Here is a 72,089-nt window from a genome sequence, read left to right as displayed (position 1 = left end):
CAAAGTTCAAAGCTATTTCACAAAGAGTGTTCAGCAAACCCGGAGATGCCGTCTTTAAAATTTTCTTTCTCTGTCTGGCGTTACTGTCAAATAAAGCTTTCAGGTCACTCCAATTTCTTTTTATACGCTCCGACATTATTATTTTTTCTTGAGCACGTAAGCAGCCGGCCACTCGGGTGGAAGCATTCCTGTTCTGAGCCTACAGTCATCGGGTGTCACGGCTTTTAAATCCACCAACAGATATCCGTAAGGGACTTTTGTAGCGTCTTCGAAAGCTTCGAGAAAAAAATTTGAATGCCGCGGGTACATCTGCCTTGCCAATACACTCGTCTGTAATTTTTCTCGGGGGTTTTTAAATAATACAATATAATTAGCGTTGAGATTGATGGTCCGGCTCTTCTTACCTTGGAAGCAAAGATTCTGCACCAGATATATGATGCTTAGATTTCTGTGATGCGTGTACTTGGTAAAAGCTTTTTCCACCTCGCCGTTATCGCTGGCTTTTTCCATAAGGTCGTCAATGATGATCAAATTAATTTTATTTGATGGTAAAAGTTCGTCGTCACACAGAGACTCTGGGATTCCTTCCACAAATTTTATATTTTTTATTTTGCACAACAAATCATCATACAATGGTTGCCAGCAAGAATAGCACCATACGACGTTATCCACATTCTCAAGCAGTCTTTTAATGAAATAAGACTTGCCACAGTTGCTCGGTCCCGATATAATGCACGAGAATGGGTGCTGAAGTCTATTGTCGAACCCGTCACTAGAATCCATAAGGCAGTGTGGAATAGTCAGGCAGTAGCTGCCGCTTGGTGTCTTAGTTTTCAAAAGGAAACCCCTTTTATCCCTCAAGATTTGCTGCGTAGATGTCCTGATCTCTCGAGGGGGGTCACGTGGGTTATTCACAAAATCGTGAACTAACTCTGTGAGGGATGCGATGTTGACAACTTTCGAATTGGTGTTGTGCAGCGTTATTCCCTTAACTTTCAAGTTTGTTTTACTTTTTGCGGTTCTGTACCCATAAGTTTTGGGACCCCCTGAAACAAATTCCACAATGTGGTCATCTGGGTCCAACTCGCTTGTCAGCTCACCAAGAAAGTCACCCAAAGGTGGCATCCAGTCCCCCGGCTTGCTGACAAAAATGACAGAGTCTGTATCATGGTACAGCGTACGCCGCCCCAAGCGGTCCATGAGGTTGTACAGCTCGAGCCTAGCATACGCGGTAGTGAACGCCGCAATAAACGTGTTGACGTGCCGCGGCGTGTTAGGGAGCACCTTTATGTTCCGCCATTGGACCATTGCCACATTGTCATTCAAAAAGGAAAAGTGAGACACATTGACCAGCTTTGAAAAAATGAACATGAGAAACTCATCGGGGTCTTTGATGAGCGTCGTACTTGACTGATTTATCCTCTGACCAAATTTTCCCCAAAGACTGTTTAAAAACAATTTGGAAATTTGGCGTTTCACTTTGTTCACCCCGATATTTTCGGGGTTCAAGCGGATGCCCTCCTTCTCAAAGTAGGTCTGAATGTATCTCTCTTTATCCTCAGCACTCTTTACCCAAGAGGGATAGCCCGAAGCCTCCTGTTTTCCCTTTAAATGGGTGTTAATATAGTCAGCAAAGAGTGTGTCTGTCCTGTCGGGGAAATGCCAGACCTCGTAAATCTTGGCAATTTTGTAGCCCTTTTCAACAGCCTTGTTGATTTCGATACTGCACCACGTACCGCTCAGAGCTCTCTGCTCATCTGAATGATTACAGATCCCCTGCGTCTCAGTTTCACAGCATGTTCTGCAAAGTGTGAACATGAGTTTACCACCGGACCTGTAAGGCAGAACCGATAGGTAAAGACCTCTCGGTGGGTAAACCTTGGCTTTGATCAACCCAAAATAGTTTTCCACACTGTCAAAATCGCGGTAAATGACAACGGGGTGTCCTACCGGGTACTCCTTAAACTTGTTGACAGAGGGGTAAAGGCTCGTGAAGTCGTAATAATCTATACGCTCGTCGCCCTCTGCTTTGTAGTGCAATTGCAGGGCGTTAGTTCTGCCGCCAAACAGAGCGTCCCAAGGATCGATGTGCTCTGGAAAGTCAAATTCCCTCAAGAATGCCTGTACATTAGCGTTTTCAGCCTTCAGTTTGTCCCACTGGTGTTCCCAAATAACATGTACATTGAGGTTGTACGTGTGTTTAAGGGCAAATATCTTATCCTGAAACTGCTGATGCATGTCCCCAAAACGCAGTTTTGTTACAGGATTCAGTGTGTTAGAATCAAAGCATTCTGGGCACCCGTGAAAAAAATTCGTACGCCGTACGAACCCCGTCGATTTCGGCATAGCCGTCGAGGTAGTAGGGACCCATTTTCACCTCCCCTCTACAGAGCGCGTGCTGAATCTCTAGTTTTTCGCTATGTGCTATGTATTCCAGCCACTGAATAGATGGCGTGGAGTATGCCTTTTGTCGCTTGATGTAATTATCTGGAGTGGTTAGCGCGACTGTATTTTCAGGCAAAAAACTCATGCAAAATTGTTTCATGCACACAGAGGCTATGGTGACACATTGAAAAGGGTCTAGATTACAGCTGTTTATAATCTCACCCCTGAACCTGAGACAGCCCTCTCTCAAGATGACAACATCATTTTTACAGTACTCTGCCATTTCTTTTCTAAAGTCAAACACCTCGCTCGCAACAGTACCGTACCACTCCATAAACTCTCTCTTTTCCTTCTCCATCATGGTTTGCACCCCGTATGCCTCTGGTGGCGGGTAGGGACCGACGTAATTTTGATTTTCTACGGTGTTCCAAAAATGTGGGAAATAGCCTTTCTTTTCGCTCTCAAAACCCAAAGCGGCGGGGAATGCGCTCAGCTTCATGGGCAGAAAGCAGAGGGAGTCAATGTATCTTTGGCTAAAGTCCTCGTCTGACACACAGAGCAGTTTGCTGCCCTGTGTGATAATGTGGGGTGTGATGCCATTTTCAACTAAATATTTCATGAGCAGGTAACTATCATAGCCTTTAGAGTTGTGCGCTATAAATGTGTATCCCTTGTATTTACGGTTGCGGTACTTTTTGAAAAATTCCGCCACACGACCATCCCCCTTAGCGGTCCAACAATTGCCCTCAAAGTCAATGCAGCAGATGTAATTAGCAATGTGCGTTCCCTCATCTTGTCTACATTCAAAGTCGTAAAATACATAGCGGTCTGTCAAGGCCTCAGTCTTTACTGGCTCGATAAAACACTGATGCTCACAATCAGGTGTCAAGTCCTCTTTACAAAAAGCGCATCTGGTATTTGGTTTACATTTATGACCCTTTCGATTATTTTTAGTGACGGGGTACCGTCGGTTACACTTGTCACAATACTTGACAGTGTCGCATGAGCTGCGTACACTGCCCCCGCCTAGTTGCTGTTTTGACATTTTATGCTGCTCGAAGCAATACCGCGAACGACAAAGACCCACAATCCTCACAATGTATGTACTGTCTGCGGTGCTTATGGCATTCGGGACTGAGACATACATTGCAGTAATACTCACATTTGTGATCTGATTTAACACTGAATGAGGCATAACAGTAATCACAGACGTATGATTCCCCAAAAAACGCACTCAAGCTTTTTATACCGAAATAATGCTGATCTTGAAGGTAGAGAAAGATTGTTTTATTACGAGGTTCGGGGTTCGTCTGAAATTTCTTAAAAATGTCAGACTTGTCACAGCGGTACCACACCACGATTTTGACCCCTAACATTCGCTCAAACTCTGCTATGCTTGAGAATGAGACCATGTCGGCATCAGTTAGACCGACTGATTCCTGCAAACGTTTAGCTTCTATCTCAGCAATCTCATGGGACATGTCAGGGTTTAAGAGGCGGACTACACAGTAAGCAAAGCACAGATTATTGCCAGAGTTTTCAGAAACAATAAGACACCTGAGCTTCTTTTGCAAAATGTCCGACTTTAACAGCTTTGTTAATTTCTGTCGATTGCCTGCCCCACCATTTCGATTATGAATAATCTGCACAACCAGCTCCAGCGTTTCATCGCTAAAAACCTCGGTATTACTCTGTGTAAGGTCGTCAACCATCGATAGCAGATCATTTAGATCGATCTCGCCTCGAACATGCATGGCTGTGTTATAATTCACTGAATCACCCTGCAGTTCCACCTGTATGATATCCCCAGGCCCCGCTCTGTCTGTATAACAGCCAACCTCCACTCCTCACTTTCATCATGCTCAATCCCCTCAAAATGAAAGCGTTGCCTTATTTCGGTGTTGTTAAACTGTGGTCTACGTATTACATTAACAACCCCATCAGCGGCACCCCCACCATGTTGTTGTTCCACATTATCAACGTCCATAATTTCAGGGTCCACCGCCGCTCCATCTTCATCATCATTTAAATCATTTAAGAAGTTTTGTAAAATGGGGTCAAATTCACCCGGTTGCTCACCATTCAGTTCAGCAATCATCTGATGCAGTTCAGCGTACATGGCCGATCCGTCATCAGCGTCAAGCATTTGCACATCGGTGTCCGGTCCGCTGTCATCCGCGTGGTCGTCAGCCATTTCCACATTCATAGACACATGAGCATTCGGTAACCACCCGTCTACATTGTCTATAGCGTCACCCATATTAACATAGTCCATAGCCTCAACAGCTTCATGAGCACCATTCTCATTTAAAACATTTATTAAGGCAAGCATGTAGGGGTTAATTTCAGCCGGTGGTCCGTCATTCAGTTCATCAATCAGCCGAAGCAGATCGGGGTTCAGCGGCGTTTCACCATCGTCGTCATCATTTATATGCATGCTTCTACCCCCGTCAAAACTCCAATGCCGCCAGTTTTCTGCCATGTCTGTGCTTATTCTTTATATCTGATCAGACAAATCCGCCAAAAAATCACACATTTGATCCTGAAAAAGGAAAAAAGCTACCTTGAGCCCCTTCAGCCTCTCGGCCCGGGATACAGCGCCGTCCAGGGCGCTCGCAACCGGCCACTGCCAAGGTGTTAATTGGTCAATATCCCAATCTTGCGTCCTCTGCAGGGGTCCCGATAAGGCCCGGGATGTGGTCGCTGGATCACCGCTTGCTGGGCCCCCTTGGTCCGGTGTCACGACCCCTGTAGTAGGAGTACCCGGCGGCGTAGATTCCAACTGTTCTTCAGGTTCGCTCTGTGCGCCGTCGGTTGAGGTTTCGGCCGTCGCTAGACCCGCTTCAATTTTTTCAGCCTCAGCGATCAACAATTCATCATCGGCAGTGTCTTGGGGGGAGAAGGACAAAATCAGTCTTTAAGCATTTCATACAGAAAAATCCACGATGCAGGTATTGTTCCACGTACCGTTAAAACTATCCGTTCTTTTCCGCTTATGTTGTCCGTGGACATTCCCTTCCCGATTATCTCTGAAAATAACCGTCGGCGTGCTTAACAGGTCGGCGTCCTTATCTGCGACAGTGAACATAAACTTTCAGTCTTTCCACAATTTTAAAAACAGTAAATCCATTGATTTGCTTATCATTGATATTAACTTACCGCTATTCCAATCCTCTACTTCACGGGGCTTACTCGGGCTTGACACCGTGGAAAATTCTTGGTCAAAAGTAATCGCAAATGTTTTCACAATAGTGACAATTCAAACAATTTTAAAGTATGGACGAAAGAAATTTAACATACCTCCAGTTTGTCATTTCCATCTTTGTCGTAGTGAGCTGATCATCGATAGCGTTTCAAGTTCTTCTGTATTTTTGGTCGACAACGTCGCCCTTAATATAGGGGAAACTTTTTTTTTTTTTTTTTTTTTTTTGGGGGGAGGGGTTGGGGCTGGACCGCCCCCTTCCTCGCTGTGGGGGCCACATGCTGTGGACACAGGGTGGCGCTAGCGACCCGTCTTTACCGCCGTTCGAGTTATTACCAGTTTTAAAATGCGCTTTTGCACCCCTATTAAATAATCGCGTACGTCTACTTTAGCCACATTGAAATAATTTTATTCATTAATTTATTACGGGGTAGTTTGTCGAGTGCTTTAGTCCTCAACTTATTTATTTTTATACTTAAATATTATAATTTGTGGTAATGATCGGTTTTTACACCTTGTTTAGTGTTGCGGCTGTTTGTCGAGTGCTTTAGTCCTTAAACTTTTATATATTTTATACGTAAGCATGTGTAATTAATGGTTTTTTATTCTTTGTTTAACACATTAGTGATACGGCTGTTTGTGGAACCAGTCGGATACCCTGTTGTTTAATTCCACCTCATTGCATAAATGGCATATCACACCCATACAAATTTAAAATAACGCTATAACGAAAGAATTTGTTGCTGCCTAAATTTCAGCCGTTCCTACACAACATCCTGCTGTTCTGATGAGCTAACCCCTGCCTAACGGCATTGCCAAGTATTGCCTGTCGACCCGAAAAAAAAGGTAGTTGCATTGCAAAGGTAGATGCATGAATTCTTGGTCCAGCGACAATTGTTCGCCATTTGACAGTTGCTTGACGCAAGGAGCTGGCTCAATAAAGGAAATGCTGTGTGGATCTACGCGCATGCGCTCGCTTAAACAAGAATTAACCGCGTTATACTTTGATTATTGCTGTCGAAAATGCACAGACCGCTTTACTTTATTATTCACATTGGCAGAAAAGTGCTTCATTCCTTAAAAACATTACGGTTATAGGGGTTTTATTTGCTAAAACAGGCGCTCCGCCGGCGTCGCCATTTTGAAAGGGAGGCGGCGTGGGTGCGCATGCGCCAAACGCCGGACTAGCGATCGGCCATTCCGCCCCGCGTTGTTCAAACAGAGTAGTCGCATGTGTCGGAGCTCCGGTATCGTTTCGTCCTATTTCTTCTAAAAGTTTGCCGCTTACATGCTTTCTCCAACCTGGTAAATATAACTAAAGTCTTTTGTGTTGGTTAAATGTAATGAGCGATCGCTTCTTTTAAAACGCCGGCTGTATGTTTATTGGTTTTGCTTGCGCTTGTTTAAATTTGCTCTTCTGCTGCTACTTTCGGGCATGTCTGCTTAAAATAACCCTGCTTTTTCTTTTAAAATAACCCTAAAGTTTTCCTTCTTTAAAACATTTTGGTGCTTTCTTCTTTTAAAATACGCCGCGGCGCTTACTAACAACACAGGGCCAGACGGACGCCCCCGCTGAACGTGTATGCGCTAGCTTGCCATTATCCTGCTCTATGTTTTATTATTCCTTAAAAACGTAATCAAAAAAGCACATTAATAAAATACATGTAATGTATTTTTATTCTATTAAAGCTTAATCTCCCAAACCCCCCTATCGGCAACACGTGGCATAAGCATGTATTAATACCATATATGGGCATAAACTCTCGACCAATCAAAATCAAGGATACGCCACTTCCTCTTATGACGTCAGAAGCGGAGAATTAAGCTCCGCCCAATGTACCACATAACAATATATTGTATCCCAATGCATCAGTGAAACCAAGCCAACCACAATGGAAGCGCATCAGCCACCTCCCGCCTCTGCTGCTCCTTCCTTTACTGCTTCTGAAACTGCATGTCCCACCCCCCCTCCCCCAGTCGCCAACCTCCACTCCTCACTTTCTTTATGTTCCTCTGACCCTGGCTCCTCAGTGGCACCACCACCCCACCCCCACCCAAAGAAAGCAGAAAAAGGACACAGGGAAGTGTCCTCACTGCGGCCAAATCCTTAATAGAAGGAACCTACGGATGCATCTGCGAAGACGTCACACTCCCATCCAAATGGACATTACAGCACAGAACCACCTCCGCACTCAGTGTATCGATCACACAAATGGAGTGTTTGCAGTGGCAAAGTTTTTTATAACACCCAGCACACCAGTACATGTCATTAAAAGGACATGGGGTCCTGACCAAAAAACAATGTGTGAGATGGATATCTACAGAAGTAATGCAGAGTTTGCAGAGAGATCGAACCTTCGTCCATTTGAGTGCCACCACATTCAGTCCCTCTCGTACTGTCCTCCGGCCAAAATGGACTCTCCATCACTTACAGAGGATGTTTTGCAGGTCATGGTACAAGACAAGCGGCTTGGGGAAGACAAAAAGGAAAGGTGTTTGGTCAGAGAGAAGCAGATGAGCCCCTCTGTCCTGTCTGGTGACTGTGTGTGGATCCCCCTACAAAAGCACATTTCTGTATATGAGTCAACTATCTCCTATTACTGTGCCTTTGTTTCCTCATCTGCACACAGACTACACACGACTGAACCACATTTCTTAGGATATCCGAAGATGGCGGCGCGTGCACATGCAGCGGCTCAGCACTCCGTAAAGCGCTTCCCGTTCTTAGGCATTTTATGGTGTTTGTGGAGACGTGGCTCGGTTCGACAATCCCGGAGGAGGCTATCCAGCTACCCGGACGCACTATACACGCGCCAACAGGGCGATCGACTCCGGTAAGAGCAGAGGAGGTGGACTGTGTGTGTACACAAATAACAGCTGGTGCACAGACGCTAAAATCACTGACACTCATTGCTCCCTGGACTTGGAGTATTGGATTGTAAAGTGTTGCCCCTTTTACCTACCAAGGGAATACTCGGTTGTTATGATCGCTGCTGTTAATACCCCCCCTCAAGCTAACACTGCTATAGCTCTGTGCTACTTGCTAACTCCTATTAGAAAGCAACAGAGTGCCCATCCGCCAGGGGTGTGTATAATAGCAGGTGATTTTAACCAAAGCGAATCTGAAGACTGTGCTCCCAAAATTGTACCAGCATGTTCAGTGTCCTACAAGAGGAGCTGACACTGCAGACCATGTGTACAGTAATATCAAGCAGGGTTTTACAGTATCAGCTTTCCCTCATTTGGGCCAGTCTGACCACATCTCCCTGTATGTAACTCCAGCATATAGACCACTCATTAACATGGTGAAACCAGCTCCTAGAGTAAGACGAGGGTGGCCAGAGGGAGCATCTGAACAGCTGCAGGATTGTTTTGACCACACTGACTGGTCCATATTCGAAGATGCTAACATCGACACCTACACCTCCACTGATCTTTACTATATAAAATACTGCATGGACATTGTCACCAGCACAAAACAAATTTGTATCTTTCCCAGCAACAAGCCATGGATGACCAAAGATGTTTGTCTTCTGCTAAAGAGGCGTAACATGGCCTTTAGGTCGGGTGACGCACAACAATACAGCATTGCCAGGTCGGAGCTGAGGAGGGACGTCAGAGACGCAAAGGCGACCTATAGAAGGCGGATTGAGAGCCACTTCGGCAGCTCCGATCCCAGACGTGGATGGCAAGGGATACGGCACATCACAGACCAAAACAGCAGTATCAACTTATCTACCGGCAACAGTGTTCCTTTGGCCGAAGAGCTCGATCACTTCTTCGGCCGCCATGAGAGGGTGGCTACAGAGACTGTTACGGCCCCAGCAGCAGCCATCAACAGGCAGGAGCTCATCCTGCAGAGTACTGATGTAGAACGGACACTTCGCAGTGTCAACATACGGAAAGCAGCTGGTCCTGATGGCGTCCCAGGGCGGGTGCTAAGAGACTGTGCCTGGGAGCTGGCTGGGGTTTTCACAAACATCTTTAATACATTAAAAACCTCTACAATAGTGCCATTATCAAAACAGACCATAATAACAAACCTCAATGACTACAGGCCAGTGGCATTAACACCTATTATTATGAAGTGCCTGGAAAGACTGGTTCTGAAACATATAAAGGCTGCTCTCCCACCAACACTGGACCCTCATCAATACGCATACAGTACCAATAGATTAACAGACGACACCATTTCTACTGCTCTTCATACTGTTATGGTCCACCTGGAACAACCAGGGACATATGCAAGGTTGCTATTTGTGGACTATAGCACAGAACCACCTCCGCACTCAGTGTATCCTTCCAAACAGACTGTTCCATAAAATGGCATCCACCATAACATCTGCTTTTGGATACAGGATTTCCTAACCAACCGACCACAGTCTGTCAAGATGGGTCCCCACCACTCCTCCTCCCTGTCTCTCAGTTCTTGTACTCCCTGTATACATATGATTGCAATCCAACCCACAATACTAATGTCATCATGAAATGTGCCGATGACACAGCTGTGGTGGGCCTGATTAGCAGTGGAGATGAGACAGCATACAGGGAGGAGATTGGCAGACTGGTGTACAGCTAACAACTGGATGTTAAATACCAAGAAAACAAAGGAACTCATCATTGGTTTTAGAAGGAAAAGGGTGGATCACCAGCCTCTGGTGATAAATGGGGAAGTTGTGGAGAGGGTGTCAACATTCAAGTTCCTGGGCACACACATATCGGATGACCTCACCTGGACAAATAACAGAATTTGCTTGATCAGGAAGGTGCAGCAAAGACTGTACTTCCTGAGAGTTCTCAGGAGAATCAACCTGCCACAACCTGCCACAACATCAGAGTGTCCTGACCTATGGTGTCTTGGTGTGGTACAGCAGTAGCTCTGCAGCTGACAAAAATGCCCTGCAGAGAGTAATCAGAGCTGCTGAGAAAATAACCAACACACACCTACCTACCCTGGAATATATCTTCAACCCCTGGTTCCTCCGCAAAACATCAAATATCATAAAGGACTCATCCCACCCTGCTCATAATCTCTTCCAACGTTTGCCGTCAGGCAGACAGACGATACAGGACAATAAAAACACACACCACAAGACTTTTGAACAGTTTTCACACAGAGGCCATCACCACCCTGAATGACGCTATGAAGTCGCTAAAACATTGATTGTGGAATGACATGTATCCTTATTTTATGCCAGTTACTACTTTGTTTTGACAATACATGGCTGGTACTTTAAAATTACTCTGTGTGTGATTAATTTCTTTTAATTTAATTTAGGCTTATTTATTAGTTTTCTTATTTATTTATTTGTTTATTTTAAGATAAGATTTTCTGTATTTTCTTTATGTGGGTGTGATGCAGGGGAGGCATGGTGGTGCAGTGGTTAGCACTGTTGCCTCACACCTCTGGGACCCGGGTTCAAGTCTCCGCCTGGGTTACATGTGTGGAGTTTGCATGTTCTCCGCATGTCGTCGTGGGGTTTCCTCCAGGTACTCTGGTTTCCCTCCACAGTCCAAAAACGTGTTGGGGATAATTTGGCTTGCTAAATTGCCCGTAGGAGTGCATGCGTGAGTGAATAGTGTGTGTAAGTGTGCCCTGCGATGGGCTGGATGTAGCACACTTTCATGTTTCTGTGAAAAGTGATTCCAAAGTGAATCTTTACTCACTAAAACAATTTCACCGCATTGTTGTTCTTGCTCTACAATATTGTCATCTATACGTTTCATAAGAATAGTACACTTGTATGATCCATCAGTTTCCTTTATGAAATACTTAACAAATACCATCTCAGCCAATTTGTGTAACGGTCTTGATAATTGTACAGATGAATTCTGGGTAGATTTGGGCACGCCTCAGAGTCGTAGTGTGAGCGGTATGGGAGCGAAATTGGAGCGAGACAGAGCGACTGCTCCAGCCTTAATTAAAAAAACCGCTCCGCGCTCTGAACAAATTCCGCCTGCTCCACTCCTCGCTCACGCTCCGCTCACATGCTCTGGAGCACGTTTGTTTTTACTGTAACCCAATACTGTAGGATCCAGGGTTTACCTCCCACAGGAGGGAGAGGAAGAATTTTGACACCGCAGCAGGAGGATGCTGTGGTGCAGATGGTGATCGCCAATAACAGTGTAAGGCGGAGAGAAATCCACGAGAACATTATTGCCGATAACAACATATTTGCAAAGATCAACACTGTTAGCACAACTGTTTGTCTCAAGTTGTTTTAAAAAGGTAGCGAGGGTTATTTCTATTGCAATGAATACGGTCAGAGTAATAGGCTGGATGAGCCCTATAAAGGGCTTACTTTTATTGTTGCAGGCTGTTGGTCCGTGGCACCTGAACACTTCTAAACCTGTGGATTCCCATCTGCTCTCCAGTCTGCAGCACTCCTGTTTGTAAGAACCTGTGTGATCATTAAACCATGTGGATTGTCTGCCGGTTTTTCCACTTTATCTTTCAAAGACGCTGTTTCTTCTAAAATCAGTTATGTGCCCCCTGGTCATATGTATAGTAATTCATTTGCGTGCTCCCACTTGAAGAAATTTCTTAAAGTCAGTCTAACAATTCTCCTTTGTCAGTGTGATGACTTCAGTGTGAGCCTTTTACCTGTAGAGCATTTTGGCTCTATTACACTAGACTTCTGCAGTGGCTCAACTTTCTACGTATTTGACTGTTTAGTAGTAATTTTGGGCACAGAATGTTCTCCTCTTCATACAGGACTGTGTAAAAGTCTTGAGCTGTCAAAGAGGATGATGTTCAAATGATCTTCATGTTGGTGTAGAACTATAAAATGATGTCTGTCAGAACATGGCAGCTCTGTCATTTCACAGCCTCTCCGACAGTCACCACAGTATCTGCAGTCCCACCCCATGCATACAGCTATTTTTTGACTTGACCACTATCACACCTCTTATGGCTAATTAGTACCTCTTTGACTTTTGTTAACTTATTAAATTAATGAGTAAAATGAGCTGGTGGTGAAGTTTACATAATACTGTACGTGGAACGGCTGAGGTGCCCCTGAGGAGATGTTTGGGAACTGAAGAGGTGTTTATCTCACCACCCAAAAAGGCATCAGTAGCGTTTTGGAGAACAGAAGAAATACTTGTGAGTTTAAATTGTGTTTCTTTTAATTTCCATCCATCCATTTTCCAAACCGCTTATCCTACTGAGTTTAATTTGCATATATTCTAATGTTAAATAGTCCTTTTTCTGATCAATTATGTAATTACTACTCGGACGAACAGCATTAAACATTTTCTTTGGCGGCCCAAGACTTTTGCTCAGTATTGTAGGTAAGAGTCTTTAGAAAAAGGACAGGAGGTACTGTGAGCTTTGAAGGACACGTTACCAGCTGTATCTGTGCAACGCGCTACAGCAAAAGATTGAAAGGGTCTGCTGAGCAGAGCGAGGAATCGAGGCAGCGGTGAATGAAACTGACGAGAGGCAGACTGACACAAGTGTTTCCTTATATTATTCCATAAAGGAACTGCACAACAAACAACAATAACATGATGACCATGAATGACAAGTTACACTAAGGATGGTAAGGCACACACACGGCGAGTAATTACACAATGGCTAAGAGATCCGAGGATCAGGCAAGAACCGAGGACAGCCACAGTTAAAGGCACAGGTGACAACCCAATACACAGCACAAACTACAAACAGGGGCTATATACAAGACATACACAGGGCTATACACACGCGCTCACTGGGACATGCAGATGCTGCCGGCACTACAGTATGATAGCGTATTGGAATTATACACAGTTCAGTACAGTATCGTAATTTGAAAAGCATTTGAAACAGCTGTACTGTACATTGTCAAAAAAATCTGTAAATAGCGACACTGTCTATTGTATTACCTTATATCCATGTAATACATATACAAATGTCAGATGTTAATCTGCCTGAGACATGAAGAAAAAGGGAAAAAATCGGTTATAATGGTCATCGGCTTATAGCGATCAATTTCACCCAGACAGATGTGATCACTGTATATAGATTCCACTGTATTACCAGCTATAAAGGCAAGAGGCATAGCGGAAACTCGCTGACTTCACTTGAGTGAGATGCCTGAATGGCTGTCATGCTCTCCTTAGCATGTATTATTCAGCTCCATTCATGTAAGTTTTGCAGAAGGCTTACTGAGCTTCCATTTTGAGCAAACTGTGCCAGTCATAAGCACAAGTCTGCCTGTTGCTCCAGTGGCCTAATGGAAGAGGCACTGGTCTTCTGAGCCAGGGACAGAGCTGGACTGGGCACCTGGGATACATAGGAAATTTACAGACGAGAGGAGGCCATTCGGCCTATCAAGCTCGTCTGGGCAGAACTTACCTAATAGCTCAGAGTTGTTAAAATCTTATCTACTGTAGCTCTGATTTAAAGAAACCCAGGGTTTTACCTTGGGCTACACTAGCAGGAAGACTATTCCATACTCCAACTACACGCTGTGTAAAGAAGTGCTTTCACAAATACATTTTAAAATGTCCTGCCGCTAATTTCCCCCTATGGCCACAAGTTCTAATATATAAACTAATATTGAAATAGCCATTTGGCTGAACAGCATCCAGACCTGTTAGAATCCTATATACCTGAATCATGTCCCCCATTAGTCTTCTTTCCTAGAGGTTGAACAGATTCAGTTCAGCTAACCTCTCCTCATAAGACATTCCTCTAAGACCAGGAATCATTCTTGTAGCCCTACGTTGCACCCTTTCCAAGGCAGCAATGTCCTTTTTAAGGTATGGTGACCAAACCTGCACACAATATTCTAGGTGGGGTCTTACCAAGGAATTGTACAGTATAATTGTAGCATCACCTCCCTTAACTTAAACTACACACACCTAGAGATGTAACCTAACATCCTATTGGCCTTTTTAATTGCTTCCCCAAACTGACGAGAGTAGAACATGAAAGCATCAACATACGCACCGAGGTCATTCTCACAATCAGCTAACTTTATTTCAGTGGAACCCATAAAATATCTGTACTTTATATTTCTGCTCCTTTCATGGATAACCTTACATTTATCTACTTTAAATTTCATCTGCCAGGTATCAGCCCAGTTGCTAATTAAATCCTATTGTAGCCTCTCCGCTGCTAGATCAGTATCTGCTACATCACGTACCTTGGTGTCATCAGCAAATTTAACCATTTTACTGTATGTATTGACGTCACTATCATTGGCGCAAATTAGGAACAATAGTGGTCCTAAAATTGAACCCTATGGTATCCCACAATGAACGCAGGCCCACTGTGACATTGTGCCTCTAATAACTACCCACTGCTTCCTGTCTGTAAACCAGTTTTTGATCCAGGCTGATACAGTTTGTAAAAACCCTGTAGCTTTGACCTTAAGGACTTCTGGAAATCTAATAATTCAATGAATCTACATGGTGGTGAGTTATTTGTGTTCTCTACTGTGAACACCCATGTACAATAATCATTAAATTCATTTACTATATTAATTTCATTTTCAATTATAAAGCCCTTACTATCCTGTAGATTAGTGATTTCAGCTTTTAGAGCTTTTTTGGAGATAAAACATTGGAAGAAACTTTTAATGTCATACTTGTCATTCATTTTTTAACTCAACCTGTAGACTCCTGCCTTATTTTGAAATCATTAGTTATCTTCCATTTGTGGAAGAGAGCCCTTCTCCCCCGGACTTTATTCTTAATTTCCTTAGTAAACCACCTTGGTTGTAGTTTCCTAGATTTAGTTCTGCTGGTAACAGGTATGAAGTCCTCTTGTCCTTTTAAAAAATTCCCATGCCTCTTCAACCGTTTTGCTATTTAACTTGTTCACAGTTTCTAGTTTCAGTCTCATACCATTAAAGTTTGCCTTCCTCACAATATATTTTTTTCTTTTGGATTTTACTCTTCTGACACGAAAATTAGCCTGAAATTTAACCATGTTATGATCACTACTGTCCAGTGGTTCTAAAACCTCTAATTTTTCAATCCTATCCTGGTTATTAGAAAAAAGAAGATCAAGAATGGCTTCTCCCCTGGTAGGGGTATTAAACTGAGTAAAAAAACAATCCTGTACCACTTCCACCATCTCCAGTTCATTTACAGAAGAGCCAGAGACTGTGTCCCACTGTATCCCTGGTAAATTAAAATCACCCATAACCACCACATCATTTTTATTACTCATAATCCTGATGTCGTCATACAACATTCTGCTTTCCTCTGCAGCTACATTAGGTGTCTATAACAAACACTGACAATTAGGCCATTTGAGTTTTTAGCATTTATTTTAGCATCTGTCATTTCCGTACTGGGTCCCATCTAGGATGACTCCTTCTCTTTATCATATTGATTGTTGCGATGAACCAAGGCAGTAGAAAGTGTAACAGGAAGCTTCATCACCATACCAGGTCTGAGGCTTAGAACGGCCATGTCCTCTGCTGGGTCTCACTTTGTCTTTTACCTGCTTGTCATGGTTAAATCAGGCATCGCTTGAGGAAGGCTCATGCTGCACCTCACAGGGGCTTTATAACCTAGGGGTCTCTGAAAAGAAGCACTAAGTACCATTATGTGTGTCCAGAGCCCCTTTGCTGTTTAAAGTGGACACACTAAGAAAACACTCACCCAGCCCCGACTGTGCAGCAGAGTGGCGCAGAGGAAGTGTGCTGGGCCCATAACCCAGAGGTCGATGGATTGAAACCATTCTCTGCTATGTTGTCTCTCTTTTCTTATGCCAAGTTTAAGTGCTTCACAGCAAATTGCTGATCTTTCCTTCATTAAGGCTCTTATCCCCAGTGTTCAGAGGTTTTCAAAGGGGGGTGTTTTGCCCCCCTTTCCTCAGCTCTTCTTTGAAATTCTGCTTCTAAGGTCAGCATCCCAGACACCTTTTCACTGATGCTGATGACACTGATAGAGATGGTGAAACATGGCACCAAGATAGAAGAATGAGTGAAGCACCAAGTACTCTAAAGTGTGTTATGATACCCTTTGCTATTTAAAGTAGAAACACTGAGGAAAGACTCAGCTGGTCATTGTTCTACTACCTGCAAGCCGATCATTAGTGCATCTCCAGCCAACCGCCTCTGCTGTTTTACAAAATTCACAGCTAATCAGCTCAAAAATTTGTCAGACTTTTTCATTTTCTGTTGGCATTTATACCCCTGACCGCTAGATGGCAGTGATGTAATCTATCTTCAGCCATCTGACTCATCCACTCCAACGTAAACAGAGTCAAAAACCAAAATGGCAATGCATGCAGGCACAGCGGCCTGGAGCTTTTCAATGCTACGCTTTTGTTGTGTAATATCTGACAATGTGCTACTGGTTTCTTTGCTTCTAGCACCAGAATTTTTTCTTTATTTTTATTCTTTTTTATTTTTGGTCTATGTATCTTTAGCTTTTATATGTATTTTATCTGTATTTATACTCTGTAAGTGTTAGTCTGTAGTTTTATGCTTACTATGGCGTCTACAGGCTTGCTCCAAATTACATCTCATTGTATTTTCACAGTGACAATAAAAGCATCTCACCTTATCCAAGGTTGGAGGTTGGATAAGGGCGCACCGCTAAAGTTTAGCTTTAGCAAACCTAGCTGTTGTGTTCACTGACTTATTACAACCTTAGAACACTAGGTGGCAGTGTCGAAAGGCAGACACTGTAGAGACGAGAAAGGAAGAAGTGTGATGAGTAGAGTGAGACGAATACGAACATCCGTACTGCTGTGCTACCTTGATGTTTTTGATGTAATGCTTGTTAAGTAAATAGCATTTCGTTTAACAGCATTTGTATATTCTCTGGCCTGGTTATTCGAGTGCTACACTACATTTCTGGCGACGAGTTTTGTGTTTTCACCTCTTCTTTTTTTTGCTGACTCACCATGGCTGGAAACGTGCCTGCACCTCCGATGTTTTTGCCGTGCCCGGGAGAGCCCCCGATACCTTTCGACATGTGGATGCGGATTTTCAAGAACTACCTACTGGTAATTAATGCAACGGGAAATGCTTGGCCTGAAGCGCGCAGGAGAGCTACGCTACTCCACTGTCTCGGAGCCGAGGGACAACGGACTTTCTACTCGCTACCAGATACAGGTGACTCCTTTGACTCTGCTGTCACTGCTTTAGAGAAACATTATACACCTAAAGTAAACGTTGTTGTGGAACGACATACCCTCAGACAGCGAAAACAAGCACCTCACGAGACTATTATACAGTATGCGGCCGTATTGCGTGATCTCGCTTCAAAATGTGGATTTGATGATAAAACCGATGAGATGATCCGTGATCAGCTGATTGAACATGTGAATAACTCAAACATAAGAGAGAGGCTCCTGCTCGAATCGGATCTGACACTGGACAAAACCTTAACACTCGCATCACAAGTAGAATCTGCTGTTCAACAAGCAAAAACAATAGCAGGAAAGGACAGTGTCTCAGTGCAAGCTGTACAACCTCGTTCACAATTCACTAAAAAGAAATACACACAGCACATTCATCCTAATAAGCCATTCAATGCCTCCACTACATCTTCCCGCAGCTGTTTCAGGTGTGGTTCTAACACACATCTGGCTAATTCTTCTCAGTGTCCTGCAGCCAAAGCAACTTGCAAGTCTTGCCATAAAGTTGGACATTTTTCTCGTGTTTGTCGCTCATCCAAGACAAGTGATGTACGTGAGATTCAGCTACCTAAACTGACTGTGCTATACTTAAACAACACTTGCCATGCACCACATACACTTACATGCAAAATCAATATCAGTACTCCTGCTTCTCTTACCAAAGAGCATGAAATGGTTGTTGACACAGGATCAGGAGTATCTATTTTGCCACACCACATCTATGTTCAGTATTTCAATGACACACCACTACTTCCACCTGTTAGTCAGCTAGTGACTTACACAAGGAAGAGAATTCCTGTGCTTGGTTGCCTACAAGTCAAAGTGAGTAGAGGAGTTCTCACTGCCCCAGTTACATTTTACGTGGTGAAGAAGGGCACTTCTCTTTTAGGAAGAGATCTCATGAAAGCCTTAAGCATCTGCATTGAAGGTAACACTACCCTCCCTCCCGTGTTTACCACAAACTCTGCATCTGCTCCCTGTGCTGTTAGCTGTGTGACTGTTTCAACCGCTTCCTGCATCCCTACTACTCCAGACATTGGTTGTGCACAAAACTTTGTGCATAAGGTGAAAATTGACCCCACTGTTAAACCAGTACGCCAGAAATTACGACGCCTGCCTTTTGCTGTAAGAGCTTCTGTCTCAGCTGAACTTGACCGCTTGCTGAAAGCTGGTGTGATTGAGAAAATTGATGCATCACCTTGGGTTTCGCCTATTGTAGTTACAGGACGGAAAACTGGTGGAATACGAATGTGCACAGATCTCCGTGAACCAAACAAGGCTGTGGTCACAGATTGCTACCCTCTACCTCATGTGGATGAACTGCTTGCAAATTTACAAGGTGCAAAGCTGTTTTCTACAATCGATCTGGCTAATGCATACTACCAGTTGCCTCTTCATGAAGATAGCAGAGACCTTACAGCATTCATCACACATGATGGTCTGTTCCGATTCTGCAGAATTCCTTATGGCCTCACATCAGCCCCCTCAGCCTTCCAGAAAATGATGGCTGACATTCTCAACGGTCTTCCAGGTGTTCAAAATTATTTGGATGACCTTATTGTCTATGGCAACTCCCCTGTTGAGCATGACCAGAACCTCAACGCTGTCCTCCAAAAGCTGAAGGAGGCTGGATTGGTTCTCAATGAGAACAAATGTCACTTCAGGAAAACCTCCCTACGCTTCCTAGGTCATGTCATTACTGTAGATGGCATTCTTCCTGACCAAGAACACATTAATGCTGTCCTGAAAGCCCCTCCTCCATCTGACGCTGTTGCCCTGAGATCGTTTCTGGGCCTAGTGTCCTGGTATTCAAAGTTTCTGCCTAACTTTGCGACGGTTGTGGCTCCTATGCGTGCCTGTGTCAGTGAAAAAGACACATTTACATGGTCTCCTGCAGCACAAAGCAGCTTTGAGGAAGTTAAGCAACTTCTTGTGGACAGTCCTGCGCTTGCTCTTTTTAACCCTTCTCTACGACCGGTAATTTCCACAGATGCAAGTGACTATGGACTTGGAGCTGTCTTTGCACAAGTACAACCTGATGGCACAGAGAAGCCTGTGGCTTTCGCTTCCCGCACACTGACTGAAACGGAGAGGAAATACTCGACTGTTGAAAAAGAAGCACTTGCTTGTGTGTGGGCTACAGAAAAATGGAGAACATACCTGTGGGGACGTCGTTTTACTCTCCGCACAGATCACCAGGCATTGACAACACTGCTCAGCACAAAGGGAATCGGTCGGGCTGGTATGCGGGTTGCCCGCTGGTCTGCACGCCTGCTATGTTTTGACTATGATGTTGTCTATCGACCAGGCTCCCAGAACTATACGGCTGATTGTCTCTCGCGCCTTCCCCTGCCTGCGCCTCCTGACTCTATTTCAGATTCAGAACCCGAGATGGTGGCACATATTTCTGCTGTCCTAAGCTCCCTTCCAGTGGCTGACTTCAACTCTGCTTGTTCTTCTTGTCCTGAACTGTCAGCCCTGCGCTCACAACTTGAAAGTGGTTGGCCTCCATCGGTTAAATCAGTAAGTGGTGTACTAGCCCTATACTATAAGATCAGAGATGAGCTCTCCGTCAAGGATAACTACATCCTCAGAGGCTCAAGACTCATCGTGCCACTCTCCTTACGACACGCACTGATCATGCTTGCACATGAGAGTCATCAAGGAATCGTCCGCACAAAGCAACGTCTGCGCGACCTCTACTGGTGGCCAAAGATGGACTCACAAGTTCAGTCTTGCATTGCTTCATGTATACTCTGCCAGGTTAATGATAAAACAGCTTCTATTCACCCTGCTCCTTTGCAACCAGTCCCGCTGCCTGATGGACCATGGAAGAAACTTGGCCTTGATATTGTTGGACCCTTTAACACTGCAGTTTCTGCTTGAAAACAGGCGGTATTCAGGGCTAACGGGGGTTTATTTGGGACGACAGGACCAGGAAACATTCACCCACGCCGAATCCACAATGACAGACAAAGGGAACAGGTCAGACCAGGACTTAAATACAACGAGACTAAGCAATGAAATCAGACAACGCTGGAAACGATCAGGGAAGCACACGTGGGAATTCAGGGGGCGTGGCACACATGAGGAGCCGACGAGCAGGGCATGACACATACATACATACAAACGCACACCCACTGCCACCCCAGTCTTGTCTCTTAACGCACACGCGTAGGCCTTTTTGGAAAAAACATCAATCACCGCAAGCAGATACTTTAACCCATCATTGTACGTCGCCAGCCCTTGCATGTCGCATAAATCGGCCTGCCACTGACACATGGTTGTCAGTACAAACACTCTGTTCCTGGGGAAATTCTTTTTAACCGGTTTATGTGAATTTGTACATTTGTACATCTTACTTTGAAAAACTTTCATGTTACATTTTAAAACATTTGTACATCTTTCTTTGAAAAACTTTCATGTCACATTTTAAAACATTTGTACATCTTACTTTTAAAAACTTTCATGTTACATTTTAAAACATCTGTACATCTCACTTTGAAAAACTTTCATGTTACGTCTTACAAATATTTGTGTAACTAAAAACTATGGTCAAGTTATATTACCATTCTTTAAAGTTTTTAATGTGTATTTGCAGCATGGTGCTAAATGCAGCTTACTGGTTGCCATTAAATGTAATTAAATAATCATGTACACCTTCTTTAAAATAACAAGACTATATCCTAAATTCTTACACCCCTGCCTGATTCCACAGTTCCTACCCCACACTTATGTGTCCCCCATCCCACCCTTCCATGACTTGGCATTGCCTGTTTTGATGCTAGTTTTATGTCTTTACTCTACTCATCAACTCTCATCTGAGGAACTTTGTTTCTAGTGTCGACGACATTCCTAGGGTGAGTTACGCCCACTTCCGGTTTTGTTGCTAATATGCTAGCATGATTGTAGTTTTTTTGTGCATTGCCTGTTTTGATGCTAGTTTAATGTCTTTACTCTACTCATCAACTCTCATCTGAGGAACTTTGTTTCTAGTCTCGACGACATTCCTAGGGTGAGTTACGCCCACTTCTGGTTTTGATGCTAATATGCTAACATGATTGTAGTTTTTTCTGTACATAGCCTGTTTTGACGCTAGTTTTATTTCTTTACTCTACTTATTAAGATGGATCTGAGGATCTTTGTTTCTAATCTCTAGGGCATTCCTAGGCTGGTGAGATGCCGACTTCTGGTTGTGATGCTAATATGTTAACATGATTGTAGTTTTTTGTACATTTTGATGCTAGTTTTATGTCTTTTCTCATCATGTCTAATCTGAGGAACTTTGTTTCTAGTCTCTACGAGATTCCTAGGCGGAGATACGCCCACACATCTGGTTTTGATGCTAATATGCTAACATGCTAAGTTTTGAGATTACTCCATATTCTGAATCTGGGTGTTGCTATACGCCTAGATCAAACCTTTCAGCCTGATCTGAGCATGCCAAGGCATTTTACATGCTAACAGGCTAGCATGCTAACTTTTGAAATAATTAAAATGCTTGTAGCTTTTTTATACAGTGCCTATTTTGACGCTAGTTTCATCACCTGATTCTACTCAACTCTGATCTGAGGAACTTTGTTTCTAGTGTCGACGACATTCCTAGGCGGAGATACGCCCACTTCCGGTTATCTCACTGCTGATTTCCTGGAGCTGCTAGATTCCCTCAACCTACAACAACATGTTGATGTCCCCACACATTCCAGGGTTCACACACTTGACTTGGTCATTTCAAACTTCGCCCCCATCAGTAATCTACAGGTATATGATCTTGGTATCTCGGACCATAAAGTAGTGTCAATGGAGCTGGCCTTTCTCTCCGCCCCATATCAAACCAAAACGTCAGATCCATTTCAGAAATCTGAAGACCATCAATGCAGATGCCCTGGCCCTGGACCTTAAATTTCTCTCCTCTGAACCTGTCAGCAGTGCAACAGCAGAGGTGCAACATGCACATCAATTTCTTCAGACAAAATGTTGATAATATCCGTTCATACCTCTCCATCACGAATATCTTGCCTCCTCCAACTGTCGACCTACTACCTGAGAAGGTCCAGCCACTTTGCTCCTTCTCTGCTACCACACGGGAAGAGGTGGAGAACGTCATCAGGAAAATGAAACCATCTACCAGTTCCCTGGACCCTTTCCCTTCAGCCCTGCTAAAGGTTAACATCTCTGCCGTCTCTCCACTCATCACCAGGATCATAAACCAATCCCTCCTGACTGGCCATATTCCTTCTACTTTAAAAACTGCTGTCATCAGACCTCTATTGAAAAAACCCACCATGGACTCTGAAGTTCTCTCTAACTATGGGCCCATCTCCAATCTTCCATGCCTCTCTAAAGTTCTGGAAAAAAAACAGTTGCAGCACAACTTCATGATCACCTCAAACTGAATAACCTGTTTGAAAAATTTCAGTCCGGTTTCCGCCCTGGCCATAGCACAGAAACAGCCCTGGTCAAGGTCACCAATGATCTTCTGATGACTGCAGATACTGGTTCCCCTTCTATACTCATCCTCCTTGACCTGACAGCTGCTTTTGACACAATAGACCATAACATCCTCTTTCACCGCCTGCAATGCACCATGGGACTCTCAGGAACTGTTCATAACTGGTTCACGTCATACCTAACTGGCAGAACCGAACATGTCACCCTTAGCAGCGCAAAATCTCACATCCACAACGTCACCTGTGGTGTCCCACAGGGCTCTGTGCTTGGCCTCACTTGACACCAAGTCAAGTGTGTGACCCCTGGAATGTGTGGGGACATCAACATGTTGTTGTTGTAGGTTGAGGGAATCTAGCAGCTCCAGGAAATCAGCAGTGAGATAACCGGAAGTGGTCTTTACTCTACTCATCAACTCTGATCTGAGGAACTTTGTTTCTAGTGTCGACGACATTCCTAGGGTGAGTTACGCCCACTTCCGGTTTTGTTGCTAATATGCTAACATGATTGTAGTTTTTTTTTCGGTACATTGCCTATTTTGACGCTAATTTCTTCACTCGATTCTACTCATCAAGCCGGATCTGAGTAACTTTGTTTCTAATCTCTAGGGTATTCCTAGGCTGTGAGATGCCGACTTCTGGTTTTGATGCTAATATGCTAGCATGATTGTAGTTTTTTGTACATTGCCTGTTTTGATGCTAGTTTTATGTCTTTACTCTACTCATCAACTCTCATCTGAGGAACTTTGTTTCTAGTGTCGACGACATTCCTAGGGTGAGTTACGCCCACTTCCGGTTTTGTTGCTAATATGCTAGCATGATTGTAGTTTTTTTGTGCATTGCCTGTTTTGATGCTAGTTTAATGTCTTTACTCTACTCATCAACTCTCATCTGAGGAACTTTGTTTCTAGTCTCGACGACATTCCTAGGGTGAGTTACGCCCACTTCTGGTTTTGATGCTAATATGCTAACATGATTGTAGTTTTTTCTGTACATAGCCTGTTTTGACGCTAGTTTTATTTCTTTACTCTACTTATTAAGATGGATCTGAGGATCTTTGTTTCTAATCTCTAGGGCATTCCTAGGCTGGTGAGATGCCGACTTCTGGTTGTGATGCTAATATGTTAACATGATTGTAGTTTTTTGTACATTTTGATGCTAGTTTTATGTCTTTTCTCATCATGTCTAATCTGAGGAACTTTGTTTCTAGTCTCTACGAGATTCCTAGGCGGAGATACGCCCACACATCTGGTTTTGATGCTAATATGCTAACATGCTAAGTTTTGAGATTACTCCATATTCTGAATCTGGGTGTTGCTATACGCCTAGATCAAACCTTTCAGCCTGATCTGAGCATGCCAAGGCATTTTACATGCTAACAGGCTAGCATGCTAACTTTTGAAATAATTAAAATGCTTGTAGCTTTTTTATACAGTGCCTATTTTGACGCTAGTTTCATCACCTGATTCTACTCAACTCTGATCTGAGGAACTTTGTTTCTAGTGTCGACGACATTCCTAGGCGGAGATACGCCCACTTCCGGTTATCTCACTGCTGATTTCCTGGAGCTGCTAGATTCCCTCAACCTACAACAACATGTTGATGTCCCCACACATTCCAGGGTTCACACACTTGACTTGGTCATTTCAAACTTCGCCCCCATCAGTAATCTACAGGTATATGATCTTGGTATCTCGGACCATAAAGTAGTGTCAATGGAGCTGGCCTTTCTCTCCGCCCCATATCAAACCAAAACGTCAGATCCATTTCAGAAATCTGAAGACCATCAATGCAGATGCCCTGGCCCTGGACCTTAAATTTCTCTCCTCTGAACCTGTCAGCAGTGCAACAGCAGAGGTGCAACATGCACATTAATTTCTTCAGACAAAATGTTGATAATATCCGTTCATACCTCTCCATCACGAATATCTTGCCTCCTCCAACTGTCGACCTACTACCTGAGAAGGTCCAGCCACTTTGCTCCTTCTCTGCTACCACACGGGAAGAGGTGGAGAACGTCATCAGGAAAATGAAACCATCTACCAGTTCCCTGGACCCTTTCCCTTCAGCCCTGCTAAAGGTTAACATCTCTGCCGTCTCTCCACTCATCACCAGGATCATAAACCAATCCCTCCTGACTGGCCATATTCCTTCTACTTTAAAAACTGCTGTCATCAGACCTCTATTGAAAAAACCCACCATGGACTCTGAAGTTCTCTCTAACTATGGGCCCATCTCCAATCTTCCATGCCTCTCTAAAGTTCTGGAAAAAAAACAGTTGCAGCACAACTTCATGATCACCTCAAACTGAATAACCTGTTTGAAAAATTTCAGTCCGGTTTCCGCCCTGGCCATAGCACAGAAACAGCCCTGGTCAAGGTCACCAATGATCTTCTGATGACTGCAGATACTGGTTCCCCTTCTATACTCATCCTCCTTGACCTGACAGCTGCTTTTGACACAATAGACCATAACATCCTCTTTCACCGCCTGCAATGCACCATGGGACTCTCAGGAACTGTTCATAACTGGTTCACGTCATACCTAACTGGCAGAACCGAACATGTCACCCTTAGCAGCGCAAAATCTCACATCCACAACGTCACCTGTGGTGTCCCACAGGGCTCTGTGCTTGGCCTCACTTGACACCAAGTCAAGTGTGTGACCCCTGGAATGTGTGGGGACATCAACATGTTGTTGTTGTAGGTTGAGGGAATCTAGCAGCTCCAGGAAATCAGCAGTGAGATAACCGGAAGTGGTCTTTACTCTACTCATCAACTCTGATCTGAGGAACTTTGTTTCTAGTGTCGACGACATTCCTAGGGTGAGTTACGCCCACTTCCGGTTTTGTTGCTAATATGCTAACATGATTGTAGTTTTTTTTTCGGTACATTGCCTATTTTGACGCTAATTTCTTCACTCGATTCTACTCATCAAGCCGGATCTGAGTAACTTTGTTTCTAATCTCTAGGGTATTCCTAGGCTGTGAGATGCCGACTTCTGGTTTTGATGCTAATATGCTAGCATGATTGTAGTTTTTTGTACATTGCCTGTTTTGATGCTAGTTTTATGTCTTTACTCTACTCATCAACTCTCATCTGAGGAACTTTGTTTCTAGTGTCGACGACATTCCTAGGGTGAGTTACGCCCACTTCCGGTTTTGTTGCTAATATGCTAGCATGATTGTAGTTTTTTTGTGCATTGCCTGTTTTGATGCTAGTTTTATGTCTTTACTCTACTCATCAACTCTCATCTGAGGAACTTTGTTTCTAGTGTCGACGACATTCCTAGGGTGAGTTACGCCCACTTCTGGTTTTGATGCTAATATGCTAACATGATTGTAGTTTTTTCTGTACATAGCCTGTTTTGACGCTAGTTTTATTTCTTTACTCTACTTATTAAGATGGATCTGAGGATCTTTGTTTCTAATCTCTAGGGCATTCCTAGGCTGGTGAGATGCCGACTTCTGGTTGTGATGCTAATATGTTAACATGATTGTAGTTTTTTGTACATTTTGATGCTAGTTTTATGTCTTTTCTCATCATGTCTAATCTGAGGAACTTTGTTTCTAGTCTCTACGAGATTCCTAGGCGGAGATACGCCCACACATCTGGTTTTGATGCTAATATGCTAACATGCTAAGTTTTGAGATTACTCCATATTCTGAATCTGGGTGTTGCTATACGCCTAGATCAAACCTTTCAGCCTGATCTGAGCATGCCAAGGCATTTTACATGCTAACAGGCTAGCATGCTAACTTTTGAAATAATTAAAATGCTTGTAGCTTTTTTATACAGTGCCTATTTTGACGCTAGTTTCATCACCTGATTCTACTCAACTCTGATCTGAGGAACTTTGTTTCTAGTGTCGACGACATTAAACAGCCATAAACGCTTTTCCTTTAATGATCTGAATGTGGGTGTTGCAGTCATAACAGAGATGTGTAAGGAGTAGATTATTCAGATGCCACCTCTGCACTTGACAGGTTCCCCAGCGAACCCAGTTAGCACCTTTTAATGACAATTAAACACAGCATGTTATTTGTAATAAGCTTGTTCAGGGATTCGTCAGGCATGTTCGTAATAATAGGAAAGCAGTTCACATTAATTACAGACTTTTGCATCACTGGTAAAAGGCTCAGGGCTCCGGCTGTTGATTTAATTACTCCAGTAATTAAATGAGTCACAGCTCACAAGTGACATTGCAGGCTGTGTTCGACGGGAGCTAGATTATGAAACATTTTGTACGTTAATGGTGGTTTCTTGGTGGGAACCCCCCCTCCCCCCCCCACAGTTTTCAGGTCGTTCAGCTTGAAGCTCATATTCCCCTCGCCATTTTTCTACCTTGCAGGTGTGCAGGTCAGGAACGTTCTGGCCTCATCCCAGCTCATTCAGACTCAGCTAGCCACTGTTTGGTGAGTGTCCACTGAATTCTTCACGGCCGCAGTGGTGCGCTTGGTTTATTTGCCCCTCTTAAATTACGTAGCTCAATCCTTTCAGCATCCACTCTATGCGGGCAGTGTGTGGCTCCACAGGTGAGGACCATATGTCTGTAACCTCAAGGTCGACAGTTCAAGTCCCCGGATTGGCAGTGATTTCTCTGCTGGTCCCCTGAACAACCTCTAATTGCTCCAATTGACCCTGCGCTGATTTCAGAAGCCATCATGATATTTCCAGGGCTGGTTGCTTTTCTTAAGTGGTCTGTTCCTGTTAGCACGCGTCAGGCAGCTGGTGCGACGGCTCGAGGCAGGAGGTCTGTACTTCTGAGTTGTGACTCATGGGATCCTACTGATAGGAAGCGTGTCGCAGGTTTTTAATGTGCTGCAATAATCACTGCTTTAAAAAAAAATAAAAAAATTTAAAGGCATTTTGTTTTTTATATGTCTGTCTCTCAAAATACTGCTAAAAAATATATTGTTAGGTGAGAATACATTTTATTATTACAGCTCACCTAACAAACTTCATAGCCTAGCCTAGCATACCTTAAACATGCTTGGAACACTTGCATTAGCCTACAGTTGGACAAAACTCAGGGTAAGTTGTCATTTTTTTGTAGGTTAGTTTGGTTTTTAAATTGGACCCCTCATGGTCTGGGTGAAGTTATGCTGGTCTTCGCCATCTGTGCACCCGGTTCGATTACTGACCTTCCCACATGTTCTCCCAAGGAACCTGGCAGATGTGGACAAGGACGGCCAGCTGACAGGGGAGGAGTTCATCCTGGCTATGCACCTGGTGGACATGGCGAAGGCCGGACAGCCGCTGCCCCTCACGCTTCCCGGGGACCTGGTGCCCCCCTCCGTCAGGTAGACAGCCGCCGCCGGTGGCCAATCGGTGAACCCGGCAGAGCAGTAAATAGAGCTCTGGAAAAAAATTGAGACCACTCTATACTGGAAAAAAAATCTGCTTGTTTAAAGCTGGTTTTGCTGGCAGAAAGGTACGCTGAGCGTCAGGTTGCTTCCAGGTTCTAAGTACGCAAGTGTACAAGAATATGGTGAAACGGGAGACACTGAGAAAGGCCAGAAAGCAGCCAGGTAAAGGGTGGAAACGACTTCCCAATGCTTGAGATGCCCGTTCACTTATCCGACAGTGCCTCATGAATCATGACCTCAAGTGACCTGTACTTGGTGGAAACGTTAAGTGCAGGTGTGAGGTGCACTGCTAGGACAGTTCATAACAGGCTCATAGAAGCAGGGCTGAAGTCCCATAAAGCAAGGAAGAAGCCCTTCATTAATGAGAAGCAGGAAAGAACCAGGCTGCAGTTTGCAAAAGAAAAAAAAACATTATTCACAGATCCATACCCATAAAGGAGAACTGAGTGAAACAAAAATTGGTGCTATGGTCTCTAACTTTTTTCCATAGTTATATGTAATGAATGGGGAAAGGCGGGGGGGTTGAATATGCTGTGTCAGGCTGGACATTGACCCATCTGGAATCACAGGCTAGGAGGCTTTGTTACAGAAAGGGAGAGTGTCCCCATACACTGAGATACTTCGACTGAGCCCAGCTAAGGGACTCCTGATGAGTGAGCACGGGAAGCTGTATGGTGGTTGTTCCTGTGTAGCCTGACTCAGAGTCTCAGGTTCTAGCACCTTCTACCTACACGGAGGCATGTTGTATTTTGCAGAACGGGGAAGCAGGGGGAATTGCTTCCTTTGAATCGCACCATCGTCCCTGAAGAAATTCAAGTTGAACCACCCCAGAAGCATTAGTAGAACGGACAGACGGATTTACACACACACACACACACACACACACACACACAAAGACAGGCACCTTCAGCTAGTGAATGTTTTTGGTGACACAAGTGTGTATTAGTGATGTGCCGTTCTTAGTATCTTTACAAAGAATCACCTGATTCACATTGAATTGCAGGAGGTCAAAGGTCACTGCCCCTATTGCCATGGTTACCACGTGTGCGTGTGCATGGCCCTCCTTGCAGTTTCGTTCGAGGACAAGCTAAAGGAGAACTTCCAGCGGGGAAACGCTGAGCTGGAGAGGCGGCGGCAGGTCTTACAGGAGCAGGAGCGGCGCGAGCAAGAGAGGCGGGCCCAGAAGGCCCGAGAGGAGCAGGAGCGGCGTGAGCAGGAGGCGCGGGAGCAGGAGAGGAGGCGGCAACAGGAGCAGGAGCGGCGGCTGGAGAGGCAACGCGAGCTGGAATGGCAGAAGGAGGAAGAGCGCTTAAAGGAGCTGGAACGCAAGGAGGTCAGTCTTTCTAGTATGGAATGCTAGCATTGTACTTGGGGTTAGGCAGTCGCTCTTTGGTCATTGGTCCAGTCCCAGCCAATCACATTTGGGTTTAGCAAATTAATGTTGTTGGCGATTCACCAGCACTGTTGCCTCATACCTTTCAGAGCTGGGGGTTGGAATCCCACCTCCACTCTTTGAGAGTTTCCATGTTCTCCCAGTGTTGTGTGGCCTTCCTCCAAAAACATGCCCTTAGGTGGTCTGGTGCCTTTAAATTCTCTGCAGTGCGAGGTTCTAGTGTAAGTGCATGTTTTGTGCCCTGCGATGGGCTGACATCCCGTCCAGGGTGTACCCCCCCAGCCTGGTGCCCTGTGCTGTCCTGGATAGACTCCAGGCCCCCCTGTGATAATTGGCTGGAAGTTAATAAAACTTCATTATTGTAACCCTGTGTTGGGCAAATACAGCATTATAACTAATTAAACTAGTTTACTGGTGAAACTCCGTTTATGTACATCTCTGAATGGCTGGGAAGGTTTGACAGCATGTATTTGGTTATTGGTTTAGCTTGTGTGTGAACGTGTGCGACCTGTGATTAGCGCGTGTGTGTGTGTGTGTGTGTGTGTGTGTGTGTGTGTTTGGTCGTGATCATGTGTGTGTCCCTGCAGGCTGCTAAGCAGGAGCTGGAGCGTCAGAGGAAGATGGAGTGGGAGCGGAGGAGGCGACAGGAGCTGCTGAATCAGAGGAACCAAGAACAAGAGGACATCATCAAGCTTAAGGCCAAGAAGAGGAGCTTGGAGCTGGAGCTGGAGGCTGTGGTGAGGACCAGGCCGTCCTGCACCTGTTTGCCCCGACCGACTGCATTCCCCTTCAGGAACGAGGAACAGCCAGCTGTTGAAATCGCACTACCAGAGACGCACGTTTTCCTTTCAGATGTCAATGGTACACATGCTTGTGTCCACAGCGACAATATTCCCGCCCTCAGGACTCATAAGACCACTGTTTAATTTCAGAGAGACAAGCACAAGCAGATCTCTGACCGACTCAGGGACGTCCAGAGCAAGAGGAGCATCCAGAAGGGAGAGCTGGAACTGATCAGTCAGAAGCAGGACAGCTGCCTGCTGGAGGTCAACGCCCTGCAGCGGCAGCTTGAGGTCTGCGGCCTTCCTCCGCTGCCGTCCAAGATCCCAGCAGCTATGGGACGAGCACCAGCTGCAACACTGATAAATAGATTCAACACGGTTCTTTTTCCATGTGATCTGGCGTTATGTCTGCTGTGCCACTCCTGTCTGATTAGCAGTCTTCAGATTTTGGCAACCAAGGGAGAGACTGTTCTTCACACCTTTCCTGGAGAATGTGCAGTTTTTTTGGGGGGGAATTTACTATAAAAGCAATAGATAGATAGGGTGAAGTTTCCAGGGAGGGTTTATTTCAGGATTCTCCAGCTTTCTGAGGGAGTTTGGCCTGTTTTTGTGCAGGAGGGGCAGAGGAAACATTCTCAGCTGATTGTGGAGCAGCAGAGATGCAAGGAGATCCTATGCAACATGGGGCTGAACAGTAGGTCTGGTGAGTCTGATCTCCCTGCTTCTCCCTGCGTTACCTGGCGCCCCCCCCCCCCCCTGCAGTCATTCTTGAAGTACTTAAATGTCATGGTGGCACATGGGTGGTACATGCTTCTTGTGCTTCTAAAATGTAGGTGTACACTACCAGACAAAAGTTCAAAGTTCAAAGCTATTTCACAAAGAGTGTTCAGCAAACCCGGAGATGCCGTCTTTAAAATTTTCTTTCTCTGTCTGGCGTTACTGTCAAATAAAGCTTTCAGGTCACTCCAATTTCTTTTTATACGCTCCGACATTATTATTTTTTCTTGAGCACGTAAGCATTCCTGTTCTGAGCCTACAGTCATCGGGTGTCACGGCTTTTAAATCCACCAACAGATATCCGTAAGGGACTTTTGTAGCGTCTTCGAAAGCTTCGAGAAAAAAATTTGAATGCCGCGGGTACATCTGCCTTGCCAATACACTCGTCTGTAATTTTTCTCGGGGGTTTTTAAATAATACAATATAATTAGCGTTGAGATTGATGGTCCGGCTCTTCTTACCTTGGAAGCAAAGATTCTGCACCAGATATATGATGCTTAGATTTCTGTGATGCGTGTACTTGGTAAAAGCTTTTTCCACCTCGCCGTTATCGCTGGCTTTTTCCATAAGGTCGTCAATGATGATCAAATTAATTTTATTTGATGGTAAAAGTTCGTCGTCACACAGAGACTCTGGGATTCCTTCCACAAATTTTATATTTTTTATTTTGCACAACAAATCATCATACAATGGTTGCCAGCAAGAATAGCACCATACGACGTTTTCAGGCACTCTGGACAATGTACAATCCACATTCTCAAGCAGTCTTTTAATGAAATAAGACTTGCCACAGTTGCTCGGTCCCGATATAATGCACGAGAATGGGTGCTGAAGTCTATTGTCGAACCCGTCACTAGAATCCATAAGGCAGTGTGGAATAGTCAGGCAGTAGCTGCCGCTTGGTGTACACAACCATGAAACACTTGTTGACTGTCTTAGTTTTCAAAAGGAAACCCCTTTTATCCCTCAAGATTTGCTGCGTAGATGTCCTGATCTCTCGAGGGGGGTCACGTGGGTTATTCACAAAATCGTGAACTAACTCTGTGAGGGATGCGATGTTGACAACTTTCGAATTGGTGTTGTGCAGCGTTATTCCCTTAACTTTCAAGTTTGTTTTACTTTTTGCGGTTCTGTACCCATAAGTTTTGGGACCCCCTGAAACAAATTCCACAATGTGGTCATCTGGGTCCAACTCGCTTGTCAGCTCACCAAGAAAGTCACCCAAAGGTGGCATCCAGTCCCCCGGCTTGCTGACAAAAATGACAGAGTCTGTATCATGGTACAGCGTACGCCGCCCCAAGCGGTCCATGAGGTTGTACAGCTCGAGCCTAGCATACGCGGTAGTGAACGCCGCAATAAACGTGTTGACGTGCCGCGGCGTGTTAGGGAGCACCTTTATGTTCCGCCATTGGACCATTGCCACATTGTCATTCAAAAAGGAAAAGTGAGACACATTGACCAGCTTTGAAAAAATGAACATGAGAAACTCATCGGGGTCTTTGATGAGCGTCGTACTTGACTGATTTATCCTCTGACCAAATTTTCCCCAAAGACTGTTTAAAAACAATTTGGAAATTTGGCGTTTCACTTTGTTCACCCCGATATTTTCGGGGTTCAAGCGGATGCCCTCCTTCTCAAAGTAGGTCTGAATGTATCTCTCTTTATCCTCAGCACTCTTTACCCAAGAGGGATAGCCCGAAGCCTCCTGTTTTCCCTTTAAATGGGTGTTAATATAGTCAGCAAAGAGTGTGTCTGTCCTGTCGGGGAAATGCCAGACCTCGTAAATCTTGGCAATTTTGTAGCCCTTTTCAACAGCCTTGTTGATTTCGATACTGCACCACGTACCGCTCAGAGCTCTCTGCTCATCTGAATGATTACAGATCCCCTGCGTCTCAGTTTCACAGCATGTTCTGCAAAGTGTGAACATGAGTTTACCACCGGACCTGTAAGGCAGAACCGATAGGTAAAGACCTCTCGGTGGGTAAACCTTGGCTTTGATCAACCCAAAATAGTTTTCCACACTGTCAAAATCGCGGTAAATGACAACGGGGTGTCCTACCGGGTACTCCTTAAACTTGTTGACAGAGGGGTAAAGGCTCGTGAAGTCGTAATAATCTATACGCTCGTCGCCCTCTGCTTTGTAGTGCAATTGCAGGGCGTTAGTTCTGCCGCCAAACAGAGCGTCCCAAGGATCGATGTGCTCTGGAAAGTCAAATTCCCTCAAGAATGCCTGTACATTAGCGTTTTCAGCCTTCAGTTTGTCCCACTGGTGTTCCCAAATAACATGTACATTGAGGTTGTACGTGTGTTTAAGGGCAAATATCTTATCCTGAAACTGCTGATGCATGTCCCCAAAACGCAGTTTTGTTACAGGATTCAGTGTGTTAGAATCAAAGCATTCTGGGCACCCGTGAAAAAAATTCGTACGCCGTACGAACCCCGTCGATTTCGGCATAGCCGTCGAGGTAGTAGGGACCCATTTTCACCTCCCCTCTACAGAGCGCGTGCTGAATCTCTAGTTTTTCGCTATGTGCTATGTATTCCAGCCACTGAATAGATGGCGTGGAGTATGCCTTTTGTCGCTTGATGTAATTATCTGGAGTGGTTAGCGCGACTGTATTTTCAGGCAAAAAACTCATGCAAAATTGTTTCATGCACACAGAGGCTATGGTGACACATTGAAAAGGGTCTAGATTACAGCTGTTTATAATCTCACCCCTGAACCTGAGACAGCCCTCTCTCAAGATGACAACATCATTTTTACAGTACTCTGCCATTTCTTTTCTAAAGTCAAACACCTCGCTCGCAACAGTACCGTACCACTCCATAAACTCTCTCTTTTCCTTCTCCATCATGGTTTGCACCCCGTATGCCTCTGGTGGCGGGTAGGGACCGACGTAATTTTGATTTTCTACGGTGTTCCAAAAATGTGGGAAATAGCCTTTCTTTTCGCTCTCAAAACCCAAAGCGGCGGGGAATGCGCTCAGCTTCATGGGCAGAAAGCAGAGGGAGTCAATGTATCTTTGGCTAAAGTCCTCGTCTGACACACAGAGCAGTTTGCTGCCCTGTGTGATAATGTGGGGTGTGATGCCATTTTCAACTAAATATTTCATGAGCAGGTAACTATCATAGCCTTTAGAGTTGTGCGCTATAAATGTGTATCCCTTGTATTTACGGTTGCGGTACTTTTTGAAAAATTCCGCCACACGACCATCCCCCTTAGCGGTCCAACAATTGCCCTCAAAGTCAATGCAGCAGATGTAATTAGCAATGTGCGTTCCCTCATCTTGTCTACATTCAAAGTCGTAAAATACATAGCGGTCTGTCAAGGCCTCAGTCTTTACTGGCTCGATAAAACACTGATGCTCACAATCAGGTGTCAAGTCCTCTTTACAAAAAGCGCATCTGGTATTTGGTTTACATTTATGACCCTTTCGATTATTTTTAGTGACGGGGTACCGTCGGTTACACTTGTCACAATACTTGACAGTGTCGCATGAGCTGCGTACACTGCCCCCGCCTAGTTGCTGTTTTGACATTTTATGCTGCTCGAAGCAATACCGCGAACGACAAAGACCCACAATCCTCACAATGTATGTACTGTCTGCGGTGCTTATGGCATTCGGGACTGAGACATACATTGCAGTAATACTCACATTTGTGATCTGATTTAACACTGAATGAGGCATAACAGTAATCACAGACGTATGATTCCCCAAAAAACGCACTCAAGCTTTTTATACCGAAATAATGCTGATCTTGAAGGTAGAGAAAGATTGTTTTATTACGAGGTTCGGGGTTCGTCTGAAATTTCTTAAAAATGTCAGACTTGTCACAGCGGTACCACACCACGATTTTGACCCCTAACATTCGCTCAAACTCTGCTATGCTTGAGAATGAGACCATGTCGGCATCAGTTAGACCGACTGATTCCTGCAAACGTTTAGCTTCTATCTCAGCAATCTCATGGGACATGTCAGGGTTTAAGAGGCGGACTACACAGTAAGCAAAGCACAGATTATTGCCAGAGTTTTCAGAAACAATAAGACACCTGAGCTTCTTTTGCAAAATGTCCGACTTTAACAGCTTTGTTAATTTCTGTCGATTGCCTGCCCCACCATTTCGATTATGAATAATCTGCACAACCAGCTCCAGCGTTTCATCGCTAAAAACCTCGGTATTACTCTGTGTAAGGTCGTCAACCATCGATAGCAGATCATTTAGATCGATCTCGCCTCGAACATGCATGGCTGTGTTATAATTCACTGAATCACCCTGCAGTTCCACCTGTATGATATCCCCAGGCCCCGCTCTGTCTGTATAACAGCCCTGTAGACATCTATGTCATCATGCTCAATCCCCTCAAAATGAAAGCGTTGCCTTATTTCGGTGTTGTTAAACTGTGGTCTACGTATTACATTAACAACCCCATCAGCGGCACCCCCACCATGTTGTTGTTCCACATTATCAACGTCCATAATTTCAGGGTCCACCGCCGCTCCATCTTCATCATCATTTAAATCATTTAAGAAGTTTTGTAAAATGGGGTCAAATTCACCCGGTTGCTCACCATTCAGTTCAGCAATCATCTGATGCAGTTCAGCGTACATGGCCGATCCGTCATCAGCGTCAAGCATTTGCACATCGGTGTCCGGTCCGCTGTCATCCGCGTGGTCGTCAGCCATTTCCACATTCATAGACACATGAGCATTCGGTAACCACCCGTCTACATTGTCTATAGCGTCACCCATATTAACATAGTCCATAGCCTCAACAGCTTCATGAGCACCATTCTCATTTAAAACATTTATTAAGGCAAGCATGTAGGGGTTAATTTCAGCCGGTGGTCCGTCATTCAGTTCATCAATCAGCCGAAGCAGATCGGGGTTCAGCGGCGTTTCACCATCGTCGTCATCATTTATATGCATGCTTCTACCCCCGTCAAAACTCCAATGCCGCCAGTTTTCTGCCATGTCTGTGCTTATTCTTTATATCTGATCAGACAAATCCGCCAAAAAATCACACATTTGATCCTGAAAAAGGAAAAAAGCTACCTTGAGCCCCTTCAGCCTCTCGGCCCGGGATACAGCGCCGTCCAGGGCGCTCGCAACCGGCCACTGCCAAGGTGTTAATTGGTCAATATCCCAATCTTGCGTCCTCTGCAGGGGTCCCGATAAGGCCCGGGATGTGGTCGCTGGATCACCGCTTGCTGGGCCCCCTTGGTCCGGTGTCACGACCCCTGTAGTAGGAGTACCCGGCGGCGTAGATTCCAACTGTTCTTCAGGTTCGCTCTGTGCGCCGTCGGTTGAGGTTTCGGCCGTCGCTAGACCCGCTTCAATTTTTTCAGCCTCAGCGATCAACAATTCATCATCGGCAGTGTCTTGGGGGGAGAAGGACAAAATCAGTCTTTAAGCATTTCATACAGAAAAATCCACGATGCAGGTATTGTTCCACGTACCGTTAAAACTATCCGTTCTTTTCCGCTTATGTTGTCCGTGGACATTCCCTTCCCGATTATCTCTGAAAATAACCGTCGGCGTGCTTAACAGGTCGGCGTCCTTATCTGCGACAGTGAACATAAACTTTCAGTCTTTCCACAATTTTAAAAACAGTAAATCCATTGATTTGCTTATCATTGATATTAACTTACCGCTATTCCAATCCTCTACTTCACGGGGCTTACTCGGGCTTGACACCGTGGAAAATTCTTGGTCAAAAGTAATCGCAAATGTTTTCACAATAGTGACAATTCAAACAATTTTAAAGTATGGACGAAAGAAATTTAACATACCTCCAGTTTGTCATTTCCATCTTTGTCGTAGTGAGCTGATCATCGATAGCGTTTCAAGTTCTTCTGTATTTTTGGTCGACAACGTCGCCCTTAATATAGGGGAAACTTTTTTTTTTTTTTTTTTTTTTTGGGGGGAGGGGTTGGGGCTGGACCGCCCCCTTCCTCGCTGTGGGGGCCACATGCTGTGGACACAGGGTGGCGCTAGCGACCCGTCTTTACCGCCGTTCGAGTTATTACCAGTTTTAAAATGCGCTTTTGCACCCCTATTAAATAATCGCGTACGTCTACTTTAGCCACATTGAAATAATTTTATTCATTAATTTATTACGGGGTAGTTTGTCGAGTGCTTTAGTCCTCAACTTATTTATTTTTATACTTAAATATTATAATTTGTGGTAATGATCGGTTTTTACACCTTGTTTAGTGTTGCGGCTGTTTGTCGAGTGCTTTAGTCCTTAAACTTTTATATATTTTATACGTAAGCATGTGTAATTAATGGTTTTTTATTCTTTGTTTAACACATTAGTGATACGGCTGTTTGTGGAACCAGTCGGATACCCTGTTGTTTAATTCCACCTCATTGCATAAATGGCATATCACACCCATACAAATTTAAAATAACGCTATAACGAAAGAATTTGTTGCTGCCTAAATTTCAGCCGTTCCTACACAACATCCTGCTGTTCTGATGAGCTAACCCCTGCCTAACGGCATTGCCAAGTATTGCCTGTCGACCCGAAAAAAAAGGTAGTTGCATTGCAAAGGTAGATGCATGAATTCTTGGTCCAGCGACAATTGTTCGCCATTTGACAGTTGCTTGACGCAAGGAGCTGGCTCAATAAAGGAAATGCTGTGTGGATCTACGCGCATGCGCTCGCTTAAACAAGAATTAACCGCGTTATACTTTGATTATTGCTGTCGAAAATGCACAGACCGCTTTACTTTATTATTCACATTGGCAGAAAAGTGCTTCATTCCTTAAAAACATTACGGTTATAGGGGTTTTATTTGCTAAAACAGGCGCTCCGCCGGCGTCGCCATTTTGAAAGGGAGGCGGCGTGGGTGCGCATGCGCCAAACGCCGGACTAGCGATCGGCCATTCCGCCCCGCGTTGTTCAAACAGAGTAGTCGCATGTGTCGGAGCTCCGGTATCGTTTCGTCCTATTTCTTCTAAAAGTTTGCCGCTTACATGCTTTCTCCAACCTGGTAAATATAACTAAAGTCTTTTGTGTTGGTTAAATGTAATGAGCGATCGCTTCTTTTAAAACGCCGGCTGTATGTTTATTGGTTTTGCTTGCGCTTGTTTAAATTTGCTCTTCTGCTGCTACTTTCGGGCATGTCTGCTTAAAATAACCCTGCTTTTTCTTTTAAAATAACCCTAAAGTTTTCCTTCTTTAAAACATTTTGGTGCTTTCTTCTTTTAAAATACGCCGCGGCGCTTACTAACAACACAGGGCCAGACGGACGCCCCCGCTGAACGTGTATGCGCTAGCTTGCCATTATCCTGCTCTATGTTTTATTATTCCTTAAAAACGTAATCAAAAAAGCACATTAATAAAATACATGTAATGTATTTTTATTCTATTAAAGCTTAATCTCCCAAACCCCCCTATCGGCAACACGTGGCATAAGCATGTATTAATACCATATATGGGCATAAACTCTCGACCAATCAAAATCAAGGATACGCCACTTCCTCTTATGACGTCAGAAGCGGAGAATTAAGCTCCGCCCAATGTACCACATAACAATATATTGTATCCCAATGCATCAGTGAAACCAAGCCAACCACAATGGAAGCGCATCAGCCACCTCCCGCCTCTGCTGCTCCTTCCTTTACTGCTTCTGAAACTGCATGTCCCACCCCCCCTCCCCCAGTCGCCAACCTCCACTCCTCACTTTCTTTATGTTCCTCTGACCCTGGCTCCTCAGTGGCACCACCACCCCACCCCCACCCAAAGAAAGCAGAAAAAGGACACAGGGAAGTGTCCTCACTGCGGCCAAATCCTTAATAGAAGGAACCTACGGATGCATCTGCGAAGACGTCACACTCCCATCCAAATGGACATTACAGCACAGAACCACCTCCGCACTCAGTGTATCGATCACACAAATGGAGTGTTTGCAGTGGCAAAGTTTTTTATAACACCCAGCACACCAGTACATGTCATTAAAAGGACATGGGGTCCTGACCAAAAAACAATGTGTGAGATGGATATCTACAGAAGTAATGCAGAGTTTGCAGAGAGATCGAACCTTCGTCCATTTGAGTGCCACCACATTCAGTCCCTCTCGTACTGTCCTCCGGCCAAAATGGACTCTCCATCACTTACAGAGGATGTTTTGCAGGTCATGGTACAAGACAAGCGGCTTGGGGAAGACAAAAAGGAAAGGTGTTTGGTCAGAGAGAAGCAGATGAGCCCCTCTGTCCTGTCTGGTGACTGTGTGTGGATCCCCCTACAAAAGCACATTTCTGTATATGAGTCAACTATCTCCTATTACTGTGCCTTTGTTTCCTCATCTGCACACAGACTACACACGACTGAACCACATTTCTTAGGATATCCGAAGATGGCGGCGCGTGCACATGCAGCGGCTCAGCACTCCGTAAAGCGCTTCCCGTTCTTAGGCATTTTATGGTGTTTGTGGAGACGTGGCTCGGTTCGACAATCCCGGAGGAGGCTATCCAGCTACCCGGACGCACTATACACGCGCCAACAGGGCGATCGACTCCGGTAAGAGCAGAGGAGGTGGACTGTGTGTGTACACAAATAACAGCTGGTGCACAGACGCTAAAATCACTGACACTCATTGCTCCCTGGACTTGGAGTATTGGATTGTAAAGTGTTGCCCCTTTTACCTACCAAGGGAATACTCGGTTGTTATGATCGCTGCTGTTAATACCCCCCCTCAAGCTAACACTGCTATAGCTCTGTGCTACTTGCTAACTCCTATTAGAAAGCAACAGAGTGCCCATCCGCCAGGGGTGTGTATAATAGCAGGTGATTTTAACCAAAGCGAATCTGAAGACTGTGCTCCCAAAATTGTACCAGCATGTTCAGTGTCCTACAAGAGGAGCTGACACTGCAGACCATGTGTACAGTAATATCAAGCAGGGTTTTACAGTATCAGCTTTCCCTCATTTGGGCCAGTCTGACCACATCTCCCTGTATGTAACTCCAGCATATAGACCACTCATTAACATGGTGAAACCAGCTCCTAGAGTAAGACGAGGGTGGCCAGAGGGAGCATCTGAACAGCTGCAGGATTGTTTTGACCACACTGACTGGTCCATATTCGAAGATGCTAACATCGACACCTACACCTCCACTGATCTTTACTATATAAAATACTGCATGGACATTGTCACCAGCACAAAACAAATTTGTATCTTTCCCAGCAACAAGCCATGGATGACCAAAGATGTTTGTCTTCTGCTAAAGAGGCGTAACATGGCCTTTAGGTCGGGTGACGCACAACAATACAGCATTGCCAGGTCGGAGCTGAGGAGGGACGTCAGAGACGCAAAGGCGACCTATAGAAGGCGGATTGAGAGCCACTTCGGCAGCTCCGATCCCAGACGTGGATGGCAAGGGATACGGCACATCACAGACCAAAACAGCAGTATCAACTTATCTACCGGCAACAGTGTTCCTTTGGCCGAAGAGCTCGATCACTTCTTCGGCCGCCATGAGAGGGTGGCTACAGAGACTGTTACGGCCCCAGCAGCAGCCATCAACAGGCAGGAGCTCATCCTGCAGAGTACTGATGTAGAACGGACACTTCGCAGTGTCAACATACGGAAAGCAGCTGGTCCTGATGGCGTCCCAGGGCGGGTGCTAAGAGACTGTGCCTGGGAGCTGGCTGGGGTTTTCACAAACATCTTTAATACATTAAAAACCTCTACAATAGTGCCATTATCAAAACAGACCATAATAACAAACCTCAATGACTACAGGCCAGTGGCATTAACACCTATTATTATGAAGTGCCTGGAAAGACTGGTTCTGAAACATATAAAGGCTGCTCTCCCACCAACACTGGATTCGTGGATACGAATCGAACCTCGAGGGCCAACCCTGCCAATGTACTAAAATCCACTTTTTCCCCTTTCTGTCGGTCTTTGAGCCTATAACCTTCTCGACCTTGAACGCGCGTCTCGGAGATATTTTGACTTTCTGCAGCTCCGCTTCATAAAATGTTCCCTCGAGTATTTCACCGCTCACGTCCCTCAATTTATATACCGGTGGGGATCTGGGTACACGTTCGCATATGACAAAGTACTCGTCCGTAAATGTCTGCTCGTACTTTTTGTCAAATATCTGACTGTGCTTGGAGACTCTCACAGTGTCCCCTATGTTAAACTTAAAACGTGGCCGTGTGCTTTTTTTCTTCAGGGGACCGTATAGATTATCAAATACTAGATGAGCATTATCGGGCCTGACCTCGGCAGGTTTCATTTTAATAGCGCTGTGAAATGACTGGTTGTACCCCTTTATTAGATCGTCCAACACGTCCACATATCGCCGGGTGTTTTTAGCCGTAAAGTACCTGTACATCCTCTCTTTTAACGTTCGATTAAATCTCTCTACGATGGAAGCTTTAAGTTCACTAGCCGTAGTGAAATGGGTGATTTTATGAGTTTTTAAAAGTTTCTGAAAAGTCCCATTTAAAAACTCCTTACCGGCATCCGTCTGTAGCTTGAGGGGGACGCCCCCCTCGGTTAAAATAGAATCAAAGGCCTCCTTTACAGCTTCCCCAGTCTTGTTTCTTATAGCACGCGCGTAGGCTTTTTTAGAAAAAACATCAATCACCGTAAGGAGGTATTTTAACCCCTCGTTGTATTTGGCCAGCCCTTGCATGTCGCATAAATCGGCCTGCCACTGATACATGGCTCTCGGAACAAACACTCTGTTCCTGGGGAAATTCTTTTTAACCGGTTTATGTAAAGTATAACTGTCTTGCATAGACAGCCAGTCTCTGATGTCATCAGCAGCCACTTTTTTCCCCGTATCTTGCTGCACGGCTCTCTGCAGTCTGGAGACACCTCCGTATGACCCCGGTTGGCTGGGGTCATAGTACGAACTGCTCAAGACGCGAGCTGTAGTCTTGGCAACAGACATGCTTTTCACACACTGAGTGGGGGGAGAGCGGGGTGCGGCGTTTTATAGCTGACTGTGGATGGGGGTTGTTAAGAGACTGAGTGAACATCAGTGAAATTTTGTGTGTTTTTTCTACATTTAACCCATATTGTGTAGTTTGTTTTTTAATTATTATTATTTTACAAAAGAGTTTAGCTGGGGTGGGGATCGAACCCACGCGGACATACGTCCATTGGATCTTAAGTCCAACGCCTTAACCACTCGGCCAACCTGCTCAGCATTTTTACCCGTTATTTTACAAAGACTATTACAACGGTATTCAAGTTTTAATTTTTTTTTATTTTTGCAATTAGTGAAAGATATATTTTAAAAAAGCTGGTATACAATTTGTGAAGGTTACATTTTCAAAATGCAGGTATACATTTAGTTACAGCCGTGACAGTTGTTGAGGTAGATTAGCGATGTCACATGCAGTAAAGTGGATATAGTGGCTTTTTCAACGATACATGTATGTAGAGTAGAAAGCATCTGATTAACATCGATAGGCTGCTTATCATGAAATTTAGAGGTGACTACATCTACTATTAAAGCGTAAAATACAAAAATGTGATTACAGTCAAATTCATTGTCAGGAATACAAGATAGACAAGCGCGTATGAGACTTTCGGGGGAATGTCTTTCACCCTCTGACATCAGTTGAGTAAGTAAATCCATCCCCCGCTGATAATTTTCTCCGACTTGAGAAATCTCAAATAACACTCTATGAAAGCAGCAACAAGCATAATCATCCCGACAATCACTTTTATCAATAGCACGCAACAATAGTGGACTAACTTTTTCTAAAAAAACATTTAACATAAACCGCCGTAAGGGTCTGCTGATACCGTTCCCCATCACAAGATGCTTTTTGTTTTAGTCTCGGGCCTCCCAACGAGTCAGAAATTCTTCTTCCAGGATCTGCTTAAACGCTGGGTTCTGTTCAAACAGATCTTGTTCCAGTCGAGTGATTTCCACCATGCCGTTGCGGGCCTCACGCAGATCGTACAGGATAGCTTCCACGGCCCCCTCCAACCTGCCGGCGGCCGCTCGGATGCCCAGGGTCGATAGAACGTGGGTCAAGGCGGGTGTCAGCCGATCGGTCCAGAGGTCACGCAACACAGAGTCAAAGTGTATGTAAAAGTAATTTCTGCCTGGAGGAAACAGACAAGGGTGTTGTCTCTGACTGGGGTGATCCACTTCACAACCGTAGCAGTTTCTCTCTTGATGCTTCCTGATGACTGAGGTTAAAAGGCCCACTATCATAGCCTTAATACAAGCCAACATCCCACGGCAGAGAGCCGGTCTGGAGAGAAGCGTGCAGATCTCAGGCGTCGGAGGGTCCTCTCCAGGATCAGAGGCCGGTGATGATGGGGGGGTTGGAAGGAGCTCCCCGGGATCAGAGGTCAGGGTTGCTGCTGGAGCCTCATTGTCCCCGCTTTCACCGTCGCTATAATTTGCTGCTGCTGCTGCTGCTGCCATGATGTTTGTGAAAAGGGGTTGTAACAGAGTCCACTTTATATAGCGACGGTGGGTGAGGGGGTGAGGGGGGTCCTTACGGCGTAGGTTTTGTCATCTCCCCGACTCTCCTTAAACATCGCTTGGTAGTAACCAGACTTTTCTTGAATCATCTGCATCCAAATCACTAACGGTATTCTCAGGCCAAAACAGTCGCATTTAGGCCACTGCCATATATTCACCATTCTCTTGTCCAGCTCCCCGGTCACGTCCCACTTCATAATGGTGGTACGCTGTTTACGAGCATCTCTATAGTGCATCTCCATTCTTCCAGTCTCGACCTCAAGGTCGGGGTCGGTGCTCTCCTCCATCATCGGGGTAACGACAGTCTTCAAGTTTCCCCATTCCGTTTCGGAAAAAGTCACCAGATACGGGTCGTCTTTCGGGGGGTCTGGGCCGTCTCCGGTGACCTGAAAGACGCGCAGTTCCTCCGCAACGTTGTCAAAGAGGCAGACCAGTTTATTCCCGTTGGGCAGCTCCCAGATAGCCCTCGGGTCTTCCGACGGTCGCATCATAGGTACCCGTCTACGTGCCGTATGAATCTTCCTGGGAGCCCCCGGAGGCTGCATAATGGCCTCCTGCTCCTGTTGAGTCTTAGAAGGTGAGGTTGAATCTTTCATTTCGGAAGTCCCAGACATGTCTGTATTTTTTGAAAAGATAGAGTTGGCCCTGCAGCGCGAAGCTCCCTATATTCTACACGGCCTGCTCGTGGGGGCGTGGTACGGATGAAGATGATGCCTCTAGGAGGAGGAAAAGGCCCCCCGCTCGACGTAATACAATTTAATTGTCTCTGTCACCCCATATCTGCACGGTCATGTATGACAAACAAAACTATAAACAGAATTTACTGGCGGGCAAATTGTCAGACTTGATGTATGACCAGGTGGTACGGCCTTGATGATGCTACTCGTGCCTGTGTAAGAAAATTATCTGTAATTTGGGACGTATGTGAAAACAAAACTTTAAACAGAATTTACTGGAGGGCAAAAGTGTCAGACTCGATGTATGGCCCGCGTGGCCGGGTAGGGGGGCGCCTCGATGGCCAGGTGGCACGGCCCTGCAGAATTTACTGGCGGACAAATTGACAGACTCGATGTATGTCTCGACTTATGACCTTTACAAATTGGCGCCATACGCCGATGTGATACAAACGCTCGCGTGAGGAAAAAACACACGGTCAAAACTAGCGCCGAGCGTTTTTATTGGACGATAGACCCTGCACCTCCTCCTCTCATTCTTTGCTCCAACTTTACCATTTTATCCCACAGTCTCTCACAGTTTCTCTCAGACTCGCGCAGCAGCACGCCTCTCAGCTCTCCCGCATCGCTCTCTCCGAGGATTATCCAAAGCCGTGCGGACCTTTCCGCGCTACCGCACCAGTATGTGAATAAGTCCTTTGCTGATTCTCCGAAGCCCGGGGACCTTACCACGCTACCGCACACCGTACGCTCGCGCTCCATCAGGTAACCCAGCCACGCTCACTCCCGCCCGCGCCCCACAAAATAATAATAATAATAACTTATTCAAATAACACACGCTCATAAGCACTCTCATCAATATCATTTTTAAAATAATACACACTCATAAGCACTCTCCTCAATATCATTTTAAAATAATAAACATTTAAAATAAGCATTTAAAATAATAAATAATTAAATCCAAATACCATTGCATCACTAACACAACCAACCCATGCCCCCTAAGCCACAATCATTTAAAATAATAAATAAATAATTAAATACAAATACCATTGCAGCAGTTACACAACCAACCCCCGGGGAAGAAGACAAAAAAAAATATTTAAATAAATAATTAAATCCACATGCTATTGCGTCAGTTACACAACCAAGCTCAACCCACTACAACATAAGCTCCGCCCACTGAACTTTTGAACGTGACCTTTGACCCGACCTGTCATTTTGACGAAAGCGGTATTGCATCTCTCTCTTACATGAAATTACTTTCTAAGAACATTTTATTTTGTAATTCAAATTTTTCTTATTTTTCAAACCAAAAAGTTACAGCACTCTCATATAATACACTTCAGCCATTCACATTTATAAAACAATATGACCAATCACTAGTTCAACCTCCCAGCCATTTATCCTTCAAAAACATGGCCCTAGAAACATTCCCACATTTTCATTATACCTCGTTTCCCATTTAGTCTGTCCAACATTTTTTCATATGAAGCTGCCTTAATCATCTCATTGGTCCATTCCTTTATATTGGGGATTGTTGAGGATTTCAAATGCCTTAATATTACCCTCATGGCAGTTGAGTCCCACCATCACAGCCTTAAACTGTTTATTATTCACCTTTGGCAATTCCACTCTATCTCCTAGCAGAGAGAGTCGGGTTTGCGGGGTAAAGTAAAGCCTAGCCATTTGTCCAGGAGACCAAGAACTCTACCCCAAAATGGATATACCTGAGAGCACTGCCACAGCATGTGTAAATAAACCCCCACCTGCCTTCTAAAATTCCAACACTGATCAGTATTAATTAGTCCAGTTCTATTTAGTCTAACTAGTGTCCAGTACTATCTGTGTATAATTTTATACTGAATAAATTTAGCTTTTACTTCCCTAAAATATTTCCCCACTCTAGAAAGTATTCTTGACCATTCATCTTCTGCATTTTAACACTCGTGACTCAATGCCTCAGTTGCAAAAACTTCCAAAAACTCCCTCCTCCTCCTACATCATACTTACTCTTTAAGTCTGATTATGACATAAACATCCCATTTACGAATAAATCCCAGAGAGTTTTCACCCCTTTGGGTTGCCATTGTTTCCATACTTTTTACTATTTGTATTTGAGGATTGTGCCAAATTGAGGAATATGGCTGCATGTCATGTGATACTTTAAGCTTCTTATGTATTTTGATCCATATATTTCTCGAAAAAGATATTATCGGGTTTGTGTTTCTTATATTGTCCCCCCATTGTGACAGAATGTGCAGAGGTTGAAATAGTGAAGCCAAATTGCTCTCGATAGCTATCCAGTCCACATCAGAATTCACATTCTTCCAGTGATAGTAGAGTTTGGCTATTTCAAATGACATGCTATATAATCTAACATCTGGCAATCCTAGACCTCCCTTGTCTCTGGGCGAAGTAATTTTAATCCTAGGTTTATTCTTTCCCAACAAAAATCTTTTACTATACTCTCGTACTGTTCAAATATCCTTTCCGGAATATTAAATGGAAGCATCATAGAGAGATAATTAACTTGAGGCACCACAACCATTTTAGTAACATTAACCTTCCCCCCATAAGGATAATTTCAATGCTTTCCATTTGTCCATATTAGGTTTAATTTTGTTCAATGAGGGTTCAAAATTCTGAATTATTATTTTGTCAATATATAAACAGGTTTAAATTTCATGTTTATAGTTCAATTTTATGTTATATAAACAAAATAATTTTAATACAGTGCATTTTTTTTATTAATTCAACAGCACCCATGTTCAATCCACTTAAGTTTGGAAGGTGTATTGGAAGGTAACGTAGATATTTCTTAAGTGGGCATCCAGAGATATCGTCTCCCCTCCAAGCACCCCTTTTCTCCACTAGTTCTGTATGGAGCTCAACAGGAGGAAGAGGTAGATAAAGGGGTTAGTCTCAAACATAATGTAATAAAAAATAAAGAGTAAATACAAGCGCCATGAAGCAGTATTGAGTTCCAGCAGGCCTTGACTTACAGTAAAGGAATTGTAAGGCAGACATGCTAACAAAACAGCTTTACATTCCCAATTCCAAACCATTAATGGGCAACCTTAGAGTGACGACGGCTAAAAAAAACCTTAGCTATAAGCAGGAATGAAACATTGTGAAAAGCCAAGACTCCACATGAAGGTAAATTTGATCCTCCGCCTATCGCAGTAGATGCGTTCCAGACCCATCAGCGATAGGTGAAAATCCACGATACAGAAGGATCATATAATTTTTTTTTTAAGTTTAAGCCTTAAAATACCCCTCCCACATGCTTTAAACATATGTAAACTCATTAAAACACATATATCGGGCTATGTTAAATGTCGGGCTAAGGATATGAGTAACATAATAATAATAATAATAATAATAATAAAATAATAATTTTTAATATGTATACACACACACAACTTTCTCTCTATATATGTAATGGAATATATAAAAATAAAAACATATATGGCTCTTACACATTCTTTTCATCCTTCTTCATGTAGCGTACTGTTGATTCATTCAAACCATAATGGCGAACGCCGTCCGCATAACGCTTTCCTTCCCGAAGCACATCCAGAAGTTTTACCTTCTCCTGAATGGTCAACGTCTTCCATCGTAGGGCTTAGAACAAAACGAAAACAATCGGACCACAAACAATGTACGGGATACGCAGAGAATTGTGAGGCGTCGGAGGAAAATCCGCGATATAGTGGGGAATCGCTGTAATGTGAATTCTGCCAATCCTGGTTTTCAGCACCAATTGTTCATAATTGGATTTTTATGGTCTGCTAGAATAGATTCACCCTTTTGATAGGTGATATCCTAGAATCCAATATATTATTGCAGGGCTGTTTTCATTTGATGTTAACCAAATGTGATATATTTATTTTTACTTTTGATATCTCGTCCTTTTCCCCTTATCTGATAAGAGCCGCTGTCCGCTGAGACAAGCTGGTGTCTTTTTACTGCTCACTGAAAAGTGGGTGGTGCGGACATTGTGTATTACATCACACTATGAGACAGTCACTGATTGGTGGGCTCTGAGGGGGCAGTGTGACCTGAAAATCATCCATCAATCAACCCAGGATGGGGGGCCAGCCCATCGCAGGGCACACTCACACACCATTCACTCACACATGCTCTCCTACGGGCAATTTAGCAAGTCCAATTAGCCTCAGCATGTCTTTGCATGTGGGGGGAAACCAAAGTACCCAGAGGAAACCTCATGACGACATGGGGAGAACATGCAAACTCCGCACACATGTGACCCATGCGGAGACTCGAACCTGGGACCCAAAGAAATGCTAACCACTGTACCGCTCCTGAAAATCATGAACCATTTTAAATATTGAAGTATTTTTGAAATATTTATTAATTTTAAATATTTATTAAATCAAAACATTGGGCAGTATACATGTTATAGGTACTTATTAATGAATAAGCAATATAATAAGATTCAATTTTGCTTTCACTACTTAAAGCGCCAGAACATCGTATTTGAAAAATTCAACAGCAATATCCCTTACCAGAAATCAGGAACAGGTTAAGAAAATCCACAGACTTCGTCGCGAGCAGTTTAATATACGAACTATTTCCTTCTACCCAACTCCACACACAGCTCGCGCTTGTGTCTAATGCGCAGTGATACGAGTAGTGTACTTCGATAGAAGCCCGACATTTCTACGGCTGATATTTCCAAACCTGAACAACTCCCAGCAGAACTTTGATGAATAGATAGCATTAAGGCCCCTCTAAAATATCTTTTTATAGTTTTGGGGTGAACCTCCCATTTAAACGAAGTACATGGTGGTGCTCATGAATTTGAAAGCCTAGATGCCTCATCTCGCTTTTCCACAACGAGTCAGCAGCGCCACCATCTTGGAGCGATAATTAGACATAAACAAGCAACATGTCAGGGTGTAGATGGAAAGATCTTTTAGCCATAACTTCTTTACTAATTAACGCATTTATATCTTACAATTATGTAGAATAAATAAACAAGCCCACCACTACTGCCCCCCCCCAAATTTATGTAGTATTGCTCATAGTATTCTCAACAAAAACTAATGCTAGTATCCCGTCAGTGTCACAGGCAAGTAAACATGTTATGTATCTTATTTGACCGTACCGCAGATTTTTTTACCTGTGAAATGTGGTTCCCTGTTTTCTAGTTTTAACATTCCTCATGTTGTTGCAGTTTCGAAAATAGTCGGTTCACTAAGTCATATCTATGAATCCTCTATTTCACAATTACCATGCCAACATCGCGTATCGCCCAAGGAGGCACACAGGGTTTCAAATCTATGGCGGTGCTGCCTACACTACTACCAGTCACATGACACAGGAGCTACCGAATACCCGCCAATCGGGAGCCGGCTAGATCAACCACGCCCACCCGTCACATAGAGGAGAGTGAGGCGAAAGAAGCGAATCAGTTTAAAAATGTCACCATTAACGCGGTATTTAGTAGTCTGGAGATATTTTACTTTAAGCAAGGCACAAAATAAAGTTGTAGTATTTGTAATAAAATTTGAAGATTAGCCATCCCCAAGGAGCTGACAGGAAAGCCAGGTACAGGTTTAGTCCTCCTTAATCAGCTTGTCGGTTACTAAATGTCGGCAAATAAGCTTGCCTTTTTCTGTGATTTTTTTTCAGTTTAATTGACACTTAAAGAAGTAATCTGAGACCTGAGATATAACATTAGCAACGATGGTCATTTTTTACACTCATGGATTTTAACATTGAGGACGTGTGTCACATGTCATTTTCACATAGAGGGAGTTTAATTGTTTTTATCTGTGTCTGTGTGTCAACATATGTCTATTTAGTTATGTCACTGAAATGTATGATTAGTATTGACATTTCCATAGACTACTATGTTTTAATAAAAATGTATGATCCTTTGGGAGTTGGGCAATAGAACGGAATTGTAAAGTATCAATAAGAAATACTATTAATGAAGTAGCCGCCGTAACCTTTTGCTTTGTATGAAGTGTGCATACAAAACACAAATAATGCAGTTGTACTGTTATGTATATAATTTAAAAGGTATACTTGCCAGCAAAAGATTGAGTTAATAAAATTAAATGAAAAGTATTAAGACCCCTTGTCATTCATAGTATTATATACTTCTTAATTTTACAAAGACTTTTTTCCTATCATATTTTTTAGTTTTTGAAGTTGATAATCTGGAAAACTGCTGCCTGGGATCAACTATCCATTCTTGACTCTTGGAATAGGAATTGAAGTCGAATCAAACAGCCTTACAGCACCCTCTTGTGACATACAGTAATATGGAAAACAGAACAATTACTAACTGAACGCAACATCCCCCCTTTACTTATGTATTCTTCTTCCTGCAGCAGCACTGTCTTCTATAAAAGTCACGCTGTCACGATCGCGGTCGGGCGAAGCGGCGATCGTGCGGGCAGGCAGACAGGTGAAGTCGGGGCAAAACCAGGGATTTAATGGGCAAACGAGGACTGGAAAACATAGCACACCTACAAACATCAATGACGGACAAGGGAAACCGGGGAGACCAGGACTTAATACACAGGACTAATCAAAGTAACTAGACAAAGCTGGAGACGATCAGGGAAATACATGTGGGTAATCAGGGGGCGTGGCACACACGAGGAGCGGACGAGCCGGGCATGACACACGCCTTACCTGTAACATCCATCCATCCATTTTCCAAACCGCTTATCCTACTGGGTCGCAGGGGGTCCGGAGCCCATCCCGGAAGCAATGGGCACGAGGCAGGGAACAACCCAGGATGGGGGGCCAGCCCATCGCAGGGCACACTCATACACCATTCACTCACACAAGCACACCTATGGGCAATTTAGCAACTCCAATTAGCCTCAGCATGTTTTTGGACTGTGGGGGGAAACCGGAGTACCCGGAGGAAACCCCACGACGACATGGGGAGAACATGCAAACTCCACACACATGTGACCCAGGCGGAGACTCGAACCTGGGTCCCAGAGGTGTGAGGCAACAGTGCTAACCACTGCACCACCATGCCGCCCCCCCATAAATTCATTTTTCCATTTTTATTTTCAATAATATTGATGTTAACTCAGCATCTTATTTTCAATGTTGAAAAAGTCACTTTATATCAAGGTTTCGCCACCATTATTTTTTCAATATTGAAAAAATGACCAAAAATCAATTCAGTTTCAATGCTGATAATTTAACACTGACCATAATTCAATGCATTTAACTATACTTCAACGCTGAAACAATAATATGATGCTATCTGGGCTATGAATAATTATTTCAATTTATATACAGATTCCAAGCCCATATAGGTGATACACAGGTACGTAATGGGCGTCTTATGTCTGAGGTAGCCAGCTACTGTGTTTGATAACCCACCATCATAATAATAGTTTCCTTGCACTAGTATAAACCAATTGATCCCTCTTGCAAGAGCTGGATACCTGTGGTATGAAACTGAATAAAATGTATCGTACCAGTCTTGGGGAAAACCAGTGAGAATCCACTGTGAAACAGCACTGCGCAAATTCTCATGTGTTCCTAATGACAAGGGCAAGACTGGTAATCAAATTAGCCTCTCAGCAGGAGTGTTAGTGTAAAAGCAGGGCTTATTGACACAGATAATAAAGCTTGTTAGAATGCGTAACATAATTATTTAGCTGGGCCCAGAAGAGGTGAGAGCTCCCCTAGTGGCTACAGGAGTGCATTTTCCCCAAAGCAGGTATAATGGATGGTGGTCTTATTGCTTTTAGACCACAACTTGGGATAGAAGAACAAATCAAATTATTTTCCTCATTTAATATTCAGATTTTAATTGGGCTTAAATTTTAGAGCACAGTGTGTTCTAGGATGGTACGTTATGGATATTAGTCTCTACCACATTCTAACGCTATAAATCCGGACCTTTTCCTATGTTTGATTTGGTGGCTGCCAGGCGTTCTGAGTAGTATAGTGACTATGGTAGGCGTGTGATTCCCTAAGGAATTTTTTGTTCTGTTCTGTGTGGCAAATACATATAATGCTGACATTTTTCCTGGAAGATTTGGGATTTTTCATCCCGTGCCTTAAGGTATTTCTCTCCAGCTCTAGGGAGTCTCCCCCGAAAACACCAGTCACTCACTAGCCTTACACTTATGCTTGCTGACTTATTCAACACCATGAAGGATTAACAGAAAAACAGAAACCTATTAAAAGGCTGCACCATATCATGATATGCAAATAAACATCCAGCATCATTGTTTCACAGGGAAGTACATTATTTATTGATAATTATAACCCTAACCCTTACTTCTCAGCTTGACAAACATAAGGTGCGGTGTGTGAACATGTGAACTGGTTGAAATGCAAGTGTCTCACAGTCAATGCATAAGACTTGAGAGCCCTGACTTTACTTATATAGCCCACAACATGTTTATGATTCATAAATAAATCTGGCCAGTAAATCGGTCTTTCATTTTCCACAGAATAAAAAAAACGATAATGTTATCCCGCTGATAATTACAAGCGCGTTTCACCCCCGGCACTGGCTGGAGACACAGGCAAAAGGCATACAATCTTATTGAGGTACAAAAATTATTCCATCTACTCTGCACTTCTGCATAACTTCCATCATAGTGCCAGTTTTTGCGGTCAGCAAGTTTATTACTGTAAGCGCCTCCATAGTAGTGCCTCTGAGGAACTGAAACCAGACTTCCGATGGTGTCTCTCACATGCACATCATACATATATATATATATATATACACTCACTCTTTCCGGGTCATTCACATGATTTGTGGTCAGCCACTATATGGGAGGCATTTTCAGGCATAAATTAAGGGCATATTTACAAGTCGCACTAGTGTACCTATGTAAACGGTCACTGCATTGTGTTTTGGGGTGTTATCAGGTGTGTGTGGGGTGCAGGAGGAAGGGATATTACAGACGCCGTTGTCGTTCCCGGATTTTATTGAACCTGTTGGGAACAATAAGGAAAGGGGTAAACTTCATATGCTCTGGCCCTCTCGCTCTCTCTGCACAAAGTAAAACAATGTATATACTTATGTGTTTTCTATCCCCTGCTTATGATGAATAATAAATCAAATATAATATATATGGGTCATAATTATACAATTGATTTACTAACTCGGGGGACCCTGCCACTAGATCCTCACCTCTTCCCATGTGTGCAATACACCAAAGGGAAGAGGAAATGAGGTCGGGACCCTTATAAAGGGGAAAAGACAGAGGGAGGGGCGATGCAGGACAAAAGCATCATGGGAAAGTTTAAAGGATATTGTACCCATCAGGTTAGACAGAAGAAGGAAAACAGAATCTTGTATAATTATAAGTTAAAAGTAAAATAACAACCTGTTACACGTCACCTACACTTCAGACTTCATCCTCAAAATCAAAGCAGTATTAACACAAGCAACATGTTCCATCTCTTAAATCCAATCTAACATTTAAAAATAAAGTCTGTTTCAACTGGACTTTTATCTAAGAAAAACAAACATTTTATGTTCGAGTTGTTATGAAACTACTGAAACAAATAATTGGCTATACTGCAGTTCCGCTGTCTTGTTTGGCACCCTAAATTATGTCCTGCATTCTGTGGAAACAAATGAAGGCTGAGGAATGTTACGTAACACAGCTAGAATGCAAAAACTCTATCTGGTGTAATTCAGTGCATAAAACCAATGGTCTTAAGTGTGGTGTCTTCTTCGTAACACTCCCTGACTTTTGTATCCATGACCATGAGATAGGGTGGGCTGCTTTTCTTCCTTCCTTTGACTAGTATTCCTCCCTTTCCTCCCAGCCTTGGTTGGTGGGTCAGGCAGCATCACCTTCTTTTAATAGACCCAGGTGTCATTTATCTTGAAATTAGGTTCAAGTGCAGAAAATGATCTAGTCTTAGACAATCTCTGAATTACAGAGAAATCTGATTTATTCTGAAACTGTGAGAAATTGTTCATCTGTATTTTGCTGCATTGCTAATTGTTGATGTGTGTGCCCTCCTTGTGCAGTAAAGGGGAGATCACATGCAGAGCTGGTTTTCTGTAGTTTCTTAGCCTGAATTAAAATAAAATATTCTCTTCATATAGGAACCAAGTCTCTGGCTGGAAATTTCTACAAAAGGTCCATCTTCTTTTGCCGTATCAACACTTAAATGAGAAAAGCAGACAGGGACAGTATAGGTGACAGCAGTGACTGTCCTTCCATGCCATCCAAATGTCCAAGGGGTATGACCAGAGTACACATGTACAAAAAATTATATATCAAAAGCAAGTACCTTTGTTGAAACGTGAAGGTAATCGTTTACAACATAACAATTCCATCCTAAAAAAAAGAATTTGTCTGTGTATTGCCTAGGAACTGCTACAATGTTAAAATGGTAAATCCCAACCAACCAGAGCAAGAACTGACACGTTATTTAAGAACTGAAAGAAGGAGAAAATTGAAAACTTTCTTCGTGGGATCAATAACATATATGTTTTGTTTCCCACGGTCCTGTTACTAATTCAAATCTTAAATCCTGTACTTTGATATTTTGGGCTGAATGTAATGACAGCAAATGTAACAGCTGCCTCAATGCAGGTGAAGGCAGCCCAGAGGGTCCAAGAGGTCAGTGGTCAATTACTGCATAGGGATCAAATCTGCAATCAGAAAATTACTGCATACATGCCTTTATATTACGGTCAAGCGGAGAGTCAGAGCAGTTTCCATAGAAACAACGTAAACAAACTTTACCGTTTGAAGCACAACAAACTCTGAGTGAAAATGGCGCAGAGGTGAGTAGCTTGTTAGCTCTCCAAAATGTCTTTGAATTCTTCAACTGATGTTGTGCTACTTCGATTATTTAGCCTTTTATACTATAATGACATATAGTAAATGTCTATAATACAATAAAAAACATTACATATTTTTTTAATATTACATATTTTTTAACGTCATTTAAAGTGCAGTGGTTTTTATTGCTACTGTGGTTGCTAATATTTAAATAATGACAGACTATTTGGTTAGTAAATTCATCTCAAACATGCTAGTTTAGTAGGGCTTCCCAACCTTTCGATGTCCGCGGATCGGTTTCCGTCGTAGAAAAGTGTCACGGATGGGTAAGACGGCGGTATAATTTGGGGGTTCCCACGCCGAGCGGCGGGAGATTGACGGTGTATACGGACATGCGGGGCTAATGGCGTATTTCCGTACATCAATACGGGCAGCTTTCTTTCCAAAACGGCGCGATCCCCTAATAAACGGGACGGCTGGCTCCTCTACCCCCGGTTGTCTGCCGCCCGGTGCAATACTCCGCGCGGACGGTACCGGAACACCGACCGGAAGTTGGGACCCCCTACTGTACAGGGTGGTAGGTAAATTGTTAAAAAAAATTTGGGCCATTACTTTCGGAGTAGGCTAGATGCTTCTAAGTTTATCATTACATCTATTTACATTGTTACACAGGATTAACACTTTCAAATATTCTTAGCTTGGTTAGTGTTAACTCAGTTCTTGGTAGTATTCATCTGGGTATTCATTTGATGTGGAGCACAGTTGTTTCGTATTTGATTCTAGTTATAATTTGGTGACATTACTGTTTAATATGCTATTGCACTTACAGTATCGTGCATTTTACAGTCGATTTTTTTTGCAATCTTGCTCGCTGTTTCTTTTATTCTATGTGACCCCTGTAATTATTTATTATAATAATTATAACAATTGTATTTTCTGTATGGTTGAAGAATTTCCAGCTCTTTATTTATTTTATTATCTCTCTTAAGTGCTGGTTAATCTCTCGTTTATTCCCCAGAGAGCGAATTGAGAGAGCTGATCGATGGACCAACACCCAACACTGGGAAGCCTGGAACCTGTGGGATGAAGTGATCAACTGGGGAGAAGGTGTGGAGGAGTTCTCACCAGTGACACTCCCCACTGTCCAGGCTGGGGGGGTTAAGGGGGGATTGGGGGGGTCTACTGATTTGGGTAAGGGAGGGGAGAGTGTGGGAAAGGATGGACTGCTAGCCAGCACTAGTATTTCATCTCAAAGTCTTCAGAGTAATTACGGCCTTTCATCTGAAGACTGGGAAATTTATAAAACTTGCTACCTTAACAAAAAAAAGAAAGTCAGGAAGGACCGGACAAGCCGGGGGGAGGGTGAGGTAAGGGGGCAGAGTAGTGAGGAATATGTGGAGGTACCAGAGTGGGGAACATTTGAGGGGAAGGCCTCCAGGGTTGTGATGGAGGGGACAGAGGCTGGTATTAGTATGATGGATATGCTAAATGGAGGTGAGGAGAATGGATGTGAGGTGGGAGTGAATGTGGAGGAGGTTAAGGAGGGAGAAGTACAGGGAATGCTGTGGAATATGTGGTGTCACAAGTAGGCAGAACTTGGCTAGAACCCATCCAGGAGGAAGACCTTGAGGAAGATGAAGAAACAGATGAGGAGCTTCAGGAAGCAGAAGACACTGATGCTGCCACAGTGGACAGTTGGCAGTGCATGGCAGCATATGTAGCCAGAATATGGCTGCAGACTTTACAGGAAGATGGACCTGAGGAAAATGAAGAAGCTGATGTGGTATTCCAGCAGGCAGAAGATGCTGATGCTACCACACTGGTCAGGTTTCAGTGTATGGTGGCATCTGAAGACAGATCACAGCTACTGACTATACCAGAAGAAGGACCTGAGGAAGAGGACGAGACTGAAGTGATGAAGACAGATAAAACAAAAGAAGATGCCGATGCTGCCGAGAAGATCTACAGTGAAGAAGAAGTATCATTCCATGTGAATGCCGAAGATCTTTCTGAAGATGATACTGAGAAGAGCCACAAGAAGAAGAAGATGAAGTGGTGCTTCTTCTGCTGTCCCCTGCCCTTCAGAAGAAGTAGCAAGAGGCAGTAAATATAAGGTTGTGAATTCAGGTTTACAAATGACTTAAAGCAGTAATATAACTGCATTATTGACACCTTCACAATGCACTTGCAAAAAAAGCATAACACATTATAGCCTTGTTTATTATGGATTAATGGCCGATATAATGTATTATGAAGATATTTATTGTGTATATATAGATCAGAGCATTCATAATGCATTATCAGCATAGCTATGTGTTATGCCTTTGTATAAGTATTTACAGCCGTGTTTTTTATACTTTTATAAATGATTTATAAGGCATTAATTGGGTATGTATAATGCAGTTATATGACTGCTTTAAGTAAAGTTAAGTAAAGTGTTTATTTTCTTTTTCTTAGAATACCCGTGTTAGAGCCCTGCATTGGGACTGGGATCCCGCGGGACCCAACGGAAAGAGATACTGTTTAAGTGTTAATGTAGCTATAAGATACGATAGGATAAGATATGCTAAGTTAAAATATAAGATAGGCTAAGACGAAATATATTAATATAAGCTAAGTTGAAATATAATAAGATAAGATAGGTTAAGTTATATGATAAGATAGGCTAAGTTAAAATATAATAAGATAGGTTAAGTTAAGATATAAGATGGGTTAAGTTAACATATGATAAGGTAGGCTATGTTAAGATAAGAGATTTGCAATAAAACATATTTACTTTTCAAACTGTGTCTTTGTCATCTTTTCAGTGTTGTGTCTGTCTTTGTTTGATAATTTTGAATTGTTAATTTATATCTGAGACTCTCCTAAATGTCAATAAGCAGAGACGGAGGAATGGGAGGAAGGTACAGTTAAGTATAAATGATAAAGTATCAAAATCACAGTGTTGCCTTATTTTGACGCAGAGAAAGTAATTTCAGTGTTACTACCACATATGAGTTAACGGCTGCAAATGTTGGTGTTAGAAGTGCCGGTAAATAATGCGGCGTAAGTTTAACTCCGGTGTGTTTCTGAAAAACACGCAGCCTTCTGCCTGCTGTCATTCGTCGCACGTGTAGGAGGCTATTCTGGTAAGTAACAGGTAAAGTTGTCATTTAACGTAATGCTAACGTGCATTACCAGTTAGTAAGTGTTTTACTATATTACACACCTTACGTCCTTTATAGTTTTAGCCCGGTGCACTCTGTATCCATGCTAACTAGCTAGCTAATGTTAACATGACGCAGTACAGTCTTCCAGCTTGGGGATTCCCACCCCTGTCCGCGGCCAGTATTCCGCAGGGGGGTTTGCGGAGGTGTTGGTTGCAAATGCAAACGATCCCTTCATGTTCATGCGTTGTGTCCTAATGTGTAAATAAAAGATAACTATCAAATTCAATGTTCATGTCCTATTATACTAGATAAGACTGTAAAATAGTTTGCCCTGCATATGGATGCCATGTAGTCAGAGTATGATCAAGACAGGGTGTGAGTGTGGAAAAAAGACAAATGTAACAGTATTTGAGGGAAGAGTGTGAAGGAGGGAAATGTAGGGAGAAGGAGGTTCCTAGGAGCTCTGAGATGTGTTTAGCTGTAATAAATCTGAAATATAGCTATATGACATAGTTTTTGATAAAACCAGCATTTATTTTTTAGGTTTGTCGAGCTCCGTCAAAACAATTAGAACGAGTTCATTATGTAACTGGAACCCCTCTCACATGTAAACACAGTGACACACTACAGCATTGGTTTGTTGTCTGAGGCTATGATACTGACCACAAACACATTCTCAAATTTCACTGCACCAATCATAGCATATGCAGGCAGAAAAATGATCGCAAAAAACATTCAGCATTAGACTCAAAAACCGTCTGTAATGTCTGTGTTTATCCAGTGGACCATAAATTAAAATAAGCTTTCCTATTTCAGTTTCTTTTAGATGTTATAAAGTAATAAATAAACAATCATAATAATTAAACCATGTATTACTGACTATCGGACAACTTCAACAAGTTACCACATGGATGCAAAATCAAAGATATTCATTTGCGCCTGGCACTAACCATGTATTCACTTCCCAGAAGAGGTGAGAGCTCCCCTAGTGGCTACAGGAGTGCATTTTCCCCAAAGCAGGTATAATGGATGGTGGTCTTATTGCTTTTAGACCACAACTTGGGATAGAAGAACAAATCAAATTATTTTCCTCATTTAATATTCAGATTTTAATTGGGCTTAAATTTTAGAGCACAGTGTGTTCTAGGATGGTACGTTATGGATATTAGTCTCTACCACATTCTAACGCTATAAATCCGGACCTTTTCCTATGTTTGATTTGGTGGCTGCCAGGCGTTCTGAGTAGTATAGTGACTATGGTAGGCGTGTGATTCCCTAAGGAATTTTTTGTTCTGTTCTGTGTGGCAAATACATATAATGCTGACATTTTTCCTGGAAGATTTGGGATTTTTCATCCCGTGCCTTAAGGTATTTCTCTCCAGCTCTAGGGAGTCTCCCCCGAAAACACCAGTCACTCACTAGCCTTACACTTATGCTTGCTGACTTATTCAACACCATGAAGGATTAACAGAAAAACAGAAACCTATTAAAAGGCTGCACCATATCATGATATGCAAATAAACATCCAGCATCATTGTTTCACAGGGAAGTACATTATTTATTGATAATTATAACCCTAACCCTTACTTCTCAGCTTGACTATATTGAAGTATGAAGCGGTGTGTGAACATGTGAACTGGTTGAAATGCAAGTATTAAGACCCCTTGTCATTCAATATACTTCTTAATTTTACAAAGACTTTTTTCCTATCATATTTTTTAGTTTTTGAAGTTGATAATCTGGAAAACTGCTGCCTGGGATATACTATCCATTCTTGACTCTTGGAATAGGAATTGAAGTCGAATCAAACAGCCTTACAGCACCCTCTTTAGGTTCCATACAGTAATATGGAAAACAGAACAATTACTAACTGAACGCAACATCCCCCCTTTACTTCCTGCAGCAGCACTGTATTCTATTAAAGACACGCCTTACCTGTAACATTTCTTCCTATAAGGTCATTACACCCCAGACAAAATAGAATGTAAGTTCAACAAAAAACATTGTGCTTGTGCCTTCCTGTAACTGCACAACCTTTTCACTATGAACTGCCTGTTTTGCTTCCAACAGAAATCAATTACAATTAGAAATGTTCCATTCACTGAGGACCACAGTAAGAGGATCTACGAACAACTGTTATATATTTTATACTGAATCTATCTTTTCCTTTAAGGTATCTCTTTCTAACCAGAAAATCACGGTCAGAACATGCATTTCATTTCTTTGTTTAATTCTGTGAAGTTCCATAGTCCTTGAGCCGATGATGGTTTGTGTGCCCTGGCTGCACAGCTTCCAGTTCCTTAGGCCATTCCAAGCTCAACTGTTCCTTCAGGACCAGTCTTTGGCAGGGCTGGAAATTTGGGAAGTCCACTGGGTACTGAGGCCAAATGGGCAGCATGCCATGCTTTCCCGTCAGCCAGGATGGGTCTCGATGGGTGCAGAGAATTTCTGATGCCCTTTTTGCACATGCGCTGGTTTCCACAGCCGCACTCTGTGCCCTTCTCTGAATGAGGGAGTGCGAGCTCCCTGTCTTGCATCACAGTACTGTTTCATGCGAGATTGGCAAAGAAACACCCAGCAATGCACTTTATTATCATGTCACTTAATTATCACTTATGCCCCTTCAGTAGCAGGCCAAGTACAAACACTACACAAGCAGAGTATTCTGTGGGGAAAAATTTATGTCCTCAACTGCTGAGAGCAGCGTGCTCTGTGCTCATTACATCTGTGAGCTCATTACTCTCTGTAGTGCTTTTCAATGCTGCATTGAGCAGCTGCCAAGATGTTATGCTGCCTCTGAGGATAACTGTTTGTTTAGGAGTAGAATAATTCAGAATAATTCAGAAGATGGATACAGATTTTCTCTTTTTAAACAAGACACTGGCTCACTCATAATTGTCCAGTAAGAGGTAAGGAGCATTCCTATTGAACAATCATGACTTCTAGCTTAAGTTAACTCCGCTAACTGAGAAATCCTGCTTAGTGGAACACCTCCCTGGTCAGAAGAGAACAACTACAGCAACCAAGAGTCACTACCTGGCTTCTGGTTATTCTGCATTAGCTCACAGCTCAGACTGGGAGTCATTTCATAATGAATTGACTCCTCAAGTCCAAGCCTTGCAGTGGACTGCAAAGCATCCAGGGACACTGCGCAGCACGTTAAAGGACAGCTCTTATGGAGTGACCACTAAACGTAAAAGTGGAAAAATAAATCATTTAAAAAATGTTAAATGAATAGTTAAGGAAGATGTAGCATTTGATTATGTCCATGCATTTTATAATATATTCAGTACAGGATCATAGGGGAGTCACAATAGGACATACTGTAAGGAAGTGGAATATTCTGCTAAGAAGGTCAGTGCATCATAGGACTCACTGACAGACACAGACACACACAGGCACAAGGAAACAAGCAGCAGAACATGCATATGACATGCAGAGCTCAGCCATGATGTTAAGAGCACGACACCCTGAGCCAACAAGCCTGTAGGACCTAAGCCAGCAAAATAGTCTAATTTTCTTTCATGCGTACTTTGACACAGACATCAGCTTAATACAATGCATAAGGCTCACAAGTTGAAACTTCAAGAATAGGCACAGAAAATTCTTAAACAAAGAAAAGACATCACCTTAAAACCAGCTTGGAAGGTGATGAAATTGTAACCTGGCTGTCTTCATCGCCTGATTTAATCCCCATCATTAACTATGGGGCCTTAATGTAGCATAAGATTAACCACGATCACAAACATTACACTTCTCAGAGTGGCATCTAGGAGGTTGTGAGTGAGTGTGTGTGTGTGTGTGTGTGTGAACTGATACCAGGCTCATGATGGTCATTGACAAGAAAGGGCATTAAACTTGGCAAAAGGGACCGTAAAGAATGGCAGATTGTTTTTCTCTATATAAATTCAATAACTAACTAAGTCTGCTTTTATTATTGTTTCTCTTAATACGAGAAAGAGAAAAATCCATCAGTTTCTTTTGTTTTCGTTTGTGACTAATTTTCTCTAAAAAAGAATTTACTTTTAGCAAGACAAAACTTCTGAATTCATTTTCTCAGTCTGTCAGTTTACTACATGTATAAGAATTAAAGAAGTCTTATTTGTTGCATTTCGTTAATATTTGAAAGTGATTTTATTACAGTGAATCTCATGACATCATTCTTTTGTTATCCCTAAAGTTAACAGGAACGTTTGTAGCTCCAAAAAGCAGTGCATAATTCGACTGACGATCGCCACGTACTACGGACTAAAAGTTTGGCCCCTTATCCTTTGCAAAAGTTTCACTGCAGCTTTTTTTCCTCATTAACGTCAAAGCTGTGAAGAACTGAGAAAGTTCTTTTTTGAAGATAAAAAAAAGTTTGGAGGAGTTTTGAAGAATCTTGTTGTCATGTTCAAAGCCGGACGGAACGGCGATCGTGCGAGGCGAACGGGCAGGAAGCAGGCGGACAGGCGGAAGTCAGGGTAAACCAGGGATTTAATAAATAAACAGGGAGCAGGAGACATGAAACGCTAACTAACATCAATGACAGACAATGGACTCAGGTAAGACACGGACTGAAATACACAGGACTGAGCAAATTAACTAGACACAGCTGGGTACAATCGGGAGAAAACACGTGGGTAATCAGGGGGCGTGGCACACAGGAGGAGTGGACGAGCCGGGCATGACACTTGTTTTATGAATATAGATTTTCCCAACAATATAATTTTATTGAGTAAAAGATAAAGCGTATCATCATTTAGGACAACACCAAAGATAATATCATTACAAGTAAAGGAAGTCAAAAAATGAAATTTTGTACTTGTTGAGAAGCAACAAGAGAAGAACAAGTGGTCCAAAGTTTCTATGTCATTATTTTAAAAGGTGCAAGTATTATTATCAAAGTTAAACTTAGCATGAAGAAATTAATTACAGGTATATATAGCATTGAATACTTTAAAGTGTAACTCTGACTTTGGGGGGTATTGGATAATAAATATATTTAGTGCAAATGTGTTTACTGGTTGATTTGAATTTTTATTGGAAAGGTGACGAAATAGTTCATAAGCAACGTCTAATAATATTATGTCTAATAATTTCATTTAGGAATTTACCCTACTTATAAAATAATACCATTGTATTGGAGAGGAGGGAGGCTATGAAATAGGAGAAGGGGAGAATTGTTTAAAAGGTTCCTGACCAACATTAAATGTGCAGCTGGAATAGATTTTAGAACAATATCAAACTCTTTTTTAATAAACTGTATTATGTTTTAAACAAAAGTTTTCAAAAAACAGAACATTTCCTGTGATGTCCAATAGATGCAAAGCTGACCAGATGTTCTTCTCTACCCAACGTTCATGGTACGGGGACTGATTTCTGTGGGTAATATATCTATTATTCCAAATAGGTACCAAGTTTGGACTGAAAAATAATAAGAGCATAAGAAATTTACAAACGAGAGGAGGCCATTCAGCTCATCAAGCACGTTTGGGGAGAACTTAACTAATAGCTCAGAATTTTTTAAATCTTATCTAGCTCTGATTTAAAGGAACCCAGGGTTTTAGCTTGCACTACATGAACAGGAAGACTGTTCCATACTCTAACTACACGCTGTGTAAAAGTGTTTTCTCAAGTTCAGTTTAAAATGTTCTCCCACTAATTTCCACCTATGGCCATGAGTATTTAAACTAATATTGAAGCAGCCATTTGGCTGAAGAGCATCTCGACCTGTTAGAACCTTGCAGGCTCATGATGGTCATTGACAAGAAAGGGCATTAAACTTGGCAAAAGTGACCGTAAAGAATGGCAGATAGTTTGTTATTCTTTATATAAATTCAATAACTAAGTCTGCTTTTATTATTGTTTCACTTGATAGGAAAGAGAGAAAAATCCATCAGTTTCTTTTGTTTTCGTTTGTGACTAATTTTCTCTAAAAATGAACTTACTTTTAGCAAAACAAAACTTCTGAATTCATTTTCCCAGTCTGTCAGTTTGCACGCACACACACACACACACACACACACACACACACACACACACACACACACACATAGTCAAATGCATTCATACATGTATATATATATAATCAGGAGTGGTACTTTCACCACGAAATGTCACTCATGTGCACTGTCTTCGCGTAGTGAACCAGTTTTCAATACAATGGTTAAAAAGGCTCAAACCTTCAGTGCCTCGTTGTGCCATCTCTACCAGTGTTTTTTGCAACAGGGAAAATACAACTTGTATGCTGGCCTTAGAAGCACAACTTCAAAGAATAGCTGCCATGCTTCTGTCTAGCATGGCAGAGGGAGTAAAACGGTATGGGACTGCTTTGGTGCTGGTAAGGTGGGTGATTTACACAGAGTACAAGGTGCAATGAACCAGCAAGGTTACCGCTCTGTTTTACAACTCATGCCACTCCCTGTGGTCAGCACTTCTATCAAGCAGCAAGGCTGATTCAAAGCACACTGGTGAAAGATGAGGAATCCAGAGAACTGTCCTGCTTGACTGGCCTACAGAATCATCACATCTCCAGCCTATCAAGCTCATGTGAGACCAGCTTCACCATGAGGTCAGAGAAAATACCAAGCCAGTCCCACCTCTGGGAATAGCAGGATTGAAATTTCCCCTAATATTGTCATAAACGGACAGCTCTAATGGCAAAGGACTGCAAAGCTGTAATTGCTGCAAATATAGTTTTCATACAGTTTGATTAATTGAAAATGAAGATGAAACTTATTGCAATATTTATTATATCACAAAGCAGAAGGCAGCTGGGAAAAGTAAAAAAAGAATCACCCCAGATGGGACTTAAAACCACGATATCCAGCTCAGAAAGTCAGGGCCGTGGGAATTTGGCCAGTGGGGCAACCGGCAGACCTGAGCTTATGACCAGGACACTTGACTCACAATGGAAGCTCAGAAAATTATAAGCAAGCCTGCAAAAGTGACATGAATGGATCTGTGGTAAAATGCATCTTGGGGCCGAGACATTATCACTCACAGTTCAGGAGAAGATGACATCCATCCATGGATCTCGGTCAAATGCGCTCATTGAGTTTCCGCTATGCCTTTATCATTCAATGTTTGTACTTAGCTATAGAGTGGCAGGAACACAAATGAATGGGGAGTTTAAAAAAAAAAAAACATTTGCATTACAGCAATACGTCACACATGACTATGTAAGGGAATAGATGAAACCCTGCATACATCACTATACCAAAGCAATTCAGTACAAAGTGCACTGACATGATTCATATGATTCCTGGTTTATTTGGAAAATTTAGGTCCACCATCAGCTAGGTGTTATATTTATGATGCACATTGATGACACCATTTGGCTGACACAATATCAGACTGAACTTATTTTATAATTTTAAAGGTTTAAATATGGTTCTGGGTGTTGGACATCCTGTCAGCCTTCCCCCCAAGAGAGAGTAAATGACTGCAGGGCATTACAAAGGTCCAGAATGGATTTTTCATTTACAGGTGTCTTCTTTGCCTCTCGTGACCAGTATCTCACTCCGGACCAGTGGTGGATCTCGTACTCAGCCACAGAGAATGGGTCCTCCCGCCCAGTGGATCTCCTCATCCCCTCAGCCACTGATTCCCTCCAAACTGATGGGGTAACTATGGTTGGCAGAAGTGGGGTTTGTTGTTCACTGTCATCCGTATTTACGTATCCTCACTGTTAGGCCTCTGCACACCCATTTCTTTTGCTGACCTGTTGCACAGAAACATTTCTCTTTATAGTAAACATGATTATAGAAATTATTTCAATGTTGCTCAGTCAGTGAGAATCATTTACATAGTGTTACATAGTTTGTGGTTTCAATTAATATCAGACTGACTCCAACTCAGAAATACATATGTTTGAATTCTGACTTCTGATTAAAGTCTGACTTTTTCTTTTTATTCTGATAATATTCCTTCACCGCCCCAGCATCCATGTCTCCATTACTGGTGCCAGCCTGGTTGGAGGAAGGTGTTTTAGGTGAAGATCCTTCATCTCCCCATTCGATCACCTCATCCCATTTATCCCAGGCTGCCCAGTACTCGTCATCAGCCCAGCTCACGGCTTTTTCCATTCGCCTAGTGCTGAGAGGAGAAACAGCTTTCTGTCAGACAGGTTATATGACAGCACACCAGACAACAGTAAAAACTTCTTAAAGACCAAATACATAAGCTGGTTCAGTCAAGTATTTATATTAAATAACAAAACATGGTACTATTACCCAAGCATTATCAAAGTAGATGCCCATCATCAAACGCCTCCCCCGGTCATACAGTATCACCCAGCAAATGTTATCCACTTAATGCCAACAAAGGGTAGGGTGAGTGCACTTGACCTTCTGAACATGGTAACTGGTATTTGTTGCATCCATCCATCCATCCGTTTTCCAAACCACTTATCCTACTGGGTCGCGGGGGGTCCGGAGCCTATCCCGGATGCAATGGGCACGAGGCAGGGAACAACCCAGGATGGGGGGCCAGCCCATCGCAGGGCACACTCACACACCACTCACACAATTTAGCAACTCCAATTAGCCTCAGCATGTTTTTGGACTGTGGGGGGAAACCAGAGTACCCGGAGGAAACCCCACGACGACATGGGGAGAACATGCAAACTCCACACACATGTGACCCAGGCAGAGACTCGAACCCGGGTCCCAGTGGTGCGAGGCAACAGTGCCAACGACATGGGGAGAACATGCAAACTCCACACCTGATGAACCGGTGATGCCATTCTAAACTCCTGCACCACCATGCCACCCCAGATTTTAACTTGATTTATTTAAAATATTTCCTAGAATTGCGTATACTAAATTCAACCCAAAAAAGCGAGTGCAAATTATTACATCATTTAATTTGAGTAAATTCTACAGTTTATTTATTTGCAGTTTACGTACTGAATTACAGTGCATTGCAGCATTTTATCGGCAAGGTTCTCATAAATATTGCCCTACTTTCTACAGTATTGTACTATTTTACTGATAAACAGTGTTACTGTGATAATTTCACTGTTTATTACAGCAGGGGTGCAGATTGAACCCACAACCCTGGAGGTGTGAGGCTACAGTAGGAGCAATGGGCCACTATTGATACTGTGAGAAATGATGTATTTTTAATCATACACTATAACTGATGTGCCGCTACATTGCTTGTGTATGCTCTGCACCTTGCCTTTCTCCCTTACTTGTCTTTCTTGTTCTCCACACCTTGTGAGCTTCAACATGAGCTGATTGATTGTTTTCTCCTGGAAAATCACTAGAATGTGTCCTTGGCTTTGGAAGCTAAGAACACCTTATTTTCAGGGAGAGTCCTGTAATATTTATTTTAATAAATTATTTTTATTGATAAACCTTCATACTGATAATCCTCTTTTAGTGGTCCTAAAAAAACATTTCACGATTCAGTAACCCTACTTGTTCAATAGATGGCAGTGTCCATGGACGTGCTATGGAAATTGCCGGTAAAATATAAAGCTCGTTTTCCACTTTAAACGTTTGTCTGACTGAAATGACCACATGTTGTACATATGTTATTGTACTATACGTCTAACCTTCAGCGTTATATACCACACCTACCTCAGTTATCTGCAGCAATAAAATATGGATGTGTAATTGGACAGCTGCAAGTTAAGTTGTAGAATCGATTATTTTTCTAAATGTTTATCTGTCTGATTTTACAGTAAAGTATGCATGGACGCATGGTACAATAAGGTGTGAATAAGTTGAAAATATACATGAAATATTATAAAATAATAAATATGTGTAAACATTTACGGCTCCCTGGAAATGATCAGTTATCATGATAGTACAAATAAGCAGTTATCCAGACATCCCAAGTCTCCCGCATATTGACAGCGGCTCCCTGATGCCCCTAAATTAAAAAAAAAATATCCTGGAAACTAGAGCAAGCAAACAAGAGCATGCACGCGAGACAGTAGCACACACGAATGAGCAAGTAAATGAGCTAGGAATGAGCGAGAGAGAGAGGGATAGAGAGAAAGAGAGAACGTGCGTATGTGTGGATCCCTATATGTGTGACTCTTCATGTAGCCAGTGCTAGATTGTAAACCTGATTGGTTTACTTAGCCATATAAGCCAATCATATTTCAGTGCGGGCGGGCCTTTATTTAACTCCCAGAGAACCGAAGGTATTGGTTCCATGGAGCGTCACGGCGGAGGGAGAGTGTCTCAAAAAACGAAAATATAAAATGCATTTCACCACAGACTACACAAAAACGTGCCCTTGTTTAATAAGGATGAAAAATAATGACAATGTTACGCGCTGAACTGTTTGCAACAGTGATTTCAGCATTGCTCATGACGGTTTAAACGACTGTAAAAGGTACGTCCAGGTGAGTTTAACAAGTGTCATTTAATTTTCTGTATTATTCAGGTAAACACTGGTTAGACACTTGGTTAGTTGTCATGAAAACACCAAACTTCCTGAAGGCTTTTGTAAAGTAGCAATGGAATATAATTAAGGAATTTACATATAGTAAAAGAATAATCTACTTATATTATTGTCAAAATAATACATAATATTGGCCGTCGTAATTCAGTGCGTTGACTAGAGAAAATTAATGAATTTTTTATTATCATATATTCATGATGAGGCAATACCGAAATTCTGTTCTGTAAAATTAAGTTTGTTGAAAGCTAAATAAATTGCTGTGCATAGGATACAGTGAAATGAGGTTGGTAAGAGCTTTTTTTTAACGTAAGTACGACTAAATCTCATTATGGCGACGCGAGTCGGTCAGACATAAACACGCGAGAGTCTGACTGCGGTCAACGACGTTGTGTGGCGCCAGCCGCAGGCGGTTGTCATGGTTACTTTGCCCCCTTCGCGCCCTTTTAGTAAGACATGTCCGGCGTTCGAGCTCCGGCAAACAAAACTAAAGCCGGATTTATTTAGATAATTTCTGCTTAAACTTTATTAAACTAATACATGTATGTTCCGTGGTAATTTTTGTACTTATCGATGTAGCTGGGTTTCGATAATTTAGAAGTTAATTGCGACTTGCTAGTTGGAAAACTGTGTTTTCGTTGGTGTACCTCTGGGTTTTTTGTGTCTGTTAATCTACTACAGAAGTTTACATCGTTTTTGATAGTGAGTCAGACATACCTGTGTATTAATATGTTTTTCGGGTTGTGTGATTTCCATACATGTATATAGTTGCCACTTGGTTTACCATAGCTTGGTGTTAACTACAGATCTGATTTGGGATTCTGAAATTGCCCTGGTGTGCAGCACATGTCACACTTCTGTGTGTCTTCACATGTCTTCTGATTACTGGTTGCATTTACAACATGCCACATTATATATAAGTCACGGTATTTTGTGTGTCAGGTATAGAGATGAATATTATTTTTTAGGATAAATTCAGTTAAACTAATTGAGAGTTAGCTGTAGTAAGCTGCCCTACACACAAACGCTGTGACCCCAGAGGTAAGCTGACATGTACCCAAACACCCTGATCGCAGAGGCAAGCTGCGGTCTACCCAAACACGCAGACCCCTCAGGTCCAGAATGACCTGGCTCACAGTCACGCAAATGTCCTAACCCCAGAGGTAGGCTGCCATCCACCCAAATGCTCTGATCTCAGACAAGCTGCTGTCCACCCAAACACGCAGGCGCCTCAGGTAAGCTCACATCCACCCAAATGCCCTAACCCCAGAGGTAGGCTGCCTTTGACCCAGCCCCCTGACCCCTGAGGTAACCTCGCTTCCACCTAAACACTCTGATCTCAGAGGCAAGCTGACATTTGCCCAAACACCCTGATCACAGAAATAAGCTGCCATCCACCTAAACGACCTACCCCCAGAGGTAAGCTGACATCCATCTAACTGCCTTGATCCTAGGCTGCCCCAGTACGTCTAGGTGGTGACAATCCATCCTACAGGGTTGACATGATGTGCTTTCCTGAAGCACACAAAGGACACCTCGGGTTTTATGTAAGTTTGCTTTCTTTTTCTGTGCTTGTGTTTTATTTGGTTTGGATTGTATTTAATGGCATGTACAGAATTTACTGAGCACTTTTTTGGTTGATCACTGTTGGCACATATTCATCAATATTAACATTATTAACATTTTATTTTATCTGTTGTGCTGTTTATTTTGTGATTGACCTATTTTATTCCTAAGGTTACTGATTTTATGTGTTTTAGGAAAGTGTATGATGCTGTTTTAGCCCGACCCTTGTGCAGAGTTTGGAAGTCTGCGGGTATGTTCCTTTTTGAACTTTTTCTTTTTGTCTTAACTTTTTATTGGCATGCATGTAAGGTAACATTTTAATTGTTTTATTGGCCATGTAATTGGATTTTAATGGTGTATAATTGTATTTGCTGGTGGAATTGCTCTTTTGCCTGTGTTAAGGGTAATAGTTCTGCAGGTAGTTCTATTTGTTAAATGTTTGATAAATAAAATTCTTATTGTACTGGGTTGGCATTGATTTGCATGGTGTTTCAGCCTTTTAGATTGTGATTTTGTGTCGGCGGGGTGCAGTCTGCGGGTATCGCTTCTCGGCCTTTTGGCTAAAATCAAGTGGATTTTACTGACTTTTTACCGGTTTTCACGGACTGTGTCGGGTTTTTTAGAGGAAGGCACGGTTAACCTAAGGCGTGACCAGCAGGTGGCTTGACCGCCGCTGCCACGGGGCGACCCGTGCCTTCCTTGGTTTTTAACGTAAGTACGACTAAATCTCATTATGGCGACGCGAGTCGGTCATAACTACTACTGTTTTTAGTAGGCTGGGGATCCCGCAGTGGCTGGTGGCTTGTCCGCCGCCCTGCTGGGCGAACTGGTGTTTTTATTTTTAGCTGGTTTTATAGTTTAGCTCTGCTCGACTCATCCCGGATTGGCGGACGGCGGACGTCGAGACCACGGCGGCGGAAGGACTCTGCTCCAGCGGCGACGTCGGTGGACCTTCCCGGATGGCAACGGCCGGCGGACCATCGAGGAAGCCCTTCAGCGGGCCGTGGCTGGTAGCAGGCGGGGGCCTGCGGAATACCGCCCGGTTCTGCTGGAGGGCTGAGGGGGAGGTGGGCACCTTCCCCGACCGGCTGGCCTTCATCCGGGAGGTGGCCTTCGAAGCACTGGGCCTTCGTATGGAAGATGTTCTTTGCGTACCGCGGAATGGCCCCTTCGAATTCTTTGAGGTCACCTTGTCCACCGATGACAGCTGCAGCAAGGTCCTGGAGCGGAGCAAGGAGGGGGCCCAGCACCCTCTCCTTAGACGGTATACCATCGAGCCTCTGTGGTGGCCCGACAAGCGGGTTATTACTGTCCACTGTTTTAACCCGCATGTTACCGCCGAGTCCGTCTGCTTGTTTTTAAAAAAAAGTATGTGGACCTCCTTCCTGGCCACAGGGACATCCGGGATGAGCTGGGGATCTGGACTGGCCGACGCCAGTTCCAGGCCCGCCTGCGCCCGGACGCTAATGGGGCAGGCGGTTTTAGCCACCCCCCAGCCTATTTTAACCTACAGGGAAATAAGGCATACATTTTTTATTCTGGACAGCCTCCCTTCTGCCGGCAGTGCCACAGCTTTGGACACACCCTGGAGGGATGCGCCAACCTGCGCCG

General features: G+C 43.2%; 1 protein-coding gene, 1 long non-coding RNA gene and 1 other non-coding gene across 3 annotated transcripts; 2 read left to right on the top strand and 1 right to left on the bottom strand.

The window, feature by feature from the left end:
- Positions 1–27,061: 27,061 nt before the first annotated feature.
- On the top strand, positions 27,062–29,330 carry LOC125726466 (intersectin-2-like). The gene is made up of 4 exons (XM_049002833.1): positions 27,062–27,065; positions 27,416–27,536; positions 28,287–28,424; positions 29,246–29,330. Exons 1-4 carry the CDS (start codon positions 27,062–27,064, stop codon positions 29,328–29,330), a joined length of 348 nt encoding a protein of 115 aa, XP_048858790.1.
- A 353-nt stretch (positions 29,331–29,683) lies between these two features.
- Positions 29,684–30,885, top strand: LOC125726462 (uncharacterized). Its single transcript, XR_007388182.1, has 3 exons — positions 29,684–29,823; positions 30,471–30,620; positions 30,816–30,885. It is a non-coding gene; the product is annotated as an uncharacterized LOC125726462 (long non-coding RNA).
- Positions 30,886–42,527: 11,642 nt separating this feature from the next.
- Positions 42,528–42,610, bottom strand: trnal-uaa (transfer RNA leucine (anticodon UAA)). The gene has a single exon. It is a non-coding gene; the product is annotated as a tRNA-Leu (tRNA).
- Between the last annotated feature and the right edge of the window lie 29,479 nt (positions 42,611–72,089).

Source organism: Brienomyrus brachyistius, unplaced genomic scaffold, assembly GCF_023856365.1.
Source record: "Brienomyrus brachyistius isolate T26 unplaced genomic scaffold, BBRACH_0.4 scaffold72, whole genome shotgun sequence".
In the NCBI taxonomy this organism is placed as follows: Eukaryota; Metazoa; Chordata; class Actinopteri; order Osteoglossiformes; family Mormyridae; genus Brienomyrus; species Brienomyrus brachyistius.
Note: the sequence above shows the minus strand (reverse complement) of the source record. Positions and strands in the feature narration are given on the sequence as shown.

Coding starts and splice junctions, on each gene's coding strand:
- LOC125726466 (XM_049002833.1), top strand. Junction 27,537..28,286: donor ACTCAGCTAGCCACTGTTTG/GTGAGTGTCCAC, acceptor TGTTCTCCCAAG/GAACCTGGCAGATGTGGACA. Junction 28,425..29,245: donor CTGGTGCCCCCCTCCGTCAG/GTAGACAGCCGC, acceptor TGTATTTTGCAG/AACGGGGAAGCAGGGGGAAT.